Source organism: Rutidosis leptorrhynchoides, chromosome 2 (assembly GCF_046630445.1).
Source record: "Rutidosis leptorrhynchoides isolate AG116_Rl617_1_P2 chromosome 2, CSIRO_AGI_Rlap_v1, whole genome shotgun sequence".
Taxonomy (NCBI): Eukaryota; Viridiplantae; Streptophyta; class Magnoliopsida; order Asterales; family Asteraceae; genus Rutidosis; species Rutidosis leptorrhynchoides.
The window spans coordinates 444932685-445004773 of record NC_092334.1 but is presented as its reverse complement, the minus strand read 5'-3'; the positions used below and the strand labels follow the sequence as shown (position 1 = coordinate 445004773).

The window sequence follows — 72089 nt, the reverse complement described above, 5'->3', positions numbered from 1 at the left end:
CACATCTAGCTGCTCTAGATGCAAATCAAATGTAGCACACATCGCTAGAACTACTCGAATTGTTGTAAGTCGAACCATAGGAGAAAATATTTCATTAAAGTCCGTACCTTCTTTCTGAGCATATCCTTTAACCACCAGTCTTTCACGATACCGCTCCACTTGATCATCGCCATTTCGCTTGATCTTATACACCCATTTATTTCCAATCGGTTTTCTACCTTTCGGCAATGGCACAAGTTCCCATGTTTTATTTTTATAAAGTGCTTCAATTTCTTCCTGCATAGCTGTCATCCACTGAGATGCATCTGAATGATTCAGTGCCTCGCGAAGAGTTGTTGGCTCACCTTCCTCTGTTAGAAGACAATATGCAACATTGTTTTTCATAATATAATCCGAGTGCCACCCTGGACGTTTCCTTTCCTGATTAGAAATACGAGTTGCTGGAGCTTCATCAACGACTACTTGATTTTCATCGTGCTCTGTGTAGTGACCCGAACTTTTCCATGTTTATATATATATTAAATGAAATTGTTATTTACATAATTAAGTGTTTCCAACATGTTAAGCAATCAAACTTGTTAAGACTTGATTAATTGAAATAGGTTTCATAAGACAATTGACCACCCAAGTTGACCGGTGATTCACGAACGTTAAAACTTGTAAAAACTATACGATGACAGATATATGGTTAAATAAATAGTTAACATGATTTTATTATAAGTATGTATCTCATTAGGTATTTTAACAATGAGTTATATACATAAAAATGAGACTATTAATTTAAGAAACTCGAAAACGATATATATAACGATTATCGTTATAACAACGTCTTACTAGGTACATATGAATCATATTAAGATATTGATACACTTGGTTAATTATGTTAAATGATAAGTAAATATATTATTAAGTGTATTAACAATGAAATACATATGTAAAAATAAGACTACTAACTTAATGATTTCGAAACGAGACATATATGTAACGATTATCGTTGTAACGATATTTAACTGTATATATATCATACTAAGATATATTATATATTATAATATCATGATAATATAACAATTTAACATCTCATTTGTTATAATAAACAATGGGTTAACAACATTCAACAAGATCGTTAACCTAAAGGTTTCAAAACAACATTTACATGTAACGACTAACGATGACTTAACGACTCAGTTAAAATGTATATACATGTAGTGTTTTAATATGTATTCATACACTTTTGAAAGACTTCAAGACACTTATCAAAATACTTCTACTTAACAAAAATGCTTACAATTACATCCTCGTTCAGTTTCATCAACAATTCTACTCGTATGTACCCGTATTCGTACTCGTACAATACACAGCTTTTAGATGTATGTACTATTGGTATATACACTCCAATGATCAGCTCTTAGAAGCCCATGTGAGTCACCTAACACATGTGGGAACCATCATTTGGAAACTAGCATGAAATATCTCATAAAATTACAAAAATATGAATAATCATTCATGACTTATTTACATGAAAACAAAATTACATATCCTTTATATCTAATCCATACACCAACGACCAAAAACGCCTACAAACACTTTCATTCTTCAATTTTATTCATCTAATTGATCTCTCTCAAGTTCTATCTTCAAGTTCTAAGTGTTCTTCATAAATTCCAAAAGTTCTAGTTTCATAAAATCAAGAATACTTCCAAGATTGCAAGTTTACTTCCAAGTTTTCTAAATCCATTCCAAGTAATCAACCAAGATCAAGAAACCTTTGTTACTTACAGTAGGTTATCTTTCTAATACAAGGTAATAATCATATTTAAACTTTAATTCAATTTCTATAACTATAACAATCTTATTTCGAGTAGAAATCTTACTTGAAATTGTTTTCGTGTCATGATTCTGCTTCAAGAACTTTCAAGCCATCCAAGGATCCTTTGAAGCTAGATCCATTTTTCTCATTTCCAGTAGGTTTATCCAAGGAACTTAAGGTAGTAATGATGTTCATAACATCATTCGATTCATACATAAAAAGCTGTCTTATTCAACGTTATAAACTTGTAATCACTAGAACATAGTTTAGTTAATTCTAAACTTGTTCGCAAATAAAGTTAATCCTTTTAACTAGACTTTTAAAATAAACTAAACACATGTTCTATATCTATATGATATGCTAACTTAATGATTTAAAACCCGAAAACACGATAAACACCATAAAACTGGATATACGCCGTCGTAGTAAAACCGATGGCTGTTTTGGTTGGGATAATTAAAAGCTAAGAAGAACTTTGATTTAAAAGCTATACTTCTGGAAAAATGATTTTTCTTATGAACATGAAACTATATCCAAAAATCATGGTTAAACTCAAAGTGAAAGTATGTTTTCTAAAATGGTCATCTAGACGTCGTTCTTTCGACTGAAATGACTACCTTTACAAAAACGACTTGTAACTTATTTTTCCGACTATAAACCTATACTTTTTCTGTTTAGATTCATAAAATAGAGTTCAATATGAAACCATAGCAATTTGATTCACTCAAAACGGATTTAAAATGAAGAAGTTATGGGTAAAACAAGATTGGATAATTTTTCTCATTTTAGCTACGTGAAAATTGGTAACAAATCTATTCCATCCATAACTTAATCAACTTGTATTGTATATTATGTAATCTTGAGATACCATAGAAACGTATACAATGTTTCGACCTATCATGTCGACACATCTATATATATTTCGGAACAACCATAGACACTCTATATGTGAATGTTGGAGTTAGCTATACAGGGTTGAGGTTGATTCCAAAATATATATAGTTTGAGTTGTGATCAATACTGAGATACGTATACACTGGGTCGTGGATTGATTCAAGATAATATTTATTGATTTATTTCTGTACATTTAACTGTGGACAACTAGTTGTAGGTTACTAACAAGGACAGCTGACTTAATAAACTTAAAACATCAAAATATATTAAAAGTGTTGTAAATATATTTTGAACATACTTTGATATATATGTATATATTGTTATAGGTTTGTGAATCAACCAGTGGCAAAATCAGTTTGTAAGACATTCGAAGAACGTTCCAAGAATGCCTTGGTTTATAAAAGGCTTTCGTTTGAAATATGGGGGATATCACATTGGGAAACCCATAAGTTACGATGTGTTTACTTTGACGCATATATTGCGGGGAACCCAAATGCTATTTTACGCAACGGGTTAAGAAATTATTTTGACTCAATGTATCCGAATATAGGACTTCATGATTTAGAAAAAGCGGCTAACATGCAACATAAAGAAGCATGTGATGCTTATGGGTTAGTAATGTTCGCTTCTCACCAAAGTGAGAAAAAGAACATCGGGCTACAACTATTAAACAAAACGTTCCCACAAGTGACGGAGTCGGTAATTGGGGTAAGAAATGAGGTTTTTAGGTTATTACGAGACTGTTGGTCATTACGTAACCTTCGCCCTTTTGACGACGTTACAACACGTTGTCATACTATCGGTCACAACGGTTACGTTCCGCAAGACCAAGGATGGGAAGTGGTATTAGTAAAACCAGAATGCATGAATTGTTTCTGGACGTATGAATTACGTGTCTTTGTTGCCTTTGCTGAACGCCTTATTTATTAACTAGAATTATCTTCGCAACTACTTTGTATCAAAGTTTTATGTGTTATATTTCATGCTATATGTAAAATAGCGGTATTGTAAGTTTGCAAGTTATTGTATAAAGGTTTGAATATGATATTTTTTTTGTTGTGATTAGTTTTTCATATAGAATGGTAGTAGTTGAAATGGTATGTTAGCTACTAAGTATGAACTTAACGGGTAGGTACTACCCGAATTAAAGAGTATAAAACGCTAATATGAAGAAAGAGCTTTTATAAATAAGTTCATATTACGCTACGAAATACTATTGACTACTCTTGATATTCTATATGATTAACTCGTTTCATTTGACTATTTTGAAGGAAATGGCACCGACTACTCGACACACCTTGAATATGAATGAAGAGGAATTTCGTGCCTTTCTTGCTTCAAACATACCTGCAGTACAGGCTGCGCTACATACCAACAATAACCTTGGATCTAGCAGTACAGGAAATTGTGTAGGATGCACCTACAAAGAATTCACTGCCTGCAAACCTTTGGAATTTGATGGAACCGAAGGACCGATCGGATTGAAACGGTAGACCGAGAAGGTCGAATCGGTGTTTGCCATAAGTAAGTGTACTGAAGAGGATAAAGTGAAGTACGCTACGCATACCTTCACAGGTTCTGCGTTAACATGGTGGAATACCTATCTAGAGCAAGTGGGACAAGATGATGCTTACGCACTACCGTGGTCAGCATTCAAGCACTTGATGAACGAGAAGTACCGTCCCAGAACCGAGGTCAATAAGCTCAAGACAGAACTTAGAGGGTTACGAACCCAAGGATTTGATATTACCACGTACGAAAGACGATTCACAGAATTGTGCTTATTGTGTCCGGGAGCGTTTGAAGATGAGGAAGAGAAGATCGACGCGTTTATGAAAGGATTACCGGAAAGAATCCAAGAAGATATAAGTTCACACGAGCCCGCCTCCATACAACAGGCATGTAGAATGGCTCACAAACTAGTGAACCAGATTGAAGAAAGAATTAAAGAATAGACTGCTGAAGAGGCCAATGTGAAGCAAGTCAAAAGAAAGTGGGAGGAAAACGGTGATAAGAATCACCAATACAACAACAACTGCAATTACAACAATAATCGCAACAACTATCCCAACAATCGCAACATCAATCGCAACTACAACAAACGGCCCAACAACAACAACAACAACAGCAACTACAACAATCATCCCAACAACAATAATAACCGCAACAACAACAACAATCAGAAGCAGCTATGCCAAAGGTGTGAAAAGTATCACTCGGGGTTCTGCACCAAATTTTGCAACAAGTGTAAAAGAAATGGTCATAGCGCGGAGAAGTGTGAGGTCTACGGACCAGGGGTTAATAGAACGAAAGGAACAAATGGTGTCGGAACGAGTAATGGCGGAGCAAGTAGTGTCGGAGCAAGTTATGCCAATGTAGTTTGTTATAAATGTGGAAAACCATGCCACATTATTAGAAATTTCCCGAACCAGGAAAACACGAATGGACAAATCCGCGAAAGAGTTTTCAATATTAATGCGGCAGAGGCACAGGAAGACCTGGAGCTTGTTACGGGTACGTTTCTTCTTGACAATAAATCTGCTTACGTTTTATTTGATTCGGGTGCGGATAGAAGCTATATGAGTAGAGATTTTTGTGCTAAATTAAGTTGCCCATTGATGCCTTTGGATAGTAAATTTTTACTCGAATTAGCAAATGGTAAATTAATTTCAGTAGATAATATATGTCGGAATCGAGAAATTAAACTGGTTAGCGAAACATTTAAGATTGACTTGATACCAGTAGAGTTAGGGAGTTTTGATGTGATAATTGGTATGGACTGGTTGAGAGAAGTGAAAGCAGAGATCGTTTGTTACAAAAATGCAATTCGCATTATACGAGAAAAAGGAAAACCCTTAATGGTGTACGGAGAAAAGAGCAACGCAAAGTTAAATCTTATTAGTAACCTGAAGGCACAAAAACTAATAAGAAAAGGTTGCTATGCTGTTCTAGCACACGTCGAGAAAGTACAAATTGAAGAAAAGAGCATCAATGATGTTCCCGTCGCAAAATAATTTCCCGATGTATTTTCGAAAGAATTACCGGGATTACCCCCACATCGATCCGTTGAATTTCAAATAGATCTTGTACCAGGAGCTGCACCAATAGCTCGTGCTCCTTACAGACTCGCACCCAGCGAGATGAAAGAACTGCAAAGCCAATTACAAGAACTTTTAGAGCGTGGTTTCATTCGACCAAGCACATCACCGTGGGGAGCTCCTGTTTTGTTTGTCAAGAAGAAAGATGGTACATTCAGGTTGTGTATCGACTACCGAGAGTTGAACAAACTTACCATTAAGAACCGCTACCCACTACCGAGAATCTACGACTTATTTGATCAACTACATGGCTCGTCTGTTTATTCAAAGATTGACTTACGTTCCGGGTATCATCAAATGCGGGTGAAAGAAGATGATATTCCAAAGACTACTTTTAGGACGCGTTATGGTCATTACGAGTTTATGGTTATGCCGTTTGGATTGACTAACGCACCAACTGTGTTCATGGACCTTATGAACCGAGTGTGTGGGCCATATCTTTACAAGTTTGTCATTGTTTTCATCGATTACATACTTATTTACTCAAAGAATGATCAAGAGCACGAAGAACATTTGAGAAAAGTGCTAGAAGTATTGAGGAAAGAAAAACTGTACGCTAAGTTTTCAAAGTGTGCATTTTGGTTGGAAGAAGTTCAATTCCTCAGTCACATAGTGAACAAAGAAGGTATCCAGGTGGACCCGGCAAAGATCAAAACCGTTGAAAAGTGGGAAACCCCAAAAACTCCGAAGCATATACGTCAATTTTTAGGATTGGCTGGTTACTACAGAAAATTAATCCAAGATTTCTCCAAAATAGCAAAACCCTTGACCGCATTAACGCATAAAGGGAAGAAATTTGAATGGAAGGATGAACAAGAGAAGGCGTTTCAATTATTGAAAAAAAGCTAACTACGGCACCTATATTGTCATTGCCTGAAGGGAATGATGATTTTGTGATTTATTGTGACGCATCAAAGCAAGGTCTCGGTTGTGTATTAATGCAACGGACGAAGGTGATTACTTATGCGTCTAGACAATTGAAGATTCACAAACAAAATTATACGACGCATGATTTGGAATTAGGCGCGGTTGTTTTTGCATTAAAGACTTGGAGGCACTACTTATATGGGGTCAAAAGTATTATATATACCGACCACAAAAGTCTTCAACACATATTTAATCAGAAACAACTGAATATGAGGCAGCGTAGGTGGATTGAATTGTTGAATGATTACGACTTTGAGATTCGTTACCACCCGGGGAAGGCAAATGTGGTAGCCGACGCCTTGAGCAGGAAGGACAGAGAACCCATTCGAGTAAAATCTATGAATATAATGATTCACAATAACCTTACTACTCAAATAAAGGAGGCGCAACAAGGAGTTTTAAAAGAGGGAAATTTAAAGGATGAAATACCCAAAGGATTGGAGAAGCACCTTAATATTCGGGAAAACGCAACCCGGTATAGGGCTGAAAGGATTTGGGTACCAAAATTTGGAGATATGAGAGAAATGGTATTTAGAGAAGCTCATAAAACCAGATACTCAATACATCCTGGAATGGGAAAGATGTACAAGGATCTCAAGAAACATTTTTGGTGGCCGGGTATGAAAGCCGATGTTGCTAAATACGTAGGAGAATGTTTGACTTGTTCTAAGGTCAAAGCTGAGCATCAGAAACCATCAGGTCTACTTCAACAACCCGAAATCCCGGAATGGAAATGGGAAAACATTACCATGGATTTCATCACTAAATTGCCAAGGACTGCAAGTGGTTTTGATACTATTTGGGTAATAGTTGATCGTCTCACCAAATCAGCACACTTTCTGCCAATAAGAGAAGATGACAAGATGGAGAAGTTAGCACGACTGTATTTGAAGGAAGTCATCTCCAGACATGGAATACCAATCTCTATTGTCTCTGATAGGGATGGCAGATTTATTTCAAGATTCTGGCAGACATTATAGCAAGCATTAGGAACTCGTCTAGACATGAGTACTGCCTATCATCCACAAACTGATGGGCAGAGCGAAAGGACGATACAAACGCTTGAAGACATGCTACGAGCATGTGTTATTGATTTCGGAAACAGTTGGGATCGACATCTACCGTTAGCAGAATTTTCCTACAACAACAGCTACCATTCAAGCATTGAGATGGCGCCGTTTGAAGCACTTTATGGTAGAAAGTGAAGGTCTCCGATTTGTTGGAGTGAAGTGGGGGATAGACAGATTACGGGTCCGGAGATAATACAAGAAACTACCGAGAAGATCATCCAAATTCAACAACGGTTGAAAACCGCCCAAAGTCGACAAAAGAGCTACGCTGACATTAAAAGAAAAGATATAGAATTTGAAATTGGAGAGATGGTCATGCTTAAAGTTGCCCCTTGGAAAGGCGTTGTTCGATTTGGTAAACGAGGGAAATTAAATCCAAGGTATATTGGACCATTCAAGATTATTGATCGTGTCGGACCAGTAGCTTACCGACTTGAGTTACCTCAACAACTCGCGGCTGTACATAACACTTTCCACGTCTCGAATTTGAAGAAATGTTTTGCTAAAGAAGATCTCACTATTCCGTTAGATGAAATCCAAATCAACGAAAAACTTCAATTTATCGAAGAACCCGTCGAAATAATGGATCGTGAGGTTAAAAGACTTAAACAAAACAAGATACCGATTGTTAAGGTTCGATGGAATGCTCGTAGAGGACCCGAGTTCACCTGGGAGCGTGAAGATCAGATGAAGAAGAAATACCCGCATTTATTTCCAGAAGATACGTCAACACCTCCAACTGCTTAAAATTTCGGGACGAAATTTATTTAACGGGTAGGTACTGTAGTGACCCGAACTTTTCCATGTTTATATATATATTAAATGAAATTGTTATTTACATGATTAAGTGTTTCCAACATGTTAAGCAATCAAACTTGTTAAGACTTGATTAATTGAAATAGGTTTCATATAGACAATTGACCACCCAAGTTGACCGGTGATTCACGAACGTTAAAACTTGTAAAAACTATACGATGACATATATATGGTTATATATATAGTTAACATGATTTTATTATAAGTATGTATCTCATTAGGTATTTTAACAATGAGTTATATACAAAAAAATGAGACTATTAATTTAAGAAACTCGAAAATGATATATATAACGATTATCGTTATAACAACGTCTTAATAGGTACATATGAATCATATTAAGATATTGATACACTTGGTTAATTATGTTAAATGATAAGTAAATATATTATTAAGTGTATTAACAATGAAATACATATGTAAAAATAAGACTACTAACTTAATGATTTCGAAACGAGACATATATGTAACGATTATCGTTGTAACGACATTTAACTGTATATATATCATACTAAGATATATTATATATCATAATATCATGATAATATAACAATTTAACATCTCATTTGTTATAATAAACAATGGGTTAACAACATTCAACAAGATCGTTAACCTAAAGGTTTCAAAACAACATTTACATGTAACGACTAACGATGACTTAACGACTCAGTTAAAATGTATATACATGTAGTGTTTTAATATGTATTCATACACTTTTGAAAGACTTCAAGACACTTATCAAAATACTTCTACTTAACAAAAATGCTTACAATTACATCCTCGTTCAGTTTCATCAACAATTCTACTCGTATGTACCCGTATTCGTACTCGTACAATACACAACTTTTAGATGTATGTACTATTGGTATATACACTCCAATGATCAGCTCTTAGCAGCCCATTTGAGTCACCTAACACATGTGAGAACCATTATTTGGAAACTAGCATGAAATATCTCATAAAATTACAAAAATATGAGTAATCATTCATGACTTATTTACATGAAAACAAAATTACATATCCTTTATATCTAATCCATACACCAACGACCAAAAACACCTACAAACACTTTCATTCTTCAATTTTCTTCATCTAATTGATCTCTCTCAAGTTCTATCTTCAAGTTCTAAGTGTTCTTCATAAATTCCAAAAGTTCTAGTTTCATAAAATCAAGAATACTTCCAAGATTGCAAGTTTACTTCCAAGTTTTCTAAATCCATTCCAAGTAATCAACCAAGATCAAGAAACCTTTGTTACTTACAGTAGGTTATCTTTCTAATACAAGGTAATAATCATATTCAAACTTTAATTCAATTTCTATAACTATAACAATCTTATTTCGAGTAGAAATCTTACTTGAAATTGTTTTCGTGTCATGATTCTGCTTCAAGAACTTTCAAGCCATCCAAAGATCCTTTGAAGCTAGATCCATTTTTCTCATTTCCAGTAGGTTTATCCAAGGAACTTGAGGTAGTAATGATGTTCATAACATCATTCGATCCATACATAAAAAGCTGTCTTATTCAACGTTATAAACTTGTAATCACTAGAACATAGTTTAGTTAATTCTAAACTTGTTCGCAAATAAAGTTAATCCTTCTAACTAGACTTTTAAAATCAACTAAACACATGTTATATATCTATATGATATGCTAACTTAATGATTTAAAACCCGAAAACACGATAAACACCATAAAACTGGATATACGACGTCGTAGTAAAACCGAGGGCTGTTTTGGTTGGGATAATTAAAAGCTAAGAAGAACTTTGATTTAAAAGCTATACTTCTGGAAAAATGATTTTTCTTATGAACATGAAACTATATCCAAAAATCATGGTTAAACTCAAAGTGAAAGTATGTTTTCTAAAATGGTCATCTAGACGTCGTTCTTTCGACTGAAATGACTACCTTTACAAAAACGACTTGTAACTTATTTTTCTGACTATAAACCTATACTTTTTATGTTTAGATTCATAAAATAGAGTTCAATATGAAACCATAGCAATTTGATTCACTCAAAACGGATTTAAAATGAAGAAGTTATGGGTAAAACAAGATTGGATAATTTTTCTCATTTTAGCTACGTGAAAATTGGTAACAAATCTATTCCAACCATAAATTAATCAACTTGTATTGTATATTATGTAATCTTGAGATACCATAGACACGTATACAATGTTTTGACCTATCATGTCGACACATCTATATATATTTCGGAACAACCATAGACACTCTATATGTGAATGTTGGAGTTAGCTATACAGGGTTGAGGTTGATTCCAAAATATATATAGTTTGAGTTGTGATCAATACTGAGATACGTATACACTGGGTCGTGGATTGATTCAAGATAATATTTATCGATTTATTTCTGTACATTTAACTGTGGACAACTAGTTGTAGGTTACTAACAAGGACAGCTGACTTAATAAACTTAAAACATCAAAATATATTAAAAGTGTTGTAAATATATTTTGAACATACTTTGATATATATGTATATATTGTTATAGGTTCGTGAATCAACCAGTGGCCAAGTCTTACTTCACGACGAAGTAAAAATCTGTGAAAGTGAGTTATAGTCCCACTTTTAAAATCTAATATTTTTGGGATGAGAATACATGCAGGTTTTATAAATGATTTACAAAATAGACACAAGTACGTGAAACTACATTCTATGGTTGAATTATCGAAATCGAATATGCCCCTTTTTATTAAGTCTGGTAATCTAAGAATTAGGGAACAGACACCCTAATTGATGCGAATCCTAAAGATAGATCTATTGGGCCTAACAAACCCCATCCAAAGTACCGGATGCTTTAGTACTTCAAAATTTATATCATATCCGAAGGGTGTCCCGGAATGATGGGGATATTCTTATATATGCATCTTGTTAATGTCGGTTACCAGGTGTTCACCATATGAATGATTTTTATCTCTATGTATGGGATGTGTATTGAAATATGAAATCTTGTGGTCTATTGTTACGATTTGATATATATAGGTTAAACCTATAACTCACCAACATTTTTGTTGACGTTTAAAGCATGTTTATTCTCAGGTGAATACTAAGAGCTTCCGCTGTTGCATACTAAAATAAGGACAAGATTTGGAGTCCATGTTTGTATGATATTGTGTAAAAATTGCATTCAAGAAACTGATTTCGATGTAACATATTTGTATTGTAAACCATTATGTAATGGTCATGTGTAAACAGGATATTTTAGATTATCATTATTTGATAATCTACGTAAAGCTTTTTAAACCTTTATTTATGAAATAAAGGTTATGGTTTGTTTTAAAAATGAATGCAGTCTTTGAAAAACGTCTCATATAGAGGTCAAAACCTCGCAATGAAATCAATTAATATGGAACGTTTTTAATCAATAAGAACGGGATATTTCACTCTGGTACTGCTTCAGAAGAATCTTTCTGAAATTCATTACCCACCTGTATCGGTATAGTTTCTTTTGAAGTGCTAACATCTTCAAGATCTTTGTCTTTTGTAAAGACAACATCTCTGCTGATGACTACTTTGTGGGCAGTGGGGTCCCACAAGCGATACCCCTTAACTCCATCAGCATACCCCAAGAACAAACACTTTCTGGACTTCGGATCCAACTTTGTCATTTCTTGAGAACTGTACATTGCGTACACAGGACTTTCAAATACATGAAGGTCAGAATAATCAACTGGTTTTCCAGTCCACATTTCCATCGGCGATTTCAACTCAATTGCAGTTGATGGTGATCGATTTATCACGTAACAGGCAGTACTTACTGCTTCTGCCCAGAATGATTTTTCCAAGCTTGCAGTTGCCAACATCACCCTCATTCTATCTAACAAGGTTCTGTTCATCCGTTCTGCCACTCCATTTTGTTGAGGAGTGTATGCCATCGTGAACTGCCTTTTGATACCTTCTTGTTTGCAGAACTTATCAAATTCATCACCAGTGTATTCTCCTCCATTATCAGTCCTTAAACACTTGATCTTTTTACCAGTTTCAAGTTCAACCCACGCTTTGTAAAGTTTGAAAACTTCAAACACATCTGCTTTCCTCTTGATTGGGTACACCCAACATCTCCTAGTGTAATTATCAATAAATGATACAAAATACTTTGTTCTCCTAGGGATTGAACTGGTGCTTGCCACACATCAGAGTGAACCAATTCCAGAACCAATTTACTTCTAGAATTTGATGTGTTAAACTTCAGGCAATGCTGCTTGCTGATTACACAATGCTCACAGAAAGGTAGTGATACCTTTGTAAGACCAGGAATAAGATTTCTTTCAACAAGAATCTTCATACATTATTCAGACATGTGTCCAAGCTTTTGATGCCATGTCATAGCAACTTTATCACTTGACCTATTCGAAGCTACAGATGCTTCTGCTTCATGTACCGTCTCGCCTTTTAGAATGTATAAATTAGCACCCACCTTTTCTCCTTTCATAAGTACAATCGCGCCTTTCTTGATTATCATGATCTTCTCATGTATCACCATCTTACAACCAAGATCATCCAATTGTCCTACAGACAATAAGTTCTTCTTCAAACCCTCCACGTGTCGTACACCTTGAATAGTACGAACTGTACCATCGTGCATCTTCATAATGATATCTCCAATTTCAATGATCTTTAGTTTGTGATCAATGCAACTGTATACAGATCCTCCTGAGATACGTTCATATTGTGTGAACCATTCTCTTCTAGGGGTCATGTGAAAAGTAGCTCCCGAGTCAAATAACCAGACATCAACAAATGTCTTTCTGCCTTCATTTGCTACCACTGCCTCACTAACCAAAGCAGTCCCATTATCTGAAGTGCTTGCAATATTTCCTTGAGGATTTAAGTTATTTAAACTCCGACAATCCTTCTTCAGGTGACCTTTCTTGCCACAATTGTAGCATGTATAGGTCTTCTTCTTTTTAGACTTCGGTTTACCATGATTGTGAATCCTACTTGGGCCACGTTTCGTTGATCTCCCTCCTGACACCACCAAGGCCTCCATTATCGTGAACCGGCTTGTTTGTCCTCCTTGTTATTGTGCCGATTTTCTTCTTCTAGAATAGCAGCCGCAACTTCATCATAGACTAGATACTCCGAGAGAACATTATTGGTTAAGTTAATAATGAGTTGATCATACGAGTCAGGTAGACTCTGAAGTAAAAGTTCAGCATGTTCTTTTGGCTCTATATTGCAACTTAATTAAGCGAGTTGAGAAAATAGAGTATTCAAAGAATTAATGTGCTCATTAACTGAAGTAGATTCATTCATGCGTAGCGCATAAAGTTTCCTCTTAAGGAATATCTTATTGTGGAGTGATTTGGTCTCGTACAATTTTACGAGGTGATCCCAAATCTCTTTCGCCATCTTATTTTCTTCTATGCTAGACAAAACGCCATTTGCTAGTGCCAGATGAAGATTTGCGATAGCCTGACCGTCCATCTCTTCCCATTTTTCATCAGTGACTTCGGCGGACCGTCCACTGATGGCCGCCAAACACTTATCCTTTCTCAGGATAGCTTTCATCTTTAGTTTCCATAACGAGAAGTTACTCCCGTTGAACTTTTCAATTTCGAATTTCGTAGACATTGCTATAATCACAATCTTCTTTTCGACAATACTATTTTTCCGAGAAATAGTACCCGGGAACTTTTATCGAGTGAAAATAATCTTACTTATTTTCTGATGTGGACGATCCACTCCCGTGGCAATCACAGAGCATACGATAAGTAGATTAATACACATTAGATATTAGACCTTAGCTCTTGATACCACTTGTTGAGAAAAGCGACACCGAATTATAGCAATCCGCTAGTAATAATATGAAAAACGATAATAAAGGAACACCAAGATTTAACGTGGAAAACCCCAATAGGGTAAAAACCACGGGCAAGGAAAGAAACGTTTCACTAATATGAATAATAGGAATTACACTTCTCTCTAATTATAAGGATAAATACTAAGCTTTATATCTCTTATAATTAGGAGACTTATCACTTACTAACTCTCTATTAGACTACTAGAAACACAAGAAGAAGAAAGAAAGAATGTGTTGGGATGATTCAATCTGCTTGTAGGATTCTCTATTTATAGAGAATGGTAATGGCAAGATGGTAAATAAGAAATGCAAGTTGGATGGTGGTCAGTTGGAAGAATCACCAAAGTCATCGTAGTGGCAACATCCACCACAAAATACATGTGGTATTAGACCACTCCAACACATCATCTATTTATTTCAATAGAATAAACTGTATCAATGGTGCTTTCATTGAGTCAACGTGAGTCCCTTGCAACTTTCGTTGATAACACGAACACATTCATCACCAAATTCGACACCATGTTGGATCAACATACTGCCAACACCAACCGTCTACTCGAAACTATATCTAAACAACTCTCAACTCATTTTGCCACCACGAACAGCCAATTTGAAAAGATATATAATCAACTCGCCACCCGTAACTCCGCTACTACCAACCTCGAGCCCGCCATCACTAAATCCGACTCTATTGAACCGCTTCCAACCACCACTTTCGACACCCTGGACCACCCAAACAGCCCCCTGATTCTGACCTTCATGTCGACATTACTACCAAACCACCAAAAGTGCCCCCTACCCGTCTTCCACTTACTATATTTGAGGCACATGAACAACTAAAATCTAGCCTTGATGTCAACATTCAGGAAAACCAACCATATGTGCAAGGTGCTCCCTTGTGTGAATTTTCAAAGCAAGAGTTTGTTGGTGGCTTGCAATCTCATGGGGTAGATTCACTAGAAAAAATCCTCAAAATGATACCATTAATGTTGATGTTTTCTACTTTAAAAAAAGATCAAAATCTTAACAAGATATACAATTTTGCATTTGGCTGGTATAAAGAAAAGGGTCAGAAGTCTTTAGCGTTGACTACAATGATAGGAACGTGGCAATTGTTGCTGGAAGAAAATCAGTGGCCGCTGGTTGAGCATTTGTTCCATTTCTTACAACCACCTCCGAAACCGTCGTGGAAGATAAGTCCCACAAGTCTCAACCTTGAGGACAAGGTTGGTTTTCAACCGGTGGGTATTGATACGAGACTCGGGAATGTCAATCATACTGATCGAATGAAATAAATGAATGAGTTAGTAAAGTATCAATTAACCTGAATTAACGGGTTGTACGTTCATGCTTGTTGGTAGCACGTACCATGTTCCTCAATTCATGCAACAAATGTATACGTGACCATGAACTACCCCATGTTCCCTTATTGAGTGCAACTAGCTTAGTTATTTTATAATGTTTTCAACTAGTAATTAGGATGGAAGTTTTATTTGACAGTTAGTCACGTCTGTTTAGTAGGAGTAGCATTTCTTAGTATAAATATGTATGTTTTCTTTATTATGAATTATGAATGAATGAAATATTTGGTTTAGTCCAAAGACTCTTTTCCACAAGTTTATTTTATTTGGAGACTCGCCATCTCGAATCGGCTTTATCCTAAGAGTTAGCGGTTGACTCGAATACACCATATCAATGGTGCTTTCATTGAGTCAACGTGAGTCCCTTGCGACTTTCGTTGATAACATGAACACATTCATCACCAAATTCGACACCATGTTGGATCAACATACTGCCAACACCAACCGTCTACTCGAAACTATATCCAAACAACTCTCAACTCATTTCGCCACCACGAACAGCCAATTTGAAAAGATATCTAATCAACTCGCCACCCGTAACACCGCTACTACCAACCTCGAGCCCGCCATCACCAAATCCGACTCTATTGAACCGCTTCCAACCACCACTTCAGACACCCCCGGACCACCCAAACAGCCCCCCGATTCTGACCTTCATGTCGACATTACTACCAAACCACCAAAAGTGCCCCCTACCCGTCTTCCACCTACTATATTTGAAGCACATGAACAACTAAAATCTAGCCTTGATGTCAACATTCAGGGAAACCAACCATATGTGCAAGGTGCTCCCTTGTGTGAATTTTCAAAGCAATAGTTTGTTGGTGGCTTGCAATCTCATGGGTTAGATTCACTAGAAAAAATCCTCAAAATGATACCGTTAATGTTGATGTTTTCTATGTTAAAAAAAGATCAAAATCTTAACAAGATATACAATTTTGCATTTGGCTGGTATAAAGAAAAGGGTCAGAAGTCTTTAGCGTTGACTACAACGATAGGAACGTGTCAATTGTTGTTGGAAGAAAATCAGTGGCCGCTGGTTGAGCATTTGTTCCATTTCTTACAACCACTCCCGAAACCGCCTTGGAAGATAAGTCCCGCAAGTCTCAACCTTGAGGACAAGGTTGGTTTTCAACCGGTGGGTATTGATACGAGACTCGGGAATGTCAATCATACTGATCGAATGAAATAAATGAATGAGTTAGTAAAGTATCAATTAACCTGAATTAACGGGTTGTACGTTCATGCTTGTTGGTAGCACGTACCATGTTCCTCAATTCATGCAACAAATGTATACGTGACCATGAACTACCCCATGTTCCCTTATTGAGTGCAACTAGCTTAGTTATTTTATAATGTTTTCAACTAGTAATTAGGATGGAAGTTTTATTTGACAGTTAGTCACGTCTGTTTAGTAGGAGTAGCATTTCTTAGTATAAATATGTATGTTTTCTTTATTATGAATTATGAATGAATGAAATATTTGGTTTAGTCCAAAGACTCTTTTTCACAAGTCTATTTTATTTGGAGACTCGCCATCTCGAATCGGCTTTATCCTAGGAGTTAGCGGTTGACTCGAATACACCATATCAATGGTGCTTTCATTGAGTCAACGTGAGTCCCTTGCGACTTTCGTTGATAACATGAACACATTCATCACCAAATTCGACACCATGTTGGATCAACATACTGCCAACACCAACCGTCTACTCGAAACTATATCTAAACAACTCTCAACTCATTTCGCCACCACGAACAGCCAATTTGAAAAGATATCTAATCAACTCGCCACCCGTAACACCGCTACTACCAACCTCGAGCCCGCCATCACCAAATCCGACTTTATTGAACCGCTTCCAACCACCACTTCCGATACCCCCGGACCACCCAAACAGCCCCCTGATTCTGACCTTCATGTCGACATTACTACCAAACCACCAAAAGTGCCCCCTACCCGTCTTCAACCTACTATATTTGAGGCACATGAACAACTAAAATCTATCCTTGATGTCATCATTCAGGGAAACCAACCATATGTGCAAGGTGCTCCTTTGTGTGAATTTTCAAAGCAAGAGTTTGTTGGTGGCTTGCAATCTCATGGGGTAGATTCACTAGAAAAAATCCTCAAAATGATACCATTAATGTTGATGTTTTCTACGTTAAAAAAAGATCAAAATCTTAACAAGATATACAATTTTGCATTTGGCTGGTATAAAGAAAAGGGTCAGAAGTCTTTAGTGTTGACTACAACGATAGGAACGTGGCAATTGTTGTTGGAAGAAAATCAGTGGCTGCTGGTTGAGCATTTGTTCCATTTCTTACAACCACCCCCGAAACCGCCGTGGAAGATAAGTCCCGCAAGTCTCAACCTTGAGGACAAGGTTGGTTTTCAACCGGTGGGTATTGATACGAGACTCGGGAATGTCAATCATACTGATCGAATGAAATAAATGAATGAGTTAGTAAAGTATCAATTAACCTGAATTAACGGGTTGTACGTTCATGCTTGTTGGTAGCACGTACCATGTTCCTCAATTCATGCAACAAATGTATACGTGACCATGAACTACCCCATGTTCCCTTATTGAGTGCAACTAGCTTAGTTATTTTATAATGTTTTCAACTAGTAATTAGGATGGAAGTTTTATTTGACAGTTAGTCATGTCTGTTTAGTAGGAGTAGCATTTCTTAGTATAAATATGTATGTTTTCTTTATTATGAATTATGAATGAATGAAATATTTGGTTTAGTCCAAAGACTCTTTTCCACAAGTCTATTTTCTTTGGAGACTCGCCATCTCGAATCGGCTTTATCCTAGGAGTTAGCGGTTGACCGTATCATACTCCATAATATCCATAAACGAGAAAAAAAAATAAAAAAATGAATGACATACAACGAGGATTGAACTAACTAACTGAAACGCGTATTTAGGGACATCAACGGTTCGATAGAACGTGCTCTATGACTTTTTTGACCGGAATAATATAATAATATATGAAACACTTTTTTAAGGAAAATGGGGCGTAATTTTGTTTCGTTATTTAAAAAAAAATTCCTAAAAATTAAGATTAGGTGAAAATATAAACATTTAAAAAAATACTTTAAGATAAATGTTATTATTTTGACCAGAAAACGTTCGAATAAATAACTATAAACTATTAAAATGCTTTTAAAAATATTGATAGTTATCATACAACTATGTGAATATTATTAAATTCGTATCTCTTACATATATTACATATCTTTTGTTAAAAATAATTTGACAATTTCATTTCATAATATGAATATTTATAAAAAAAAATTAACATCCAGCGAATATCTATTAACCCGTTTAATCCAACGAATATGAAAATGGATGGAAAAAATATATTTTTATGGATATGAATATGAATTTTAAAAATTAAATGAAATATGAATATGAATATAGACTCACCATATCCATATTCGATTTATTGTCATTATTACGTGTATCCAAACAATTCGAGTAACTTAAACAAAACAAAATGACTATAGGCAGGGCCGTCTCTCTAATTTCGAAGGCCCTGCTCGAAACTTAAAAAGGGCCCCTATAAATGTTATTTTTTTTTCAATACGTATAATATATAATACTATGATAGCGTAATCAATAGAATTAAAAAAATTGCAAAACAACCGTTGCAAAGTATTGTTCTCAAATAGTTGTCAACTTGTTATAGTTTCACTATTGTTTATATAAAACCGTAATCCTAACATTTTTTGTAACGAAGTAATTGGTCAACTCTTTATAGTTAATACTCTCATTATATTGTTTTTAATACATATAAACGTCAATCTATTAAATCTTTCTTGTTAGATAATAGACCGCAAGTAAGATATTCCGTTACAATGTACGAATAAATGAATTATTACATAGATTTTTCAAAATTTTAGACCCTTTAAAAATGTGGGGCCATGTGCGCCTGCACACTTCGCACATGCACCGAAGACGACTATAGGCATCTACTCCCCATATTATATAACTGATCTTATCTGTCTCCAAACATAATGTGGTAGTTTTCATATTATATAACTGATCTTATCTGTCTCCAAACATATTATACAGCCCAATGTGAGTAGATGACCACATGAAACAACATGAACAAACTTGAACACAAACCAATATAGGTTCAAACTTACATATCAATTGAAAAGGCCAAGACAACTATTCATATTCGGCATTTTTGTCTTTTGGCATCGGGCACTAACTTATGTTAGCCCTTATATAATATAATACACGAGATGCGTTCAATTGAGAACGTTCTCATTTATGACTTTGGTGAGAACAATTCTGGACTACATGTTTAATTTAAATAATTATTAATTAATTTTATTTCAAAACTAAACAAAAGGGTGTAATGGTAATTGTTAATGTGCAGTTAGGGGGTAATAAAGTAATTATCCTTTTATCATGCGTATGAATTGGCAGTTCCAAGTTACTCCATTTCAAAACAATCTAACTGCTCCCTATAATAAAGTAATAATTCAAAAACTTTCATCTCAAAAACATCCATTTTCAAAATAAATCCGATCAATATTTAAGTATCATCCATACTCGTTTTACGTTGGTATCGATCAGCCATGTATGTATGTTAACCGCATCCAAATCCGTTCAATATTATTTAATAATGGATATATGTATGCCATATGTGAATGTGATGCATGAATGCATCATTTGTGACTTCAAGGTTTGATAAAATATATAGACTTTCATACATATGACGATAATAATTCTTATTTGAAATTAATTGATATGGATATTTCATACATATGAGATGCATCATAATACAATCTTTATATATGCATGATGCATTGGAATATACAATATTTTTTTGGAGAAAATGTTCATGCATCCTCTAAATATTGTAATGTATCGTAATATGTGGCTTGAGCCTAACTAATATGTCTAACATATATTACATAAATGTAAAATGATCATACATCCACTGATATAATTTAATTTTTTTTTTTTTTTTTTTAAAAGCAAGAAAGTAATTTTATTAATAATAATATAATTACATGGACCTATAATAACTATACATATGAAGTCGGAAGTACTAGTAAAGGAGGCTATTAAATTTGAAGGATAGACCGAAGAGAACAAATTTGTACACCAAAAAGGATAACGAACTTGAAAAATAAAGCCGGGGGAAGAAGGAAAAACAGTGCCTATCAAACGACTACAAAGCTAACCAACTAACCACCCGATTAATCGACCCTTATGATAAACAAATGAGGCCCTTCGGCCATCCGTTAACTCGGAAGAGCATTAGCAGACTCCGACTCGATGGGGGGATCCGCAACATAGAAGGAGGGGTTGCTCAACCATTGATGTCATTCGATTCTATTCTTTTTACTTGAGCGCTTGGAGATCCAACTATAACTTTGGGATTGAATTTCGTATATTATAGTTGCAGGAATCCAATTATTTTTGGAGAAGACCTTTAGATTTCTATGTTTCCATATAGTGTAACAGACGGTCCATTTGGTTGGTTGCCATAAGGAAGATCCGATGTTGTTGCAAGTTAATGATTGATTGTTGATAACGACGTCTTCGATGTTAGCGATCGTGGTATTCGGTTGATTCCACCAACTCAGTGTGAGTGTCCAAATTTGAGAAACTTTCGGACAAAGTACCATGGCGTGTTCGGATGTTTCGATGTCCATGTTGCAAAGAAGACAAAGGATGTTGTCAAGGTCGATTCCCCTTTTATCTAATTCAAACCTTACCGGTATTTTCTTTTGGGCAAGTCTCCAAGCAAATATAACTGATATAATTCTTTAATAATACTCCTATTTAAATGACGACATTCAATCTCCATGATCGTCAATTTCAAATCTGTGACATTTTTATGATGGTTATGTTCTAAAAAGAAAATAATTATTAATGAGGAAGAAGATCACGTATAGAAAGAGGGAGATAATGTTACACACTAAACCCCATGAATATTATTGATAATATTAGAGGGCATAACCCTAGAAAACATATGGGACTCAAGCCCGCAATCGGACTTGGGCCAAATCCTAAACTATACTCTAACACTCCCCCGCAGTTCGAACGGTGAAATCACGAAAGTTCGGACTGTAAGGTAATGCTAAATACAAAATAAATAAATAAAAATAACTTTTTTTTAATTCTCTTGTTTGATGCTCCGAATAGATAGATATTCGCGGATGTGGTTGTATATTGCTTGACTGCGTATTCCTTTTCCGTATCGTTTTCTTTTCCTTTCACGCCGTGGCTTGCTTTGCCTAAGGATTAGCAGGACTTGGGCATAGAACTTTTGTCGACGATAACAGTCATCTTCAACGCTGCAAAAGAGAGTTTTTTTTTGTATTCCTCTTTTTTTTCTTTTTTTGGAGGTTTGGAACCTAGTCAAGCTAGGCGGTTCAGCCCCACGTCGATTACAATTTATTATTCTGTTTTACGAAACATTAAACAATATCATGAAAATAAAAGTAGCAAAATAAAATAAAAATGTTACGGCTGCTAGCAATAGATTTGTGGGTTTTTGAATTTTTAACTTGGATCTTATTGATTGGATTGGTTTAGGGAAACAAAATTTCACAACCAAATTAAATTGCACATGATGTTGTGATGCATATGATGGGTGATTGAATGTTAAGTAGCTACGAGAAAAAAAAAAAGAATACAATAGAGACGCAATACAATATTACGAAGATCTAAAAGAAGAACAAAAAAACGAAACGAACGGCGGCTTGTGAATGAAAACCCCACCGATTGAAAAGAAGAAATAAAAGGAATAAGTTGATTCACGAATTTCTTTTTCATTTCAGTGCTAAAGCTGAGTAAATTAGAAAAAAGAAAACTAGGTAGAATGAAAAGAAGAAAAAAAAAACAGTATGATAGATTTTAGGACGGTGGTGATTGTTATAAGGAGGTGGTTTCACCAGGATCATTTGGCTCGGATACTATGTTACACACTAAACCCTATGAATTAGTCATATTTATAGAGGGCATAACCTTAGAAAATATACGGAACTCAAACTCATAATCGGAGTACTTGTGCCAAACCCTAAAGTATACTCTTAATAGTTAATGGTGGAAACTAACTACACGTACATTACATATGTGCCCTTTACACTTGTTTTTTATTTACGATTAATTTAAAAATACACTAATTAAATTGTGTGGCTAGAATTCATTCTCATCGTTAGTTATATGTGAGAACATTCTCATGAGATTACAAGCCTATAATACACATGAAAGGGTTGTATACTTTCTTACACCCATAAACCCACCCGAGTTCAAGACCGCACCCCCTTCTCTATTTTTTTTTTTTTTTTTTTTTTTTTCTTATTAGCAACCCGTCCTCTTTGTTTGTGTTTCTGTATCTTTATGATACGTTAGTACTCTGTACTCTGTAGTACCCTTTTTCCCCACGACATTTTCATTTATCCCCGGCGGAGTGGGGATCACACACCCTTTGAGATCAAACCACAATATCAACAAACAAATAAGCCCTTGAAGTACTAAACCCCACATTTTCACTTGTTCCGGCCCACGTTAAACATGATACTGAATGCCGTGCAATAATTCAATTACATAAAATTAAACTTTACACACTCTAATTAAAAGCTAAGCAAATATGGTCTTAATTTTGAAATTTGAGGTCCGTTGCCCGAATATTATATGGGCCATTTTACAGTATGCAATACCTCTACGGCCCATTACACAAGAATGTAGAAAAAAGACAATTGTTTGCATAGAACTAAGGCAAAACTCTCCAAAAAGATTGAGATGACTTTTAACATTGTTTGGGCCAAATTAGATTCAAAATTTAGAAATTTCCAAGTTTACCAATAAGCCAAACTTAAATGATAACTAGTTAACCGCATTAAACTCGAGATTCGAGACATTTTATTCTATATGCGTTATTACACACGCATGAAACTATGAAAGAACCAACGACATCATTTCATCACAAGTTCAACCGATTTGCCAGTGTCATATTGGAAAGATAACCATAGATTTTCGATATTTATTTCAGCTATTGCTAGCAATAACTGGAATGCCTTAACGTACCACTTTGAACAAGGCAACATGATGCAACGGCTCCATTCAAAAGAGAAAAAAAATTACGCAAAATAATCACGATTTAGAGAACCGACTAACGAAAGAAAACTTCTGAGCAGTAAAACACTACATAGACTACAGTTTGTACATGGAACAGTAAAGTTATAAGCTTTCCATAAATCTAAACTTTGTGTTTGATGCCACCTTCGAAAACTACCGTTTGCTGCTTCTTCCTGATTATCACCGCCATTTTTTTAGGACAGAGATACAAGCTGCATATAATGAAGTTCAAAAATGTCATTATAGTATATAGATGAATATAATAGACTCAAAACTATGAGAACATGGTCAGACTTGCAACATTTCTCAATATTCAAATCAAATGTATGTATATCAGAATAAGGGTCAAGAAAAATATAAGTAAAGTCAAACAAATAAATCAATATCATAAACACATAAAGAAGTTCCAATAGAGGTGACAAAACGGACAAGTTGGGTAATTGTCAGAACGGTCCGGGTCAAGTTGGGCCAAGCATAAACACGTCTCTTTATGTACTTTATTTGCAATTTATGGATATTTACTAATGTAACTTAAGGAAACAAAAATATAAATGAGGTTTAATGCATATTTTGACTACACTTTGGGCGAGAGATTTCCAGTCCGTCTAACCGATTCCCATCTTAGCAAAATTTTACAATAACTTATTTGACCCATTAGAGTCTATTATAAGCCAAATCGACCCGTTAACCCAAACGTTACGTGGGTCGAAAGAACAAATTGAGTTGAGTCTGTTAACCAATCTTCCATTTGGCTCTCATTTTATCAACAATAACTACAAAGTTCGGCTAACATCTAAAGTATATTACTCAAAAAGGTCCTTGAAGCAAGCCTCGTCAAGCTTTGAACCGTAAGAAAGATCTAAACTGGGTCGACCTGATCGGATCAACTCTGGACTTTAGTGTATTATACCCTAGCAGCTAGGATTTAGGTCTCTAAGGAATCTCAATAGTACTGAAGGAAGTTGAAAAAAGCACCTTCATTAACGTTCTTAGAATAAAAGGATAAATTCTCCAAAAACAGTGAAAAGTCAGCTGCTGATTAACAATCATCATCACGAGCCAATCTACTTTCCTATCCTCATGGTCAAATCAATTTAAACATATTTCATTTATACTATCAGCGAGAAAATTGACTCCGAATCTGAGTCAGAAAAGAATTCTCAAACTAAAATGCCACTTGTCTTTTAGAAGAAGGAAAAAAACTCTATGTTAATGGAGACTTTGGGAAAATATTACAGTATCACTGATTGAACGATACTAACGAAAGTTATATATACAAGATTTCATTAGCTATGAGGTTGGGTCTTGATATACCTCACTAGCATCATATGTTGAGGTGGATTGCAAACGGTCACTGGATAATCAAGTTAAACTGTGCACATCTGAGTATAAAAACTATCCCTCCCCGGGTAACATGAACAGGAAAACCGTATTACATTAGCTATGCTATTCTAGTATTAATATTAATATTAATATTAATACTAATTCTAATATAGCCTACACAACTAAACAATGTCTATCTCTCTAACGATCCTCTTCAAGTTGAAGCAAAGATGTTCATCATGTCCAACTTGATACACATAAACTCTATTGTGTAATGACGTGTTGAAAATGTTTGCAAGTTGATATCGAGGCCTGATGTGCACTGGTATGATCAATGGATCATTTTCCAATCTGCCTTTCAAAGTCTTTATCAATCAGCCTCTAATTTGTAACCCATCAAAAGGGCATTTTTTTGGTATAAAAAAATTCCTTGGTCAGCGTTTACTAGTGGGAACCTCAGTCTTGTACGGACACGATCCGTGTTTACTAGTGGGAACCTCAGTCTTGTACGGACACGATCCGTGCTTTCTTGCTGAATATTTCGATATTTGGTCTATTGAGATTGTTTATCCTTGCTTGTATATGTTCAGATTTAGAGATTATAGTTTCTTAGGTTTATGATGTTCGGTACAGGTATGAGGTTTGGCAGGTAGCTCAGTTCACATTATATGCAATCAGATGTTGATATGATTAAATATTTAGCACTGCTTGTTTAACATAAATAATTTATATCAAGTTTAATATTTGTTTATTTGTGTGATGAAATTCAGATTATATGAGAGTATTCTAGGTAAAATTAGTTGACAGCTTGTGAATTAATATACATTTCCCTTTGAATTGATACATATAAATCAAGATATTCAGATCCCTAATTAATTTGGTTGACAACTTATATCTGTGTTTAGTACCGTGATCTACGGTTCCGCTGCAGCAGCGGTTGAATATGGACAGTATGTATGTTAAATCAATATATATGTGTATGTATGTTAAATCAATTGAATTTATGTACAACTTTCTTTACAACATGTTTTATTGAAAAAGTATACAACTAAGACATAGATAGTTTTAGTTTTTCTACTAGTTATGATTTTGTTTATTTACTTGATACAATATGTATCGTTTATGATATTCTATGAGCTTATTATATTTTGTAAATTTGTATATATGTATCTTATATTTTGTAAATTTGTATATATGTATCTTGGTTTAGTATGACACTTTACAAAGTTAATATAGTAATGTTTGTTGATCTCGTGGGGAATAAGTAACAAATCAATTTTGAAAGTCGGATTTGGTTGAATTCGGTTTTAACTGAAACCGAACCGAATACAAATGCGGTTTTCGGTTTGGTTTTGGTATTTAAATTCGGATTTCGATTTTGATTTTAGAAGTTTCAAAACCTAGGAAACCAAACCGAATAAACTAAGAAACCAAACCGCTGAACACCCCTAAATATACAAGATTAGACTAACTATGTGGTTGGGGTCTTGATATCCTCATAAGAGGTCTCAGGTTCAAACCTCACTAGCAACATATCTTGAGGTGGCCAGAGAAAGGGTCGGAAATGGTCACGGAATATTCCGGTGAGCATTGGTGTGATCAATGGAGAATTTCTTCCAATCTGACTTTCGAAGACTTTATTAATCAGCCTCCAATGCGTCACCTATCTAAAGGGCATTTTTTTGGTATCAGAAAATTCATTAGTCAGGGTGTTACTTGTGGGGACCTCAGTGTTGTATGGACATGATCCATGCTTTCTCACTGAATTTTGTGAGTTTCGACATTTAATATATTGAGCTTGTTTATCACAAACAACAACAAAACCCAATACCACATAAGTGGTGTATGGGAGAGGTGAGATGTAGACAATCCTTCCCCTATCCGAGAATAAAGACAAGTCATTTCTCCACTCCACCCAGAGTGAAAACACTAACAGTAGAGAAAATCATCCCTCTCTCTATTCGGCGGATAGAGAGATTGCTTCCGAGTGGACCTCCGGCCAATAAGTAGGAAAAAGTTTTTAAAAAAATATAATTAAATTAAGAATAAAATTGAGACGCCATGAAAATGGTAAAATCAAATTTCCATGGGTTTTAAATCCTGCCTGAAAATGGCATATTGAGCTTGTTTAGCCTTGCTAGTATATGTTCAGTTTTAGAAGTTATAGTTTCTTCGATTTATGATGTTCGGTTCAGGTTGAAGGTTTAGCCAGTAGCTCAGTTCACAGTATATACAGTTTTTTATAAATTTAAAATCAGATGTTGATATGAGTGAATATTTGACATGTTTTGTTTAACATGACTAGTTTATATTAAGTTTAATATTTGTTTATCTTTGTGATAAATTATTAATATTCGAGAGTATTCATGGTAAATTTTGTTCACAGCTTGTAAATTAATATATATTTCACTTTGAATTGATATGCTTATGCTTATATTATGGAAATATGAATCAAGATATTTAAATCCCTTGTTACTTAGGTTGACAACTCACATATGTGTTGGTCTAGTATCGTGATCTAGGGTTCCGCTGCAGCAGCAGTTGAATATGGACAGTGGCAGCAACTTCGGAATAATATTTCTGTATCACTGACTGAACAATACAACCAATTATTTATACTAGGAGTGTCTTGAAACTAATTCTAACTTACAGCCTAGAGACCGATACAATATCTATCTCCATACCATCAAATAGAATCTAACTTCGTTAAGTGTACCGAAAAACCCATGGAAACAGACAATTAGTGCATAAACACATGGCCACATTGGTTTTATCATACTGAAAATGTCTAAAAGAACGCTACTGATCCTTCTATATTTAATTACAAATATATAAAAAGACAAACCTTTTATTTATACACCTACACCGTAGTTAAATAAATAACAAAGTGTTTAGTCCTAGTGGTTAGGGCCCTGATATTCTTGCAAGAGGTCTCACGTTCGAATCTTGTAGTGGCCAAAGATGGGTTGGAAATGGCCACGGAGTAATCCGGCTGGACCGCGTACATCAGAGTATGAAATCGTAATACTTACCCTCCTGGGTAACCCGTTACCCGAACAGGGAAAAACATTATAACTCTTTCAGTTAAATGTAAGTAACAACTAACAAGTAACAACCAACATTTATATAATGAATCCATATTGAGGAGACGCACATTAACAAACTATTAACTAGAAGATACTCCGTAATATATTATATTACATGACCTTGTGTCACTGGTCATAATTTAATAAGAAAACATTATCAACGAGTAGTTACTTATAAAATAGTGTTGAGTGGATGTGTGTGCATAAATACCATCGCACAGAGTCTCGATTAGTAATGAACTAATGATGCATTCAAATACATGCTTAGTATCATGATATAAGTATGAAGATAAAAGATAAAACACGAACCTGGTTGGCAACCTGTTCTAGCCGTATCTTTTCTGGAGTTGATTCTCCTATCAAATTCACCTTCGCGGGTCCCACATTATCCATTTCGTTCTCCTCGCTCCTTTCACTAGACACACTTCCGTCGATTAAAGCCCCTCGTTTCCTCTTTCTATGAAAAGTGTACTTGATAACTCTATCAGTCAACGGTTGACTTTCAACCTCGTTAGTCTTCGAAACCTTTAACTCTGAACTCGTAAATTGCGGGTCAACCTCATCTTTCTCTTGTTTCACCGGCATAAGTTCCTCTCCACTTGTACTTTGACTACTGCACGCTTGTACCAAGTCTTCAACAACACTTTTACTTACAATATCGTTTGCATGTTTGACTGAATTAGGAGAAGTCAAACATGAAATATCAGCTCCTAAATCCATTTCCTTTACTTGCTCCAAAACTATTTCTTTCTCTATAACTTCGTCCTTTTTCGCAATCAACTCTGCATTTACTTCATTTTCATGCACAGAAAACGATATGTTTTCATCCGGTGGTGTCCGTTCACATACACGAATCCTCTGAGTGCACCCGTTTCTATACAGCTCGGTTTCTTTGCTTCTCGATATTATAGATGGTAAATCTCCGTTAGCAAATAACGATTTGTTTAAAGGGAATACAGAATTATAAAATTTATGGCTTCCATTTGTACAATCTATATTGGAATTGGGCAGTATTTGTAATGTATTGTCGACATGTTTGCTTCGCGAAAACTTTCGGAGTTCGGCCTCAACTTCTCGTAACTCCTCCCTTAGATCTTTCACTATGTCTTCAGCCTCCTGAAGTTGTGCTTCGAGTTCTTCGATTTTCTTTTGTTGGGAACAGGATATCATTGCTGCTTCACTAACCTGCAAAATTTTATCGTTTTTAAGTTATAATTTAGAGAATGGACGGTAAAAATACAAAATATTCAAGCAACGAAATGAACATTTCATTTCACATAAAACAAATAATGTATTGCCTGTGTCCCAAACAAAATGAGCCTTTTAATGAAAATGTATGAGGTAAGCAAAGCCTATAGTGATGCATTTATAGTGTTGAAACTTTCTTGTTTATAGATAAGTGATATTTTTTCTATTCTTATTTTCAAAAGAGACTAGTTCCTCATAGCATCTAATATGACTTGTTTTTGTTCTATATATACACTTTATCCTACTTTAGTTCATGATATAAAAAGTTTATACACAAAAACCGATGTATTTCACCTATGTAGGTTTGAAAAAATCTTCATTTCAAGGCTTTCATTCTCAATTAATCAAACCTACACCCCTCAACCACACACATACGGAGTATTATCTTTCCCATTCCTTCACATTATCATTCACACATACTAAAACCTTTAATCTAAACACACCCTAAGTTCTAAAAAAAAGCCAATGTGCGTAAAAACTCATGATACTAATTATCATACATGCTCCGGTTGAACATACTATTTGACTAAGTATACTTAACGCATCTCTAATGGAGATTAACACTTCTAAATAACATTAATCACATAACATAGAATGTAGACCTATGAAAATAAATAAACTAGACTCGAACCCGTATAATAAAAATACATTATATAAGCTACAAAACATATAACATATAATCATTTATCCACTACTTATAATCTATATATAACTACAAAAATAGATAAAACATTTACCAAACAATTAGAATGATCATCAACAACAAGTTAATCAACAAAAAAAACCCCAAATTACATCCACTTTCAACTAAATTCAAACTTCAAACCTAAAATTTCAGAATCTAACCCTACATATCACAAAGTTCAACTTACCCTAGTCCGTAATTCCAACTAAACAAAAAATTTATTTTATATTTTTTTAAATAAAAAATAGGCTGAAAACCTACAATACACAAAATCCGTCAACCAAATTCCAAATCAAGTCCGTACACTTAACCCTAGTTATCAAAATGAAACAAAAATTCATTTATACCTTAGAATCCATCATCTGCTTAAGTCTCAAAAGCATCTGCATCGAATCATTTTTAGCGTGTTTTAACTCATATTCAAACCGGACTGCTTTTCGCTCCGATAGCATGATCCTTGCCGCTGCTTCTTTCGCTGTATTTAATATTATATCCGCATACGCTTTTTTTAATGCCGTTAATCTCTACATCACAATCAACAAAAAAACGGTTAAATTAGTGAGAATAATTATATCGCCGCCGTATGTAACTGTGGTTTACGGCGGCGGAAAGTGGTGGCGGAAATTTTACCTCGTCAGAGTCCATTTGTTTGGTGAAGAAATTGATTTGAAAAATTTTGAGGAAAAAAGAAAGAGAGAAAAGGGTTAGTTGTTGTTGTGCCGAAGCAGCTGTCTGTTACGAACTGAAAGTTCTGTTGTTTTTATTTGGCTGTGACCTTGGTTTTTTAAGGAATTACAAAATTGCCATTATTGGTTATACCTCTGAACCGTACTTTTTTGTTTGTTATGAACCGGTTTTTTTTAATGTGTTATTCCGATGGGCGACCGCTATCGCAGTGGTTTTTGGTGACGTGGCATGTAGTGGAGGTACATAGCAAACTAACTTTTTTTCTAGTCATATACAGTATTTTTCAAAAATTATGATGTAAAAATAAGCATCTGCAATTACCATTACCACTACATCACACAGAATTTGATCGTTTGACCCCATCCCCCCAAAAAATCTCTGCCAAAACTACAAGGAGGGAAAAAAGGGTAAAAAACCCCTAAAAAATGTGACAACTTACACCCAAACCCTCAAAACAGGGGTGTAAAGTGTACAATACATATTTTAATTAAAAATCTTAAACAAACTCCACCCATATTTTCAGCGGGACATATCTTTCCGCCCGGCTCGCGTTAAATTTTTTCAATCCCACCGTTCAACTCAAAAAAATCTAACGAACACAACGGGACTAACTAGACGCGAAACGGACACTTCTAAAAAAACGCTAAATACCTCGGATTATATTCAATACATACACACCCCTCTAATAAACTACCCAAACTAACTACATCATATCGATATTTTAGTTTCCGTTAAAAAAACACTAAATAACGGGCCCTATATTCTCGCTCGGTGCGCGTTAAATTTTTCCGAGACCACCGTTCAACTCGAAATAATTTTACGAACACAACGCGACTAACTTTACGCGAAACGGACATCGTTAAAAAAGCTTTACATACATATACATACACGTCCAACAAACAACCCAACCTACTAGATATATTAGGTACCAAACAACGTATATCCAAATTCGACCGCGCGTCGAATACAACCGCAGCAACGCGCGGTCGAATTTTTTCTAGTTCTATTCTAATTCTAATTAATTCAAACAAATTTAAATTTAATTGAGAATAATCCAAAATTTCAAATCTTCTATTTATAGCGATGAGAAAGCGTTTATTTGTAGTTTTACCAAGAATTAAAAATTAGAATTTTTATTATTTATTGTTTAGAAATATAATTTATTAATGTTGTTTTGACATCATTTTTGATAATTTTTTTGACAAAAAAACGAATACTATATAAACGGGACCTTCATCAAATAATGAAAGTCCCAAACCGGTACAGACAGAAAAACAGTCAGACTCGACATAAATAAACGTCATATAATGACGATAACTCCAACTGAGTCTAACTATAACCAAAAAGTACGACAAAGCTAACATAAACATGAAACCGAAGACATCAATGTATTAATTTTTCCAATCACGGAGACTTTGGGGTATCAATATTTCCATCTGCATTTTTAGCAAATACGGAGTACATGATTATTATACATTAATATTTGTATAACACATAATGCATAGATCTAAATGCGATTTAATTAATGAGCATGAAAGTATATTGATATATAAAAATGCAAAACATATTGGTTCTCAATCATGGACTAAAATGTCAAAGGCAGTCCTGGGTAAATTGGGGTGTTATAAATAGCTTGGTCGCTAAACACAAGTTAAAACGAAATTATGGATCATGAGGATTATCTTTTGGAACACTCGCAGTCTAGTGTAATTGTTTACTGTACAACCTCTTGTATTTCAATAGTTGGTGTATGAATTACATTCTTACATTTACTCAATCAAGAATGCTATAATGATGATTCTTTGCTGCTTTTTCTTAGTATTGTAGTTGGTATTTTTTGTCTAAGGTCGACTCGTTTCAAACGGTAGACATCCGGTGAATCATTCCATCTTCGCTAGAGCAATTTACTTGGGAATGGTTATTTGAAATGAATAACAACACCTCAAAATTATTTGGGTTATTGGTTTGTAACAAACAAAGCAATTTTTTAGTAACAATATGTCTGTTTGTCCAATACTCCGTATAATTCACAGTATCAAGATGAAGGCTTTCCAATGGACTTCCAACTCCAAGTTATGTTCAAATCAATAATAATATGTTTCATATGGCAATCCCCGGGTGCTTATTCACAATGCTTTCTTATTTAGTCGTAGTGTTGCATTTTGTTGTTAAGTTCCTCCTTTTCAATGTGGAGCTTTCTTTCTTTTTGTATATGTATTTGTTTTATGAACTCTTCATCATTTTGTTGAAGTTTTCCTTCATTTATATATTTCTTATGATTTGCTATTATCCCTCTTTCCGTGACCATATGTGATGCAGGATTGGGTCAAGATGGGCTTGCAAAAATTAAGGTGCATAATTATTGGGCCAAATATATGGACTATTATGGTGGGCTTGGAAAAGTGAATGGTGGACTTGCAAAAAAAAAAAAAAAAACGTGTAGGAGAAGGATAGCATTAGCTATAATTTGGAAGAGATTTGGATTGCTTAATTTTGATGGGTTATTAGCATCGGCAAATAAGGATAGATATTTTTAAGTTTATTTAAATATAAGTTCCATGTTTATCCATATTTTGTTTCCTATCTTTTTGTTATAGTTAACTAGTATTTAAGGACCTTTTGCAAAAAGGTGGGACTATGATCTCACCTCGAGTACACGGATATAAATGTACTTCACAAAGTAAACGTGTGCATGAAAGTTGCTTAGCCTTGACCTAAACAAGTAAGTTGTATCAATTAACCGGTTACAACACAAGGTCGGGCGAAATGTGTTCAATTAGTCATATGGCTCGTTACGACTCGATTAGTATAGCATGTGAGTCACGTTGTCAAGTTTCATGCAAGAATCAAGTATAAAATAAGATTAGAACGATTGCATAAGTGTTTTGTTAAGTTTGACTAAAAGTCAAACTTTGGTCAAAGTCAACGAAAAAGTCAATAGGTTCGGGTCGGGTCTCGAACTATTTTTCTGAGGTTTTTAATCATATATAAGCATGTTAGAACAAGTTACATGTGAATCGGAGGTGCGTAGCATAGCAAACATTTTTCGTAAAAGTGTAAGCTTGATCAGAACCCAAACACGGCAAATGCCGCGCCGCGGCCCCTGGTGTCGCGCCACGCCAATAGGCGTGGCCTGGTGCCTGGTCTGTTTCAAAAGTTCAAGTCTCAAACAAACTTCAATTTAGCACAAATCACAAACCATAAACACTTAGAACACGTATCTTATATCGTTGGAAATGTATTTTGACAAGGAGTACAACTAACCACATATCATCAATCGAGTTCATCGTTTACAACAACAAAAACCTCGTCAAATGATCGTTAAATGTTCATAATCAAAGTCTCAAGTTCACAAAATGCATTTCATGATTCGAGAATCCAATTTATACATATGATATGCCGTTTCGAAGGTAATCAAGCATACAATCCAACCAAACACTTACCAACAACATTTCATGGCATTCAAATCATCAAAAGTCCATTTTAAGAGTTATCAAACCCTAACCAAAACTCACAAAATCAATATTCATGTGTTTGAAGTTTTCTTAATCGACCTATACATCAAAACGAAGCTAGTGATACTAGTAACACAATTAAAACATGAACTTTAACAATTTAACAACATTTAATCACCTAAAACCAAAGATTAAGCACACCCATTTCAAATGTTCATACTAGTTACCCAAAATAACAAATCGAGCAACTAAATCATATATTCATGCTAGACACGAGCCATAGACACTAATTAACACCATTTCAAGTCAAAAACACGAATTTAGAGAAATCTAGAGTTTTAGAAATGTTACCCAAACGAGATGAAGTTTGTATCAAATTGTAGAGGATGAAGAGAGGATTCCAAATATGTAATTTGTTTTGATGTTTGCTTCTTGATTCGGATTTGGATGATGAATTAGTGGATTGGGTGTTTGAGTTCCAAAAATGGAAGTAGAGAGAAAAGAGAGAAAGAGATGTGGGATTGAATGAGTGGTGGTAGTGGTGGGTTGACTAGTTGACCTAGTCAACTAGTTTGCCCACTTGACGCCAATAGTCCCTCGAGTTTAAAAGCAGGTGCAGGAATTAACCAAACGAGTATTTTAAAAACGCTCGAGTAAACTAGTGATGTTATAATTAAATAACAGGAATATTAGAACGTTAGTCAACGAAAGGTACGAATTTAGATAACGGAAGATATTATCTAAAAAAAAAAAAAGACGGGCATTAAAATAATTTAATGGAAAAATGCGGGATGTTACATTACCTACACCTTAAAAGAAATTTCGTCCCGAAATTTAGTTGGAAGTAGTAGTTGTTGTTTCTTCTTCGAAACCTCGCGTTGCATTGTAAATTCTACGAATAAGTGAAAGTACTTCCTTGGGCATTTCAACGAACTTCGAAAATCGGGGTTTTTACGTTGTTTCAAAATTTGGTTTCACGATTCATAGTTTCAACCGGTCCTCCTAGGAAGTGAAGGTTATCATCGATAGTAAGTTCATCGAAGAGGATAACAAGTTCTTGTTCGGCAAGACACTTTTTCAAGTTTGATACATGGAATGTAGGATGAACGGAGACTCAAACGAGTCGGAAAATCTAAATGGCTAGCAACAGGTCCAAAACGTCCCAAGATTTTAAAAGGATCAAGATATCGCGGATTTAGCTTTCTACATTTCCCGAAACGAATTACACGTTTTCAAGGTGCGACTTTTAACGTTACGCGGTTACCCACTTGGAATTTGAGAGATTTACGTCTAACATCGGCATAGCGGAGATTACGGGCCGTCTTGAACCTTTCTTGGATTTGAATAATTTTTCGGTTGTTTCATGAATGAGTTCGGGTCCGGTGGTTTGCTTGTCACCTACTTCGGTTCAACAATTTAAGAAAACAACAATTGCGGCTATACGGGTCCTCGAAAAGTGTGGCGTTAATACTCGAATGAAAATTATTGTAGTAAGAGAATTCGGCTAAAGGCAACTACTTTTCTCAAGTAAATTTGAAGTTGATAACGCAAATTCGTATTATGGTTTCCAAGGTTTTGAAACAACCCAACCCGTATTAAAACCGGCCCATAAATTTTGTTTCCTTTTAATACGCGTTAAATAATACTTTAGGTCCCAATTGTGTTTCCATAAACATCTTTAATACCATAGTAGGTTTAATAAACCTTAAAACATTTAATACATTGATTAATTGTCCAAACGGACATACACGGCCCGACTAGTTTAGTTTCTAACCAAAACCGAGCATGGTGATTTGGGACTACGCTACCCAAATCCTAATCGAATACAAAAGCAAGATCTTCTAAGCAACCTAGCCAAGATCTCTAATCCCCAAGCTTACCCGAGCAGCCAAGCATGCGAACCTATAAAAATATCAACAACGAGAGGGTAAGCTAACCCTTAGTGAGTGAAAATATACTACATACATATATATGCATAAAATGGACATGCCACAATAATAATCAAAGAGCGCATACCGAAGCATCAAAGTATAAGGCAAGCTAAACCTAGCATACCGCACATTCACTAAGCACAAGCTAACAACACCAACAATATAGTAAGTTCGCAAACAACGTGTGAACAATGCCAACAAGCTACAACCAGAAGATTAGCTACATCACGTCAATACAACATTATACGTATATATATATATATATATATATATATATATATATATATATATATATATATATATATATATATATATATATATATTTATAACAACGCGTAAAACACCCAAGGTTAACCATAACGCTATGGTGCTACCAGCTCGTGGTTCACACCATACGCATTTGAGTCATACTCTTTTATAGTGCTACCGGCTCGTGGTTCACACTCGATGCTACCGGCTCGTGGTTCACATCTTAGTTTATAGTGCTACCGGCTCGTGGTTCACACTCGATGCTACCGGCTCGTGGTTCACATCTTAGTTTATAGTGCTACTGGCTCGTGGTTCACACTCGATGCTACCGGCTCGTGGTTCACATCTTAGTTTATAGTGCTACCGGCTCGTGGTTCACACTCGATGCTACCGGCTCGTGGTTCACATCTTATCGCACACATGTTATGGCACTACCGGCTCGATGGTTCATACCATAACACCCACAAATAAATACGCCATATACACTAACATATAAATACTCCACTCACAATATTAACCCTTCGCCATTGGGGTTATATAATCCACATCACACGCCCATGTGATAACGTACACACAAAGTGTGCACCTCTCCAAAGGGGTCAACTAAAATGCACAACCGTGCCAATTGGACCTATACACAAGTCCATCAAATCCACCTATATGTGAAGTGAGCTCTATGACCGAGAACCACTTCACCCGACCCGCACCCATCCTACACATACATATGCATATAGGATATTAACACTCACCTTATCGCCTTGAAGAATGCTTCCAAGAAATCCGCAACTCGTCAACGGAAAGTACCTATTCCATTATCACAAATTCAACACATACTTAGATTGGATTTACAAACCAACCCAATTTGACACTTAGTGCAAATTCGACCCAATTGCACTTCCAAGGACAAACCGCGCCCAAACTAACCAATAATCACTAACACAAGTTATAATGGTCCTAATATGCCAATTAAACCCGAACACAAGTGTTAAACACTTATCGTTCTCAAAATCGCCCATAAACCCTAATTTTGACCCATAAGGTCAAAATCTCACCATTTATAAGTTTTGACACCAAAACATGTTTAACTCGGTTTTATACTTCAACTTAATCCATTTTAAGTTTACAAACCTCAACGAATCGACATTCGGGTCATAATCCTCAACAAACCCTAATTTTGACTCTAGTCAAAATTAGTCAACCACTAAAACCCTAAAAGTCTCCAAAACACCAATAATCGCTAATGCTAGTGATTATACACCATTTACAAGTCTTAAACATGGTTAAATAATTAACCAACCCAAAACCCACCTATAACACTTATAAACTCGAATCTTGGTGTTAATCTCCAATTAACAACTAAATGGGTTCCACCTATGAATCATACAATCAAAAGCCCCAAATTTGAATGATGAACACGAAAATGAAATTCGGAGTTAGAGCTTACCACTAGTATCACCGTGTAGCTAAGAACGAGGAGAATAAACTTGTCAACTACACCAAAGATCAAAACCCGCTTCTTCCTTTCCAAAATCCCACTTGAATCACTTGGGGTATTTGAGTTTCTTGGGAGAAAATGAAAGAAAAAGGAAAAGAAATAAGAAATGAAATGAATGGATGAGGTTAAATCCTCAAATCTGGCTCAAACGCGAAAAGACCAAATTGCCCTTGAACTTCATTTAAAATTACAAGAATCTGGTGCCAGTTCGTGCAGTATGCCGCGCCGCGGCCTTAAATGTCGCGCCGCGACATTTGACTAAGTCTGGGATCATTTTAAACCTAACTTCTGATCTTTGTTTCAGTAGAATGCCGCGCCGCGGCCTCATTTGTCGCGCCACGACCCAAAGCTCGACCTGAGCCCTTCTCCCGCGTACAAGACTTTAACACCCGAACACGTCTCAAATCCTTCAAACTCTAGTCGTACCCACACAATACACCTATATATCATGTACGGAGAAAAATGGGGTGTTACAACTCTCCCCCACTTAGATTCGATCACGTCCTCGTGATCCTAGTCACGAACCCAAACGGACCTACACTCAATGGTCGTCGAACATGCATTTCAAACCAACTTCTACCACAAATTCGCTAACCCGATGGTTAATCAAATGACAAATTACACACCTGCTTGCATTCTGAGACGTACAATACACCCAACAACCGAAATCTACAACGATCCCTTAGACAATTCTTCTCAAAGAGTTACCCTTAACAACTAAATCGTCACCCGCGATTTATCAAATTCCACAATTTCGAGCACTAGCACTAACTCAATCCTTCACATCGGGAAAAACTCAACAAATTTCGTACCGAGGTTTCAACTCCTAGCGTACCATACCAAGTACATCGCTAGTAACAACCACAAACCAAGACAAGGTCAACCATCAAACCGAAGAAGACCGAATTTAAGCGAATCCTTATGGATAATACTCATCACTAAACATCCCTTGTAGTGCACAATACAACCAATACGCAACTACCGTAACATCATAACAAACGGTTAAGACCGATAACGCCCAAAACGACTATGGTAACGTTAATCCCAAGGCGTACAAAATCGACTGTTGTCACACCAGTAACATCATGTGAGCGAAGCACGGCTATCGCATCACTAATCATACAACATGGTCCTCACGACCCCACCATCGGCGTATAAAACGACCGATAGTTCCCACAACATGGTCCTTACGACCCCACCATCGGTGTATAAAACAATCGACAGATCACACAATCCGAAGGCTGGCCGAAAACACACGCGCCTTAGTGAATCAGAACTACACGAGCCTCACTCCTCAATACAATGACCGAAACCACACGCGATCCACTACCATGATGAAGTCAGCGGACCCGAAGATCATGCTTCACCAATCTCAACACCGGATGAAGTCAGCGGACCCCGTCAACGGTCATGCTTCACCGATATAACACCTCGCTCATGATGAAGTCAGCGGACCCCGAAGGTCATGCTCCACCAATCGCATACTCCCATGATGAAGTCAGCGGACTCCGAAAGTCATGCTTCATCAATCAACGCCCATTTGGCCTCGAACGACGAGTAGCGTAACATCACGCTCTGCTACGCCATAGTGAATCCTAACGGATACCACTAACCATTCACACACTCGAGCAAGAACCACCTATATCAAACATAGGCACAAAACAATAATTCTCTAGAAGAGAATCCGACACACACCTCCCTTAACCGAAGGATTTCACCTTGCTCACCAAACACGTCCATTACCTCTCAACGATATTTACCACATTACCACCTCGGTGATAATTCAAATCCAAACCATAAGTACAATTGATGTTATGCGAGGTGTATATAAAATAGCTTTATATTTTAGCAGGAAATACTATTAAATACGATACAATTTTACACAAGATATTTATTTATTTAGAGAATGGATATACTTAAACCTTGCTACAACACTTATAGGCAGTGTACCTAATCGTACAGTAGTGTATTTTTTAGTAAGTCCGGTTCGTTCCACAGGGAAAATCTTTAAACAAAGCTTAACGCTATATTAGTTTACTTTTATAAAAATACAAATATATATATAAGTAATATTATTATTATAAAGGGGGGTTTTTACCGTTTAATGACCGGTTTGTCGATTTTAAAACTTTAGTCGCAGTTAAAACCAAATGTAAAATAATAAATAAATACAAGACTTAATTTAAAGCGTAAAGTAAATAACGATAATGAAATTGCGAATAATAAAAGTGCGATAAAATAAACTTGCGATAATTAAAAAGTACGATAATTAAAAGTGCAATTAAATACAATAACAATAAAAATGCGATAATTAGAAGTGCAATTAAATATAAAATAAAGGAAATTAAATATGAAATAAAAGAATTATGCTTATTTAAACTTTCGTAACCATGATGTTTGACGTGTTGATTTTAGTTTTATGCCCATGGGTTAATTGTCCTTTGTCCTGGATTATTTAATATGTCCGTCTGGTTTTTGTCCATAACAGTCCATCAGTCATAAATATAAAGTGCGAGTGTCCTCGTCAAATTATTCTTATACCCGAAGTTAAATATTCCAACTAATTAGGGACTTAAACTGTAACAAGGTTTTATTACTTTGTTTAATAATTACACCAGAATGTCGACTGAGTGTAACCCAAGGTTTTAATACTTTGTTATCAATTATGCCAAGTGTCCTTGTACATAATTTCACCCCTGTTTTAATAATTCTAGTGGCTATTAATCCATTCCCGTGTCCGGTTAAATGAACGATTATTTGTACATATAAATACCCCGCCCATCGTGTCCGATCGAGTGTATATGGTAATTTATAGGGACGCCCAATTGTAAATCTTTATATTAACATTAACAAACTATCATTTAGTTAAACAAATATAAAGCCCATTAATAGCCCATAGTCTAATTTCCACAAGTGTCGTTCTTTTGTCCAAACCCCAATTATGGTACAAAGCCCAATTACCCAATTTTAGTAATTAGCCCAACATCATGATTACTTCGGATTAAATAAGCATAATAATAACTTAGCTACGAGACATTAAATTAAAAAGGTTGAACATAACTTACAATGATTAAAAATAGCGTAGCGTTACACGGACAGAATTTCGACTTACACCCTTACAACATTCGCTAACATACCCTTATTATTAGGATTAAAATTAAAATTAAAATATAAATATAACGTATATAGATGGATGGATATATTGGATAATAAATTGATCAGAATTCGTTGGGCTTTATAGGGAGTTTCAGTTTTTGGGGCTCCGTGACTCGCGGCCCATTCCTTCTTCAAACTCCGCGAGTCGCGGAGATCGTTTTCACAGCTCACCCACATTTGGCTCTTTGTTTACCGACGGTTTATTATATATTATAATATATATATTAATTTTAAGAATTAATTATATATTATATTATATTTATGTACATAGTTGACTCGTAATTTTTAGTCCATTGCGTCGAGCGTTGAGAGTTGACTCATGTCCCAGTTCCGGATTTTCGAACGTCCTTGCGTACAATTTTATATTTTGTACTTTGCGTTTTGAATCTTGTACTCTTGTAATTTCGAGACGTTTCTTATCAATAATTGGAACCTCTTTGATTGTATTTTGTACTTTTGAGCTTTTTGGACTTTTGCGTCTTCAATTCATCGAATCTGTCTTTTGTCTTCACCTTTTATTATTTAAACGAATATCACTTGTAAATAGAACAATTGCAACTAAAAGCTTGTCTTTATTGAGGAATAATGCTATGAAATATATGTTCGTTTTTAGCATTATCAAATATTCCCACACTTGAGCGTTGCTTGTCCTCAAGCAATATAGTCTTGAAATACTAGAATCACTTCTTTATTCTTCACACTTTGTACATCAGTGATTTCTTTACGGTGGTATAAACAATGGTAGTAACGATATGGTTTACAGTCCCACATGACTATAAAATTTAGATCCATTAAGGAAATTGGATCTTTATGAAAACATTTGATCTTTTGAAAATTAAATGTAGCTTTTACCCTAGATAAGTTTTCCGGAATAACCCTTCACCGGTGTTTGCAAATTATTTTTGTGGGTTTGGTGGGTTTCAGATTTGAAAATTTTAGTTTAAAACTTGCGGTTTTGTGTCACCCACTTGCTAACCTTGTATTAGGAAAGCAACACGTCCAGTATACTTGCTCCGTATATTACCTTTAGGTAAACTACCGTCCGGTTGTAAAGGAAAGCGTTGAACAAGCAACTATTAAGGCAATGTCCGCTGACATGCTTTTAATTATGGTCTATAACGTGTCGGACGCAATTACTATCCTTTGTAGGAGCAATAGTAAAGCTCACCCTTTTAATTTGTCGGTCTGGCACAAGGTCCTGTCTTTGACCATGCTATGCAACCACCGTTCTTACGGTTGACACCCGATTTGGTTCAGGTGACCTAATGAATTCCAGGTGAATTCCTAGGATTTTACGTTCAATGGTAATGAACGCATTGAAAATGGTTTTTCAGAAAACAAATCGGTTTGTAATTTTGATCAAAATATTTTCTCGTTCAAGCTCGAGTTTAGATATCATTGAATTCCATGAGTTTGAATTCTCAATCTTTAAGGTCAATCTCAAGGATTGAGTAATATCAGTCTTAAAAGCTGATTTTTGATCTTTTAAGGAGATTATCCTTTCTGGGGATTTGATTCATTAGTCTTATCCAGCTAATTTGCATGGTGCCCCCCATTTTACGAGATAAATCCTTCTCATGGTTAGGATAAATCTGACCACTTGGCGACCCTGTTTAATGCTGAGGTCCGTGGATTTCCTGCTGATTTTAGTGATGACTTTTCTAGATTTTTCGTCAACCTACAGCTGGTCTGGACGACAACTTCTTGACCTAAATCAAGAAGCGCGTGTCTTTTTCGGAAGACTTTACTTCCTTTTAATGATGGAATTGATTCATCGTGTAGATCCATCTTTCTTACAGTAAATCAGGTAAAAAATTTTAGTTTAGTCCAAAGCAAAAGTATTTTCAGTTATTTGTACAAAAATATGTGACATATGTTTTGAATAACTTGGAGAATTTTCCCACACTTGGCTTTTATTTTCCTTTTTATTGTCCTCTATTCCATTTTAAATGAATTTTAACATTTTGGTTTGTTTCTCAATTTATGTCCTTTTCGAGGTAACAATAATTTCGGTGTTAACACCTAGTTTTATCGTTCATAAATATGTATAAACATGATTTTGAGTTCATTTAGTTGAAAATTTTGAAAAATTTTACTAGAATTGGGTAGTCAGTATATAAGACTAGGGCTGTTCTTTATTATCAGAGAGCACTAGATTCTAATACAACTACTACTTTACTAGTATTTCTAATGGTAACCAAGTGTATAATGTAAAAATTTTAAAATCCGAAAGAATTTAACCCCTTCCCACACTTAAGATCTTGCAATGCCCTCATTTGCAAGAAATTAGTAACAATTTAAATTATTGAGGGTGATTTGTGTGAAAATGATTAAATTTTACCAAAGTTTCCAAACATATTTGTGTTTGCTTGCTGAATGATAAATGGTGCATATCATTTGTTCATTCCGTCTTGTTGTTATTTCACATATATTTTGCATCTTGTCGTCAAAATTAGTTGCTTTTGCTGAACTTAATGCCAGTCTTTGAAAATGCGTTGTTTTACCCTGTTGTGTACATAAGATAAACTGCAAACATATATACATATTTTTGAAGTTTGGTATATTACCCCACATTCAAAAATTATTAAAATCTAAGAATAAAAGTTAGAAAATTATAAAAACTATTACAATATTAACATAAGTATTAAACGTATCAACATTACAAATTACAAAATAAATAAAACTAAGTAGACTAGGGATGATACTGATACCAGTAGGGGTTCCATGCATAACCATAGGTGCTATAAAATGCTTCGGCTGGGTTATACGTAGGATACGGTGGTTGAATCTCTATAGACCAGGGAGGGAATATGGGCGATGGAGTAGGAATATAGTTTCTACCTATATGTTGGCAATAAGCTATGATTTGGTTTTGATGAACTTGTCAATCTTCAAATGCTCTATGTCTAGCATTTTCATACTCTTGTGAAGCTATAAACCTTTGCATTTCTGCCACTTCATTTCCCCCTCCTACATTACCTTGCTGTTGGTTTCTCTCAACCTGTGGATGTCTACCATGGTATTGTACTGTGGCGTTATTTCGCCTCTTCAAAACTTTCGCACCATGCTATACATTTAAACCTATTGTATCGCGGGGTTCTGGTTCTTCGACTAATAATCCCCCCCGACTTATATCCACACCGAGATATTCAGCAATCAAAGTAATAAATATACCACCTCCTATTATGCTATGTGGTCTCATCCCCCTAACCATAGCTAATAAATAATAACCCACACAATAAGGTATACTTACAGCGCTTTGTGGGTCTCGAATACACATATGGTAAAACAAATCCTGTTCATTTACCTTTTCCTTATTCTTACCTCTTTGTGTAATCGAATTAGCTAAAAACCTATGAATTACTCTTAACTCTGCTCTATCTATATCCAAATAAGAGTAATTTCCCCCTTTGAATCGGTGATGGCTTGTCATTTGACTCCATACACCATGTGTATCAAAATTTTCATCTATCTTTCTACCATTTAGTATCAACCCTCTACAATCGGCAGATGCTAACTCCTCAGGTGTATATATACGTAAAGCCTGAGCCATGTCTAGTAAAGACATGTGGCACATCGAACCTCCTAACAAAAATCTAATAAAAGATCGATCGGTTAAACTAGCTACCCGATCATTTAATTCTATACTACACAACAATTCTTCACACCATACTTTATATACAGGTCTACGCATGGTGAATAAACGTACCCAGTCGTTAAAAGTAGAATTACCATACCTCTGTGCAAGTAATTCCCTAATTGGCCCGGCCAATTCTACAGCTTCTAATGGTCCCCATTCTATGACCCTAGGTACCTCAACAACTTTAGAATGAAGAGTATGCAAACCCCTTTGGTATTTTGGATAATCTATCCAAAGTCTGTCAAATCTCAGGTTCGGGTGCAAATCTTCCAAGTGCATATCAGAAAATGTCATGACTGGATGAGGTATATCTTGTTTGTAGTAGTTATCCACCTCATGTTGTTCCGCATTCTCAGCAGGAGCATTGCGAGTTTGGGATGAAGATTCACCCCTTTCACTCTGCAAAACACATCAAACACAATTTTTGTGCATCCAAATATGCATTAGTGTCAGCAAAATCATCAATCAAAATAATTACAATGACATGATCAATTTATATCAAACTTAAGCTCATTTTCATATTTTCATCAAATCTACACTTTTTCAAATAAGCATATACGAAAATGTTCGCCAAGTTCATAAGCATTCAACTCAAATAACATGTCAAAATAATCATTACTAGCAATTAAACAAGTTTCAAATGGCATTATCTCTCAAAAATCAAGTTCATGAATTTTAGACTTGAAAAAGTCCACTTTAATTCTCAAAATCATGTTTAGGCTCAAAGTTTGGATCATTTAACTACCTAAACATGTTACACTACTTAATTTAGCAACAATTCATGACAAAAATCGGCCATAACCTGTTTATATCAAAATTTCCCAAATTTGCTCAAGAACACAAACCCTAGATTACTCAAAATTTGAAGTTTAAGGCTTTTAATCATGTTAAATAGCATCAATCTAGGTTATACAAGCATAATACATAAGCAATTTAAGCATAATTACACTAAAAATTATCAAAATCAAATTGGGTATAAAATTGCTCAAGAACACTAATTTTCGGATTAAATGGTGTTTAGGTGTAGAAATTTACCGTTTTTCTTGAGTAATTCCTTGATAGCATCCTTCTCAACATGATTTTAGTAAAAGATTTGATGATTAACGGTTAACAATTGTGATTTTGGGGGTGTTTTCTCGGGTTTATTTTCGCTGTATGTTTGAGTTGTGGTGTGGACTGATCAGTTCAGCTCGATTTTATTTCTTTCTGTATTTTGGTCCTCCCGCGAGTCGCGGGGTTTGGTAGCCTCAAACACCGCGAGTCGCGGTGTTTGGTTTTTTTTTTTATTTTTTATTTTTTAAATAAAATCTTAACTTAATAAACAAATATAAAATAAATTTAAAATTTTGTTTTCCTTTGTTGTTTAGGACGATGTCGTTTCGGATCGATGTCCTAGTCCGTCCTTCGACAAAATTTTAAAATTTGTCTTTTTTAAGCGATTGTTTTTAAAGCTTAGATTTTTGGGTTTTTTTAATGTTTTTGGCATACTTTAATTCAATAAGATTAAAAATAATGATAATAAAAGTTCTCGTCCCTCCCTCGGTTAAAGCAATTTCGGTTCAGAGACCTAGTCTTCAACTTACGACGAATTTTAAAAATCATATTTTTAACTTAGCGAAATAAAGTAAATTTTTGTTTTTAAATTCACACAACTTAAATTTAAAATGCATAAAATTCAAAATTAATATTAAAAATTCATACCAAATTTAAATTTAAAAATTCATAAAAATAAAATTCACACCAAACTTAATTTAAATTTTTATATTATAAATTCACACCAAACTTATATTAATTTTTCGAATATTTACAATTTTAAATATATTGATTTTACAAAGTGTACAATATTAATTTAAAATTTATATATTAATTTTAAAAATATGGTAAAAATAAAATTAAAAATCTTTTTGGCTTTTTATCCCACTTTAATCAATCAAATATTATCAAAAATATACGCCCCTCTTTTCGGTAAAGTAATTTCGGTTCCATGACCTAATTTAACTCATGACGAATTTTTGAAATATTTTGGGTTGATTGATTAAAGATATTTATACCTTAAGAATAAACGTTAAATTTCGCAGTGATGTAATAAATTTTTGAATGATATCAATAATTTCGGTCGCCAAACCTAATTTTATTCAATACCAATTTAATACTTTTTAGCGAACAAATTAGCGTTTATTATCAAAAGGTTAAAAAAAATTAAAAATAAAAACTGTACAGACTTACCTGTGAGATAGTATTCTTAGTTATACGATCTATCTCATTCATAAGATAGTCGGTTTAATTGGTTTTCCATGGCTACATAGGCGTAACCTCGAGCATTCAGTGTTTTTTGTTCTAAACATATGAACGGTCCTTCTCTGCATAAAGTAACAAATTCGGTATTTGAATAGGTTTGATTATTTGAACATTTACCTCCATGTGACCATTTTCCGCATTTGTGACATCTTTCTAGGTGTCGTGCTCTTCTTTTCGCTGCGGATTTTGATTTTCCTTTACCAAATTGTAACTTATTATCTTCGCATCTGGATTCTTTTCTTACTCCGTCCAATCTTTCTCTGATTACTGATACTATTTCACTTGGTAGTGTGTCATTATTACGTTTAGTGATCAAAGCATGTAGCATTAGACCATGGTTTAGTTCACAGGCAGTCTTCATTTTGTAAAAACCTAAAAAAATAAAAATTCAGAATGGGGGGAGAAGACTAGTTCTTTAGGGTCTGCTAGGGAAAGACCATTCGGGTTCCATTTTCGAGAACTACACGAAAACAGACAATCTAACTCTAACAGAAATACATATTATCCTTTAAAGACTTGATTCTCCCCACACTTAGTTAGCTGTGGTGTCGAAATTGTGATTAACTTCGTTGTCGACTTCCATCGGACTATCTATGTAGTGTTTAACTCTGTGACCATTAACTTTAAATTCAATCCCATTTGAATTTATCAATTCTACTGTTCCGTATGGAAAAACTCTTTTAACTATGAATGGTCCAGACCATCTTGATTTCAATTTTTCAGGAAATACCTTGAATCGTGAATTGAAAAGAAGAACTCTGTCTCTTTCCTTAAATTCTTTTAAAGTTCTGATTCTTTTATCATGCCATTTCTTCGTTCTTTCCTTATAGATCAACGAATTTTCGTATGCTTCATGTCTTAATTCTTCTAATTCGTTTAATTGATTTAATCGTAGACGTCCAGCTTCATGTAAATCAAGATTACATGTCTTCAAAGCCCAAAATGCTTTGTGTTCAATTTCTACTGGAAGATGACATGCTTTTCCATAAACAAGTCAAAAAGGTGTGGTTCCAATTGGAGTTTTGTAGGCTGTTCTAAAAGCCCAGAGTGCATCCTCCAATTTAATGGACCATTCCTTCGGATTTGATCCTACGGTTTTCTCTAGAATACGTTTTAAAGCTCGGTTGGTATTTTCAACTTGTCCACTTGTTTGTGGATGATAAGCAGTGGAGATTTTATGAGTTACTCCATATCTTTTAAAAACTTTTTCAAGTTGATTATTACAGAAATGAGTTCCCCGATCACTTATTAAAGCTTTCGGTGTTCCAAACCTTGCAAAAAGATGTTTTAAAAAATTGACTACAACACGTGCATCGTTAGTTGGGAGAGCTTGTGCTTCCGCCCATTTAGATACATAATCAATGGCTACGAGAATATAGAGATTATTATGAGATTTTGGAAATGGACCCATAAAGTCAATACCCTAAATGTCAAATACTTCACATACTTGGATGAAATTTTGTGGCATTTCATCACGTTGACTTATTTTTCCGGCCCTTTGACAAGCATCACAGGATTTGCAAAGAAGGTGTGCGTCTTTGTAAATTGTAGGCCAATAGAATCCAGCATCATAAACTTTTCTTGCTGTTAGTTGAGGCCCATAATGCCCTCCTGTTGGTCCTGTGTGACAATGGTTTAATATTTTACTGGCTTCATCTCCGAATACACATCGGCGTATTATTCCATCTGGACAACTTTTAAACAAATGTGGATCTTCCCAGAAATAGTGTTTTATATCACTGAAGAATTTTTTTCGTTTTTGGTACGATAATCCTTTTTCAAGGAATCCACAAACTAAGTAATTTGCATAGTCTGCAAACCATGGAATTTCTTTATAATCTATCTTCAATACATATTCATCAGGAAAGTTGTCTTGTATGGCCGATTCATTTAGAACTTCTAATGCAGGATTTTCAAGTCGAGAAAGATGATCAGCGGCGAGATTTTCTGCTCCTCTTTTATCTCGGATTTCAATATCGAACTCTTGTAAGAGTAAGATCCAACGGATTAATCTTGGTTTAGCATCTTGTTTCAAAAATAGGTATCTAAGAGCAGAATGGTCGGTATAAACCACAGTTTTTGCTAGAACGAGATATGATCGAAATTTGTCAAAAGCAAAGACAATAGCAAGGAGTTCTTTTTCAGTAGTTGTATAGTTCGTTTGTACTCCTTGTAACGTCTTACTAGCATAATATATAGGTTAAAATAGTTTTTCAATTCTTTGTCCTAAAACGGCTCCCATTGCAAAATCACTTGCATCGCACATTATTTCAAATGGTAGATTCCAATTTGGTGTTATCATGATCGGCGCATTAGTGAGTTTCTCTTTAAGAATATTAAAAGATTTGATACATTCATCTGAAAAGATGAATGGAGCATCCTTTTCTAGGAGTTTATTCATAGGAGTGGCAATTTTAGAAAAATCTTTTATGAAACGTCGGTAAAAACCGGCATGCCCTAGAAAACTCCTAACTCCTCTAACATTGGTGGGATGTGGAAGTTTAGCAATTACATCTACTTTAGCTCTATCCACTTCAATTCCTTCTTTTAAAATTTTATGTCCAAGAACGATGCCTTCTTTAACCATGAAATGGCATTTCTCCCAATTAAGTACTAGATTTGATTGTTCACATCTAATAAGCATTCGTTCCAGATTAGCTAGACATGATTCAAATGTATCACCGAAGACTGAAAAGTCATCCATGAAAACTTCCAAGCATTCTTCTATCATGTCATGAAAAATCGCCATCATACACCTTTGAAAGGTTGCAGGGGCATTGCAAAGTCCAAATGGCATGCGTTTGTAAGCAAAAGTACCATAAGGGCACGTGAATGTGGTTTTCTCTTGATCTTCGGGTGCTATTGGAATTTGAAAATATCCGAAAAATCCATCTAGAAAACAATAGTAACTATTTCCGACTAATCTTTCCAACATTTGATCAATGAAAGGTAAGGGAAAGTGATCTTTTCTGGTGGTGTCATTTAATTTTCTATAATCAATACACACACGCCATCCTGTTACAGTCCTAGTAGGAATAAGCTCATTTTTCTCATTTGTAATGACAGTCATGCCACCCTTCTTAGGCACGCATTGAACTGGGCTTACCCATGGACTATCAGAGATTGGATATATCAAACCTGCATCTAGCAGTTTAATAATCTCTTTCTTAACTACATCTTGCATATTAGGATTTAGTCTTCGTTGGCGTTGCACATACGTTTTATGACCTTCTTCCATAAGGATTTTATGTGTGCAATACGAAGGACTTATTCCTTTAATATCATGAATCTTCCATGCAATGGCTGGTTTATGAGCTTTCAACACAGAAATGAGTTGTGATTTCTCATTTTCAGTAAGAGAAGACGATATTATTACAGGTAATTCAGATTCACCGTGTAAATAAGCGTATTCCAAGTGGTTTGGAAGTGGCTTTAACTCTAATTTCGGAGGTTCTTCTATTGATGATTTATATCGATATCTGTCTTCTTCTTTTAGCATTTGAATTTCTTCTATTGTTGGTTCATATCCATTAGCTATAAGTGTAGCTAACATTTCAACTTCATCAATTGGTTCATTACCTTCTCCTAAAGAACATTCTCCCGTTCCTTGTAATTCTGGAAATTCTTCTAATAATTCTGCATGTGCATCTATAGTTTGAATATAATAACATGTATCATCTGCAGATTGCGGTTGTTGCATTGCTTTATCAACTGAAAAGGTAACACTCTCGTCCTCTATACTTAGGGTCAGTTTCTTACCGAATACGTCTATCCTTGCTTTAGCCGTGTTTAAGAATGGTCTTCCTAATATGAGAGGAACTTGAGAATCTTCTTCCATGTCCAGAACAACAAAATCTACTGGAAATACTAAAGTACCAACTTTAACTAGCATGTTCTCCATTATCCCTATAGGATATTTTATTGATCGATCAGCTAGTTGTATACTTATTCTAGTTGGTTTCAATTCTCCAAGGTCTAGTTTAGCGTATAGTGAATACGGCATTAAATTTATACTAGCACCTAAGTCTGCCAATGCTTCTATTGAACTAAGACTACCCAGAAAACATGGAATTGTGAAACTTCCTGGATCAGATAGTTTTTCTGGTATCTTATTCAACAGTACTGCTGAACAATTAGCATTCATAGTAACGGCCGAGAGTTCTTCCATTTTCTTTCTATTCGTGATCAGATCTTTCAAGAATTTAGCATATCTAGGCATTCCTGAAATCACATCAATGAAAGGAAGATTTACATTTATCTGTTTAAACATATCCAAGAATTTGGATTGCTCGGCTTCAAGTTTCTCTTTCTTCATTTTACTCGGGTAAGGAAGTGGTGGTTGGTATGGTTTAACATAAGGTTTAGCCTTAACTGTGTTATCTTCATTAACCTTTTCAACTACCAGTTCTTTTTCCTTATCTTGTTCAGGTTGTGGTTCTTGTGGAGTAGGAATAGCTTCATCAGAAGTTACAAGTATTTCAGGTGGTTTAAGTGTTGTACCACTTCTTGTGGTAATGGCTTTAGCTGTTTCATTTCGGGGGTTAGCATTTGTATCACTAGGTAGACTTCCCGATTTTCTTTCACCTATTAACCTTGCTAGGTTACTTACTTCTTATTCCAGATTTTGAATAGAAGCTTGTTGATTTCTAAATACTTGAGCATTTTGTTCATTAGTTTGTTTATGAGATGTGAAAAACTGCGTTTGAGTTTCAACTAGCTTCGTCATCATATCTTCTAAATTCGGCTTTTTATCATCGGTTTGTTGTGGTGGTTTGTTTTGAAAATTAGTTCTTTGCTGGTTGTAAGTATTATTGGATACTTGTTGATTGCTAGGACCTTGTTGGTTGTTGTATGGAATATTTCGGTTATAATTCTGGTTTTGATTGTAAATCGGTCTTGGCGGTTGATAATTATTCTGATAATTATTTCCAGGCCTTTGGTTTATGTATGAAATATTCTCTCTTTGTTCCATTGTTAATTCAATACTGAGACAATCTTTTGTCAAATGTGGTCCTCCACACTGCTCACAACTAATTCGTATTGAGTGAATATCTTTAGTTATCTTTTCCATTCGTCTCTCGACAGCATCTATCTTTGCGGAAATGGAATCTAAGTCATGGCTAGAATCGGCTCTAGCTGCTTTAGATGATCTAACGATATCTTTTTCTTGGTGCCACTCATGTGAGTGGGAAGCAGTGTTATCAATAATTTTGTAAGCATCAGTTTCGGTTTTCTTCATAATAGAACCACCAGCTGCTATATCTATGTCTTTTCTTGTAGTGATGTCGCATCCTTGGTAGAATATTTGTACTATTTGACAGGTATCTAAACCATGTTGCGGACATCCTCTCAATAACTTTCCAAATCTTGTCCAAGCCTCATATAGAGTTTCATTTGGCTTCTGTGTGAATGTAACAATTTCTCCTTGAAGTCTTACGGCTTTAGATGCAGGAAAGAATTGTTTAAGAAAATTTTCAACTAAAACATCCCATGTATCGATCGCCCCTTCAGGTAACGATTCCAACCAATCTTTGGCTTCTCCCTTTAAAGTCCAGGGAAATAACATGAGATATATCTGTTCATCCTCTACTTCTCGGATTTTAAATAGTGTGCAGATCCTATTAAAGGTACGTAAATGTTCATTTGGATCTTCCTTCGGCGCACCACTAAATTGGCATTGATTAGTCACCATGTGTAGAATTTGTCCTTTGATTTCATAATCTGGCACATTAATGTCTGGATGAGTAATTGCGTGACCTTGGCCAGTGCGTTTAGCTCTCATTCGGTCTTCCATACTTAAAGGTTCCAGATTCTCCATAATTGAATTTGTTGAATCGGAATCACTAGAGGATTCTGATTTAATGGTTCGTTCCTCAACAATCTCTGTTTGAATGATTGGTGGTTCCGGAGGAAAATTTAATGGTTCAGGATCTATGAATCGTCCCTGAATATTCTCCGTATTCTCAATTGTGAGGTCGGGTTCAAAAAATAGATTATCGGAAATTTGAACTGGAGTACTTGGTCAACTGGATGACGATTCTAAAGAAAAATCAACGGCAGTAATATTTGCTAAATGTCTTGATCTAGTTACAGGTGGTGAACGTACAAAAGGTGGTGAACGTTTTGCTCGGTGCATTCACTGAATATCCTATTAGTTTTTAAAAGGAAAGAAAAATTATAATAAGTTATCCAATCAATAGACTTTTCTGATTTTGCCCACGTTTCGAATAACCAAAAGATGTAGCAGAGGGGCAGGATTCGTTTGGTCTCAATATAATTGATGACTGTTTGGCTCTAATAACCCGGTCCACATACAAATCCAACTATTACTACGAACCAGAAAATTTTGATGTCTATCAATTTAACCACTTAAAATAAATTTTCGTAATTTTAAGAAATTTAGATAAGAAGTAGAATAAAAATCTATGTCCTAAAACTAGAATAGCGAGAAATAAGAAAGAAAAAGAGTTCGTCAAAAAATGTCGAAAAAGAAAAATGGTTGAAAAATAAAAGGTGACGGAAAAATAAAAGAAACTTATAACACTTAAAAACACTTGACTAACCTAACCTTATTACTACAACTAACTTAAAATTATAATCGCAAATTGAGATTACTAATTGGAATGATAATTGATACATAGGTAAAAGTCGTCTAAAAATATTAAAGCTTACAGGAAAAACTAAATCCCAAATGGAAATAACTTAAAAAGAAACTAAAACTTAAAAAGGCGTCGCAAAATTCTAAAGTAACTAAATCTTAGTCTAAAGAAAAAGCACTTAAGGAATTCTACGGCAAAGCCTAAAAATCTAGAAGTAAAAATAACTATGGCAAAAACTAAGTTTAAAACTAAATATGAGCTAAAAATACAAATATTACGCTAAAACGATTAAAAAGGGACAAAATATAAAAATAAACTAAAAGTTGTAAAAAGTACAATTTTTATAAAAATATTATTTTTATATTATTTATTTTATAAAACTATTAATTTATATATATAATAAAACTAATTAAAATTTAAAATACAATTTAATTTAAAAACTTAAACTAATTATATTAATAATTAAGTAATTAGGGTTTATTAATAATAATAATTAATAATTACCCGTAATAAATGCTGATTAGGGTTTCTGTCGGTGTCAGGGTGGCTCCGCGAGTTGCGGTATTCCAAGCAGCAAATTCCGCGAGTCGCGGGGTTCCAATTTTCAACTCAGGTACAGTTTAAAATTTGACGCGTTTTTTTTTTTATATTTTTTTTCTGTTTTCGGTTTTAAAATCTAAAATATTTATATAATAAAAACTTATATTTTTATAAAATAAAAATAAAGAAACTTTATAAAACTTAAATATTTAATAAAATCTTAAAAATATATAAATTTTTGTTTTTCTTTTTATATTTTCGAATAATTAAAAACGTATTTTTACAAAAGTGAATTTTAATAAAAGTAAACTAAAAAAAATCTTTTTTTTTTATGTAGCGTTGCGCTTCCGGCTTTTAAGCTAGATTGTTCCCCGGCAGCGGCGCCAAAAATAACTTGATGTTATGCGAGGTGTATATAAAATAGCTTTATATTTTAGCAGGAAATACTATTAAATACGATACAATTTTACACAAGATATTTATTTATTTAGAGAATGGATATACTTAAACCTTGCTACAACACTTATAGGCAGTGTACCTAATCGTACAGTAGTGTAGTTTTTAGTAAGTCCGGTTCGTTCCACAGGGAAAATCTTTAAACAAAGCTTAACGCTATATTAGTTTACTTTTATAAAAATACAAATATATATATAAGTAATATTATTATTATAAAGGGGGGTTTTTACCGTTTAATGACCGGTTTGTCAATTTTAAAACTTTAGTCGCAGTTAAAACCAAATGTAAAATAATAAATAAATACAAGACTTAATTTAAAGCGTAAAGTAAATAACGATAATGAAATTGCGAATAATAAAAGTGCGATAAAATAAACTTGCGATAATTAAAAAGTACGATAATTAAAAGTGCAATTAAATACAATAACAATAAAAATGCGATAATTAAAAGTGCAATTAAATATAAAATAAAGGAAATTAAATATGAAATAAAAGAATTATGCTTATTTAAACTTCCGTAACCATGATGGTTGCACCAAGTCTTACGCCCTTCGCCCATTAATCAAAACATCACCATAGGGTACTTCCATTAGGAACGTCACCCATAACAACAATATGCACAACACAAGGCATTTTACAAACTCAAATTCAACGGCACTTAATAAATAATCAAAGGACATATTTATTAAAACAAAACGTACCTTAACGTCTCCTTGCCGCACCCGTCCCCGCTAACTTGGGACATTCCGACTTACGATGTCCTTCTTCTTGGCAATTGAAGCACACCATGTCATCACTCTTTGGAACCGAACATTCCCAAGACTTGTCCCCTCATGCCACAATTGTAACATCTAGGCGCACTAGAATCCAATATACTCGTCCGCGTACCACCCGTGCTCACGCTCGGACCCTTAGTCCTCTTACTTGGAGCACCATACGAAACAACCCTTCTTTCACTTAAAGGTTCACCACCGACAAGATCAATCTTACCGTCCAACCAATCCTTTGCCCTACCCCGCAACAAACTAGTAGCGAGTCTCGTCTTCTTCTCAGGAGGGCATTCAATAGTACGAAAACACCCTTCGACATCCGAGATCCAAGTTGTGCTTATCAAAGGATCCGGTTTCCCGTCATACATCGGGGGTTTAGTCCTCATGAAGCTCTTAAGACAATGCTCCATTTCACCACTACTCCGAGATTCGGAATACTTCCTATCCATTTCTTCTAGAAACGCACTCATTTGCTCTGCAACGGTGGCTGCAACTCTAGCGTTAAACTCCACGTCGTTCGTCTCGATCCCATTTCCCGTTGCCATTCTAAGGAATGCAAAGCGATTAGACCACGAACGTATAAAGCACACACACAATACCACCCCCATTTTGCTAAACACTCGTCGTACATCACTTGCTAGACACGATTTGCACCCGTAATAAGGTTTGCAAGTCCTTATTATGCACACACGCCGTATCGACTTGTTAGTACAACGACCGTCTAGCTCGATGCTATAAACAAACACAAACAAAATTCTACGCGATATAAACACACGCGAGAATTATCATCACAACACAATCATATATTAATAATATCCGCATTACTAATATAAACGTTAGTCAACCTATAAACAAGGCACTAACTAAACCCATTTCGACCCGTAATCCTACAAGTCCCGCAACAAATTAAGCACACACACAAGTCTAAGTCTAGGCACCTATCTCAAGTCACCTAAATCCCTTAGACCATGCTCTGATACCACTTGAAACAACCCAACCCGTATTAAAACCGGCCCATAAATTTTTTTTCCTTTTAATACGCGTTAAATAATACTTTAGGTCCCAATTGTGTTTCCATAAACATCTTTAATACCATAGTAGGTTTAATAAACCTTAAAACATTTAATACATTGATTAATTGTCCAAACAGACATCCACGGCCCGACTAGTTTAGTTTCCAACCAAAACCGAGCATGGTGATTTGGGACTACGCTACCCAAATCCTAATCGAATACAAAAGCAAGATCTTCTAAGCAACCTAGCCAAGATCTCTAATCCCCAAGCTTACCCGAGCCGCCAAGCATGCGAACCTATAAAAATATCAACAAAGAGAGGGTAAGCTAACGCTTAGTGAGTGAAAATATACTACATACATATATATGCATAAAATGGACACGCCACAATAATAATCAAATAGCGCATACCGAAGCATCAAAGTATAAGGCAAGCTAAACCTAGCATACCGTACGTTCACTAAGCACAAGCTAACAACACCAACAATATAGTAAGTTCGCAAACAACGTGTGAACAATGCCAACAAGCTACAACCAGAAGATTAGCTACATCACGTCAATACAACATTATACGTATACAATATATATATATATATATATATATATATATATATATATATATATATATATATATATATATATATATATATATATATAACAACGCGTAAAACACCCAAGGTTAACCATAACACTATGGTGCTACCGGCTCGTGGTTCACACCATACGCATTTGAGTCATACTCTTTTATAGTGCTACCGGCTCTTGGTTCACACTCGATGCTACCGGCTCGTGGTTCACATCTTAGTTTATAGTGCTACCGGCTCATGGTTCACACTCGATGGTACCGGCTCGTGGTTCACATATTAGTTTATAGTGCTACCGGCTCGTGGTTCACACTCGATGCTACCGGCTCGTGGTTCACATCTTAGTTTATAGTGCTACCGGCTCGTGGTTCACACTCGATGCTACCGGCTCGTGGTTCACATCTTATCGCACACATGTTATGGCACTACCGGCTCGATGGTTCATACCATAACACCCACAAATAAATACGCCATATACACGAACGTATAAATACTCCACTCACAATATTAACCCTTCGCCATTGGGGTTATATAATCCACATCACACGCCCATGTGATAACGTACACACAAAGTGTACACCTCGCCAAAGGGGTCAACCAAAACGCACAACCGTGACAATTGGACCTATACACAAGTCCATCAAATCCACCTATATGTGAAGTGAGCTCTATGACCGAGAACCACTTCACCCGACCCGCACCCATCCTACACATACATATGCATAGGATATTAACACTCACCTTGTCGCCTTGAAGAAAGCTTCCAAGAAATCCGCAACTCGTCAATGGAAAGTACCTATTCCATTATCACAAATTCAACACACACTTAAATTGGATTTACAAACCAACCTAATTTGACACTTAGTGCAAATTCGACCCAATTGCACTTCCAAGGACAAACCGCGCCCAAACTAACCAATAATCACTAACATAAGTGATAATGGTCCTAATATGCCAATTAAACTCGAACACAAGTGTTAAACACTTATCGTTCTCAAAATCGCCCATAAACCCTAATTTTGACCCATAAGGTCAAAATCTCACCATTTACAAGTTTTGACACCAAAACATGTTTAACTCGGTTTTATACTTCAACTTAATCCATTTTAAGTTTACAAACCTCAACGAATCGACATTCGGGTCATAATCCTCAACAAACCCTAATTTTGACTCTAGTCAAAATTAGTCAACCACTAAAACCCTAAAAGTCTCCAAAACACCAATAATCGCTAATGCTAGTGATTATACACCATTTACAAGTCTTAAACATGGTTAAATCATTAATCAACCCAAAACCCGCCTATAACACTTATAAACCCGAATCTTGGTGTTAATCTCCAATTAACAACTAAATGGGTTCCATCTATGAATCATACAATCAAAAGCCCCAAATTTGAATGATGAACACGAAAATGAAATTCGGAGTTATAGCTTACCACTAGTATCACCGTGTAGCTAAGAACGAGGAGAACAAACTTGTCAACTACGCCAAAGATCAAAACCCGCTTCTTCCTTTCCAAAATCCCACTTGAATCACTTGGGGTATTTGAGTTTCTTGGGAGAAAATGAAAGAAAAAGGAAAAGAAATAAGAAATGAAATGAATGGATGAGGTTAAATCCTCAAATCTGGCTCAAACACGAAAAGACCAAATTGCCCTTGAACTTCATTTAAAATTACAAGAATCTGGTGCCAGTTCGTGCAGTATGCCGCGCCGCGGCCTTAAATGTCGCGTCGCGACATTTGACTAAGTCAGGGATCATTTTAAACCTAAATTCTGATCTTTGTTTCAGTAGAATGCCGCGCCGCGGCCTCGTTTGTCGCACCGCGACCCAAAGCTCGACCTGAGCCCTTCTCCCGCGTACAAGACTTTAACACCCGAACACGTCTCAAATCCTTCAAACTCTAGTCGTACCCACACAATACACCTATATATCATGTACAGAGAAAAACGGGGTGTTACAGGTTTGAATCGTATGTTTGCTCGGTCCGTCGGGTTGTGGTTGATGTGCGGTACTCATGTCTAAACGTGGTCCCGAGACTTTTTGTAAGGCACTCCAAAATCTAGAAATGAAACGAGGATCTCGATCCGAAACGAGGTACATCTCTTTAAGGTATATTGAACAAGTTCGTTAGGACTTGAAAACGTTAGTTAGAACAAGTTTCTCAAGAAATTCGCGCCGCGAAAGATTTATTGGTTTCCGAAAATGATCGTTAGGAATATTCCCCCTCGTGGCGAATACTAGTATAATGTGAAGAGTCTCTCTCTCATTTGAGAATTTAGATAAAATATTTCCTTAAACGGAAGTACGAGTGTAATGCGAGAGAAGTTTCCGCCTCGATGTGAGCATACCAAACATTTTGTAGTTCGTCGATAAAACTGTGCGAAAATGAGATAGTATACACGTGTAACATACGTCTGATGTTGAAAGAATTTGCCATTCATTTGGAAGCATAAATATGGTTCGACAATAATCGAAGATGTGTCTCAGGTATGGTTGTTATCAGTATTCTCGGAGTTTTCGGATATCCAACAAGAAAAATGAAGTCATGTACATGGCACATGGTGGTGATTAGGTTGATCGAGTCCAATCACCATCACGAGTCATTAGAACTTTGGTATGACTTATCGTAATATAACCACGTTGATCAAGTGTCGTTATATTACGCTAACTCATACCTCCATTCCCACATCACTCCATAGATTCAAGTTCGTATAATCGTGAAAATTTAAAATGAACAAAGTGTAACGACGTCTCTAACGTGACTCGTATTGAATCGAAAGAATTAGTGCAACTCTAAAGAAGCGTTCCCCGAGGGAAGTGTATAAATGATTGTTCACGCCAATGTGGTTCAAGTCAAACAATAATGTATTCGGGTACGAGAAGTGTAACGAATCATGATAACGAATAGTACGCAACCGTAGTGATAATTAGCGATGACGATACTCACCTAGAGTAGTGATGGTAGTAACAAGAAGTGGAAGATAGTAAGGAACACCGGTGTGACACCGATAGTAAGTTGAAACGGTGGCGAATAACAATCTGGGAGATAGAGTTTCCGAACAAGTATGACTAATGAAGTCGTCGTCGTCCTTACGCGTATGAATCTTAAGTTTACGTGTATTACCGGGAAGCGGTAGATTACAGATTCGCATGATGAAAACTTGGTACCATTAAGAAGTTTGCCTAAGAATGATTCAAGTATAAATGCACAAGTATTCAAGTAAGTGCTATCTATAGCAAATGCAAGTCAGGATGCAATGATTCACTATCCGGTTGTAGTTTAGATTCACTAATGCGTCCTACGACTCTGTCAGACACACTAATGCATATCCTAGTTCCCTACAACCAATGCTCTGATACCATCTGTAGCGACCCGACATAATCGTCATTGACGGCGCCGCTAACTTAGGTCCCGTTACGTGGTCATAGTCCCTATATGAGACGCGTTTGACCAAAATTATGTCGCATTCGTTTGAAACGTACAAGATTTACAAAGTTTAGTTTACCAAACAGTTCGACAAGAAGATAAGTTTACAAAAGTAGTAAAGTATAAATGAAACAACTTGCGACATAATATAAGTTGAAAATCACGGTTTGCTATAAATAGCGTAAGTATGTATGCTTAAGTTAAATCCAAAAGTGCTTTCACTAGCATATGCATGTATGCTTGACTCCAACCAAGTAATCAAAGTGTGCGAAAGCATGTATCAAGTAGCTAAGTATGAACCTGAGAAACATATAGAAAACTGTCAACGAAAAATGTTGGTGAAATCATAGGTGTATTTGTAAACGTTATATTTTAAACCACAAGATTTAGTATTCCCATAAAATTGATCATCCAAAAGTTTGCATTCTAAAATAGGTTCGCGAGCACCCAATTATCAATGCTTAACATTCCTTCCATAGAACCCCATCACAATAGTATTAGAACATACACTGTTTCTCGAAAATATATTTCATTCGTAGACGGTAGTGAACCGTCTGAATGAGGGTTTGTCAAACCCATATGGATCCATACAACATAAGTTCTCACTTACACCCGGCAAGTGTAACTAATGATAATCGAATTGAGAATTTTGTTTTAAACTCGCTGTGGAATGTTTGTTTCATTGAACTTGTGTTCAAAACATAAAAGTAAGTAGTACAAGATGTAACAAGGTATATGTTTCTCAGCCCACGATTTAAAAGAGATAAAAGTTGTTGAAAAGGTGAGACTATGATCTCACCTCGAGTGCACGAGGATAAATGTACTTCACAAAGTAAACGTGTGCATGAAAGTTGCTTAGCCTTGACCTAAACAAGTAAGTTGTATCAATTAACCGGTTACAACACAAGGTCGGGCGAAATGTTGTGACAACCCGGAAATTTTTGACCAAATTTAAACTTTATCTTTAAATGATTTAATATTTTCGACACGATTAGCAAAGTCTGTAATGTTAAGTCACGAAAGTTTTGGAACTATATTCATGTAATCAATTATTTTTTTGACTGTTCTCGAAGATTCACGAACAATATATATATATAACTTAATGTGCATATATATATATATATATATATATATATATATATATACATATATATATATATATATATATATATATATATATATATATATATATATATATATATATATATATATATATATATATATATATATATATATATATATATATATATATATGATTTCAAGTTATTTAGTAAACGATAGTAACATCCGATTATTGATTCGATTGATATTTAGATAAGTTAACTAAAACATTTAAGATGAACCAGTAAAACACTAATTTGCTACAGTATTTTTGAATTGCTACAGTACCCAAAAAGCTACAGTGTTTTCAAAAATCACTATTTGCTACAGTAAAAAAACTTTGCTGCAGTGAACACTATTTCAAAATGAAAATGTATATATGTATATGTATATACTACGAGATAATGATTTATAGAAGTAAATGACCAAAACACTCGAAAGTTTAAGATACACTTTGAGTGATATATAGTTTATTGATAATTTAAGACTATATTTTAACAAAGGTACGACTCACGAAACATAAAGTACAAGTTTTCTCAGTGTACGAAAGGACGTTCGAAAAACCTGAACCGGGACATAAGTCGAGTGACGACGTACGACTTATCGGAACAAAAATTACAAGTTAACTAGGCACGAGAATATAATATAATATATAATTAATTAATATAAATTATATATATTATATATTAATAAATAAATATGTCGACGAGGAAGAGTTAAAATACATGTGTGAGCTAGAAATGGGATCCATGCGATCGCATGGAATCCCCTCACATTAGCCATGCGATCGCATGGCAGGGGATTTCAGAAATGCCTATAAAAGCTCGATCGGTTTTGCTTCACAAACACACACATATATTCATTTTACTCCGTATGTATTTATTATTATTATTATTATTATTATTATTATTATTATTATTATTATTATTATTATTATTATTATTATTATTATTATTATTATTATTATTATTATTATTATTATTATTATTATTAAGATTAATATTATTAATCTTATTATTATTAGTATTGTTATTATTATTAATAATATTATACATAAAATATTACGACGGGAGTGTGCTCGAACAATTTCAAAATAAGTTTTCAAACGGGATAGAGCTAAGGAAACTATGGGTTATAGCTATGGAGGTTATGGGTAATGTTCGAGGGTAATATTCGCAAGTCAAACCTAGTGTTTATCATCTCTGTTGCGTCTACGTACTTTCCTGCAATATTGAATCACAATATTGATACGTGAGCATTCATATCTTATCTTTTATATATTATGTTTGTATCCATGTCTAGTGCTCGAGTATATATATTTATGCATGCTTGTATGCTAAATTTCGTCGTTAAAAAGTTTATGATGAATCACGAATTAAATACATATATTACTGATAAAAGGTATATGATATGCATGTTTTTGGAAAGCTGGCGAAAAATCAATAACTTTTCATTTAGAAATCGCGTAATTTCGATGAACGAATCAAAAGATATGGTCAACTGAATTATGATTGACGTTAATTGGAATTGCTTTTGAATCTGCAATTAATATTTAAACAACTTGTTTGTAAGATTGATAAATTGGATTTTTGAATATTACCAACCGAGTAAATGAATCCTTATATAAGGTACGTCTCTTTTTGTTGAACTATTGTCAAAATTGACCTTTTGAAACGACTTTGGATAACTTTTGTATGTCGATCTCGATCATTAGGATTGTGATACACTATGACCAGACCTAGCTTGTTAAACATTTATTGACCAACATATGTTCTCTAGGTTGAGATCTACGGTTATTTGGGTATTCCGAGTTTCGGTCACATTTCGGTGAACAACTTTATGTGCTGCTAAGGTGAGTTTTATTTGCTCCCTTTTTAATTGCTTTTGCAATATATATTTTGGGCTGAGAATACAAGCACTTTATTTTAAATGCAATGGATACAAGTACATACTAAATTCTACACCGAGTTTGAACCGAAAATCCCTTAGCTTTGGTAACTAGTAACTGCCGGTTATAAGAACTGGTGGGCGCGAGTAGTTATATATGGATCCATAGGGTTTGACATCCCCGTCTGTTCCAGATATAGAAACCCTAGCCTGAACTATAAAACAGACGTATGCTATTTAAGTTAATATACGTTGGATTGCGTGTATTGTTGTAATGACCCGGAATTTTCCGACCAAATTATACTTATGAGATTAATATTTACATAAATTAAACCATACCAACATGTTAAGCAATCCAAATTGTTGAGACTTGTGTTTTTGAAAAGAGTTTTACACAACGTTTGACCGTCCAATATGACCGATGATATCACGAACTATATAACATACGATAATTATACGTTTGTGTATATATATGTATTTATATATATTTAACATGATCTAAGGATGATTTAACATCTCATTGTGTATTAATGACAATGAGTTATAAGTATATTTTGAAACTACTAACTTAAGTTTTCAAAACGATAACTATACGTAACATTCTTTGATATATATAAAATGTCCCGTTCTTATTGATTAAAAACGTTCCATATTAATTGATTTCGTTGCGAGGTTTTGACCTCTATATGAGACGTTTTTCAAAGACTGCATTCATTTTAAAACAAACCATAACCTTTATTTCATCAATAAAGGTTTAAAAAGCTTTAAGTAGATTATCAAATAATGATAATCTAAAATATCCTGTTTACACACGACCATTACATAATGGTTTACAATACAAATATGTTACAACAAAATAAGTTTCTTGAATGCAGTTTTTACACAATATCATACAAGCATGGACTCCAAATCTTGTCCTTATTTAAGTATGCGACAGCGGAAGCTCTTAATAATCACCTGAGAATAAACATGCTTAAAACGTCAACAAAAATGTTGGTGAGTTATAGGTTTAACCTATATATATCAAATCGTAACAATAGACCACAAGATTTCATATTTCAATACACATCCCATACATAGAGATAAAAATCATTCATATGGTGAACACCTGGTAACCGACAATAACAAGATGCATATATAAGAATATCCCCATCATTCCGGGACACCCTTCGGATATGATATAAATTTCGAAGTACTAAAGCATCCGGTACTTTGGATGGGGTTTGTTAGGCCCAATAGATCTATCTTTAGGATTCGCGTCAATTAGGGTGTCTGTTCCCTAATTCTTAGATTACCAGACTTAATAAAAAGGGGCATATTCGATTTCGATAATTCAACCATAGAATGTAGTTTCACGTACTTGTGTCTATTTTGTAAATCATTTATAAAACCTGCATGTATTCTCATCCCAAAAATATTAGATTTTAAAAGTGGGACTATAACTCACTTTCACAGATTTTTACTTCGTCGGGAAGTAAGACTTGGCCACTGGTTGATTCACGAACCTATAACAATATATACATATATATCAAAGTATGTTCAAAATATATTTACAACACTTTTAATATATTTTGATGTTTTAAGTTTATTAAGTCAGCTGTCCTCGTTAGTAACCTACAACTAGTTGTCCACAGTTAGATGTACAGAAATAAATCGATAAATATTATCTTGAATCAATCCACGACCCAGTGTATACGTATCTCAGTATTGATCACAACTCAAACTATATATATTTTGGAATCAACCTCAACCCTGTATAGCTAACTCCAACATTCACATATAGAGTGTCTATGGTTGTTCCGAAATATATATAGATGTGTCGACATGATAGGTCGAAACATTGTATACGTGTCTATGGTATCTCAAGATTACATAATATATAATACAAGTTGATTAAGTTATGGTTGGAATAGATTTGTTACCAATTTTCACGTAGCTAAAATGAGAAAAATTATCCAATCTTGTTTTACCCATAACTTCTTCATTTTAAATCCGTTTTGAGTGAATCAAATTGCTATGGTTTCATATTGAACTCTATTTTATGAATCTAAACAAAAAAAGTATAGGTTTCTAGTCGGAAAAATAAGTTACAAGTCGTTTTTGTAAAGGTAGTCATTTCAGTCGAAAGAACGACGTCTAGATGACCATTTTAGAAAACATACTTCCACTTTGAGTTTAACCATAATTTTTGGATATAGTTTCATGTTCATAATAAAAATCATTTTCTCAGAATAACAACTTTTAAATCAAAGTTTATCATAGTTTTTAATTAACTAACCCAAAACAGCCCGCGGTGTTACTACGACGGCGTAAATCCGGTTTTACGGTATTTTTCGTGTTTCCAGGTTTTAAATCATTAAGTTAGCATATCATATAGATATAGAACATGTGTTTAGTTGATTTTAAAAGTCAAGTTAGAAGGATTAACTTTTGTTTGCGAACAAGTTTAGAATTAACTAAACTATGTTCTAGTGATTACAAGTTTAAACCTTCGAATAAGATAGCTTTATATGTATGAATCGAATGATGTTATGAACATCATTACTACCTTAAGTTCCTTGGATGAACCTACTGGAAAATAAAAAAATGGATCTAGCTTCAATGGATCCTTGGATGGCTCAAAGTTCTTGAAGCAAAATCATGACACGAAAACAAGTTCAAGTAAGATCATCACTTGAAATAAGATTGTTATAGTTATAGAAATTGAACCAAAGTTTGAATATGATTATTACCTTGTATTAGAATGATAACCTACTGTAAGAAACAAAGATTTCTTGAGGTTGGATGATCACCTTACAAGATTGGAAGTGAGCTAGCAAACTTGAAAGTATTCTTGAGTTTATGAAACTAGAACTTTTGGAATTTATGAAGAACACTTAGAACTTGAAGATAGAACTTGAGAGAGTTCAATTAGATGAAGAAAATTGAAGAATGAAAGTGTTTGTAGGTGTTTTTGGTCGTTGGTGTATGGATTAGATATAAAGGATATGTAATTTTGTTTTCATGTAAATAAGTCATGAATGATTACTCATATTTTTGTAATCTTATGAGATATTTCATGCTAGTTGCCAAATGATGGTTCCCACATGTGTTAGGTGACTCACATGGGCTGCTAAGAGCTGATCATTGGAGTGTATATACCAATAGTACATACATCTAAAAGCTGTGTATTGTACGAGTACGAATACGGGTGCATACGAGTAGAATTGTTGATGAAACTGAACGAGAATGTAATTGTAAGCATTTTTGTTAAGTAGAAGTATTTTGATAAGTGTATTGAAGTCTTTCAAAAGTGTATAAATACATATTAAAACACTACATGTATATACATTTTAACTGAGTCGTTAAGTCATCGTTAGTCGTTACATGTAAGTGTTGTTTTGAAACCTTTAGGTTAACGATCTTGTTAAATGTTGTTACCCAATGTTTATAATAACAAAAGAGATTTTAAATTATTATATTATCATGATATTATGATGTACGAATATCTCTTAATATGATATATATACATTAAATGTCGTTACAACGATAAACGTTACATATATGTCTCGTTTCAAAATCATTAAGTTAGTAGTCTTGTTTTTACATATGTAGTTCATTGTTAATATAATTAATGATATGTTTACTTATCATAATATCATGTTAACTATATATATAACCATATATATGTCATCATATAGTTTTTACAAGTTTTAACGTTCGTGAATCACCGATCAACTTGGGTGGTCAATTGTATATATGAAACATATTTCAATTAATCAAGTCTTAACAAGTTTGATTGCTTAACATGTTGGAAACATTTAATCATGTAAACATCAATCTCAATTAATATATATAAACATGGAAAAGTTCGGGTCACTACAGTACCTACCCGTTAAATAAATTTCGTCCCGAAATTTTAAGCTGTTGAAGGTGTTGACGAATCTTCTGGAAATAGATGCGGGTATTTCTTCTTCATCTGATCTTCACGCTCCCAGGTGAACTCGGGTCCTCTACGAGCATTCCATCGAACCTTAACAATTGGTATCTTGTTTTGCTTAAGTCTTTTAACCTCACGATCCATTATTTCGACGGGTTCTTCGATGAATTGAAGTTTTTCGTTGATTTGGATTTCATCTAACGGAATAGTGAGATCTTCTTTAGCAAAACATTTCTTCAAATTCGAGACGTGGAAAGTGTTATGTACAGCCGCGAGTTGTTGAGGTAACTCAAGTCGGTAAGCTACTGGTCCGACACGATCAATAATCTTGAATGGTCCAATATACCTTGGATTTAATTTCCCTCGTTTACCAAATCGAACAACGCCTTTCCAAGGTGAAACTTTAAGCATGACCATCTCTCCAATTTCAAATTCTATATCTTTTCTTTTAATGTCAGCGTAGCTCTTTTGTCGACTTTGGGCGGTTTTCAACCGTTGTTGAATTTGGATGATCTTCTCGGTAGTTTCTTGTATAATCTCCGGACCCGTAATCTGTCTATCCCCCACTTCACTCCAACAAATCGGAGACCTGCACTTTCTACCATAAAGTGCTTCAAACGGCGCCATCTCAATGCTTGAATGGTAGCTGTTGTTGTAGGAAAATTCTGCTAACGGTAGATGTCGATCCCAACTGTTTCCGAAATCAATAACACATGCTCGTAGCATGTCTTCAAGCGTTTGTATCGTCCTTTCACTCTGCCCATCAGTTTGTGGATGATAGGCAGTACTCATGTCTAGACGAGTTCCTAATGCTTGCTGTAATGTCTGCCAGAATCTTGAAATAAATCTGCCATCCCTATCAGAGATAATAGAGATTGGTATTCCATGTCTGGAGACGACTTCCTTCAAATACAGTCGTGCTAACTTCTCCATCTTGTCATCTTCTCTTATTGGTAGGAAGTGTGCTGATTTGGTGAGACGATCAACTATTACCCAAATAGTATCAAAACCACTTGCAGTCCTTGGCAATTTAGTGATGAAATCCATGGTAATGTTTTCCCATTTCCATTCCGGGATTTCGGGTTGTTGAAGTAGACCTGATGGTTTCTGATGCTCAGCTTTGACCTTAGAACACGTCAAACATTCTCCTACGTATTTAGCAACATCGGCTTTCATACCCGGCCACCAAAAATGTTTCTTGAGATCCTTGTACATCTTCCCCGTTCCAGGATGTATTGAGTATCTGGTTTTATGAGCTTCTCTAAGTACCATTTCTCTCATATCTCCAAATTTTGGTACCCAAATCCTTTCAGCCCTATACCGGGTTCCGTCTTCCCGAATATTAAGATGCTTCTCCGATCCTTTGGGTATTTCATCCTTTAAATTTCCCTCTTTTAAAACTCCTTGTTGCGCCTCCTTTATTTGAGTAGTAATGTTATTATGAATCATTATATTCATAGATTTTACTCGAATGGGTTCTCTATCCTTCCTGCTCAAGGCATCGGCTACCACATTTGCCTTCCCCGGGTGGTAACGAATCTCAAAATCGTAATCATTCAATAATTCAATCCACCTACGCTGCCTCATATTCAGTTGTTTCTGATTAAATATGTGTTGAAGACTTTTGTGGTCGGTATATATAATACTTTTGACCCCATATAAGTAGTGCCTCCAAGTCTTTAATGCAAAAACAACCGCGCCTAATTCCAAATCATGCGTCGTATAATTTTGTTCGTGAATCTTCAATTGTCTAGACGCATAAGCAATCACCTTCGTTCGTTGCATTAATACACAACCGAGACCTTGCTTTGATGCGTCACAATAAATCACAAAATCATCATTCCCTTCAGGCAATGACAATATAGGTGCCGTAGTTAGCTTTTTCTTCAATAACTGAAACGCTTTCTCTTGTTCATCATTCCATTCAAATTTCTTCCCTTTATGCGTTAATGCAGTCAAGGGTTTTGCTATTCTGGAAAAGTCTTGGATGAACCTTCTGTAGTAACCAGCTAGTCCTAAAAACTGGCGTATGTGTTTCGGAGTTTTCGGGGTTTCCCACTTTTCAACAGTTTCTATCTTTGCCGGATCCACCTTAATACCTTCTTTGTTCACTATGTGACCGAGGAATTGAACTTCTTCCAACCAAAATGCACACTTTGAAAACTTAGCGTACAATTCTTCCTTCCTCAATACTTCTAACACCTTTCTCAAATGTTCACCGTGTTCTTGGTCATTCTTTGAGTAAATAAGTATGTCATCAATGAAAACAATGACAAACTTGTCAAGGTATGGTCCACACACTCGGTTCATAAGGTCCATGAACACAGCTGGTGCATTAGTTAAACCAAACGGCATGACCATAAACTCGTAATGACCGTAACGTGTTCTGAAAGCAGTCTTTGGAATATCATCTTCTTTCACCCGCATTTGATGATACCCGGAACGTAAGTCAATCTTTGAATAAACAGACGAGCCTTGTAGTTGATCAAATAAGTCGTCGATTCTCGGTAGTGGGTAGCGGTTCTTGATGGTAAGTTTGTTCAACTCTCGGTAGTCGATACACTACCTGAATGTACCATCTTTCTTCTTGACAAACAAAACAGGAGCTCCCCACGGTGATGTGCTTGGTCGAATGAAACCACGCTCTAAAAGTTCTTGTAATTGGCTTTGCAGTTCTTTCATCTCGCTGGGTGCGAGTCTGTAAGGAGCACGAGCTATTGGTGCAGCTCCTGGTACAAGATCTATTTGAAATTCAACGGATCGATGTGGGGGTAATCCCGGTAATTCTTTCGGAAATACATCGGGAAATTCTTTTGCAATGGGAACATCATTGATGCTCTTTTCTTCAGTTTGTACTTTCTCGACGTGTGCTAGAACAGCATAGCAACCTTTTCTTATTAGTTTTTGTGCCTTCAAATTACTAATAAGATGTAGCTTCGTGTTGCCCTTTTCTCCGTACACCATTAAGGGTTTTCCTTTTTCTCGTATAATGCGAATTGCATTTTTGTAACAAACGATCTCCGCTTTCACTTCTTTCAACCAGTCCATACCGATTATCACATCAAAACTCCCTAACTCTACTGGTATCAAATCAATCTTAAATGTTTCGCTAACCAGTTTAATTTCTCGATTTCGACATATATTATCTGCTGAAATTAATTTACCATTTGCTAATTCGAGTAAAAATTTACTATCCAAAGGCGTCAATGGACAACTTAATTTAGCACAAAAATCTCTACTCATATAGCTTCTATCCGCACCCGAATCAAATAAAACGTAAGCAGATTTATTGTCAATAAGAAACGTACCCGTAACAAGCTCCGGGTCTTCCTGTGCCTCTACCGCATTAATATTGAAAACTCTTCCACGGCCTTGTCCATTCGTGTTCTCCTGGTTCGGGCAATTTCTAATAATGTGGCCTGGTTTTCCACATTTATAACAAACTACATTGGCATAACTTGCTCCGACACTACTTGCTCCGCCATTACTCGTTCCGACACCATTTGTTCCTTTCGTTCTATTAACCCCTGGTCCGTAGACCTCACACTTAGCCGCGCTATGACCATTTCTTTTACACTTGTTGCAAAATTTGGTGCAGAACCCCGAGTGATTCTTTTCACACCTTTGGCATAGTTGCTTCTGATTGTTATTGTTGTTGCGGTTATTATTGTTGTTGGGATGATTGTTGTAGTTGCTGTTGTTGTTGTTGTTGTTGTTGTTGTTTTTGGGCCGTTTGTTGTAGTTGCTATTGATGTTGCGATTGTTGGGATAATTGTTGCGATTATTGTTGTAATTGCAGTTGTTGTTGTATTGGTGATTCTTATCACCGTTTTCCTCCCACTTTCTTTTAACTTGCTTCACATTGGCCTCTTCAGCAGTCTGTTCTTTAATTCTTTCTTCAATCTGGTTCACTAGTTTGTGAGCCATTCTACATGCCTGTTGTATAGAGGCGGGCTCGTGTGAACTTATATCTTCTTGGATTCTTTCCGGTAATCCTTTCACAAACGCGTCGATCTTCTCTTCCTCATCTTCGAATGCTCCCGGACACAATAGGCACAATTCTGTGAATCGTCTTTCGTACGTGGTAATATCAAATCCTTGGGTTCGTAACCCTCTAAGTTCTGTCTTGAGCTTATTGACCTCGGTTCTGGGACGGTACTTCTCGTTCATCAAGTGCTTGAATGCTGACCACGGTAGTGCGTACGCATCATCTTGTCCTACTTGCTCTAGATAGGTATTCCACCATGTTAACGCAGAACCTGTGAAGGTATGCGTAGCGTACTTCACTTTGTCCTCTTCAGTACACTTACTTATGGCAAACACCGATTCAACCTTCTCGGTCCACCGTTTCAATCCGATCGGTCCTTCGGTTCCATCAAATTCCAAAGGTTTGCAGGCAGTGAATTCTTTGTAGGTGCATCCTACACGATTTCCTGTACTGCTAGATCCAAGGTTATTGTTGGTATGTAGCGCAGCCTGTACTGCGGCTATGTTTGAAGCTAGAAAAGTACGGAATTCCTCTTCATTCATATTCACGGTGTGTCGAGTAGTCGGTGCCATTTCCTTCAAAATAGTTAAATGGAACAAGTTAATCATACAGAATATTAAGAGTAGTTAATAGTATTTCG

General features: G+C 35.2%; 1 protein-coding gene across 1 annotated transcript; it reads right to left on the bottom strand.

Moving 5' to 3' along the window:
* Positions 1-23780: 23780 nt before the first annotated feature.
* On the bottom strand, positions 23781-30968 carry LOC139892450 (uncharacterized). Its single transcript, XM_071875543.1, has 4 exons — positions 30883-30968; positions 30600-30776; positions 28629-29504; positions 23781-24122 (listed from the first exon to the last, which is right to left on the bottom strand). Exons 1-4 carry the CDS (start codon positions 30895-30897, stop codon positions 24105-24107), a joined length of 1086 nt encoding a protein of 361 aa, XP_071731644.1. The 5' UTR covers positions 30898-30968; the 3' UTR covers positions 23781-24104.
* Positions 30969-72089: the final 41121 nt, after the last annotated feature.

Coding starts and splice junctions, on each gene's coding strand:
- LOC139892450 (XM_071875543.1), bottom strand. Junction 29,505..30,599: donor AGCAGATGATGGATTCTAAG/GTATAAATGAAT, acceptor AAAATTTTGCAG/GTTAGTGAAGCAGCAATGAT.